Here is a 72,089-nt window from a genome sequence, read left to right on the forward strand (position 1 = left end):
ACAGAAGTTCAACCAGACCTTTCAAAGGTTGTAGTAATGAGAGATTGGCCAATTCCAACTTTAGTTAAAGAGCTCAGCGGGTTTTTAGGACTCTCAGGTTACTATAGGAGGTTCGTACTGAATTATGGGAAGGTTGCTAAGCCACTCACCAAGTTGCTACAAAAAGGGGAGAAGTATGAATGGACATAAGAAACTGATGAAGCATTCAACAGATTGAAAGAAACATTGACAAATGCTCTGTACTAGCTCTACTTAACTTTGACAAAACATTCACTATTGAGACAGATGCCTCTAGTGTTGGGATTGGGCAATATTGCTTCAAAGGCATCATCTATTGGATTTTATTAGTAAGGAAATGGGTAAAAAATACCAGCTATTATCATCATATGAAAAAGAGTTCTATGCAATCTTATTTGCAGTAAAAAATGGTAGCATTATCTATTAGGCCATCATTTCATTATTAAGAAAGATCAAAAAGCATTGAAGCACCTGATTGAGCAACTACCAACCACATTAATGCAAAACTAGGGTCTAGAGAAGCTGATGGGATTGGACTTTGAAATCGACTATAAAAAGGGCAAGGTGAATGTTGTTGCTGATTCCCTATCCAGGAAGGAGCCTACTGAAACCTTGTGATCAGCATTTACTGTAACTTCATATTTACTTCAAGAGGTGAAAAATAAGTGGGAAGCGGATGAGAAGCTAAAGCAGTTAATGGACAGAATGACACTCAGTCAGAAAACATATAAGAAATACAGTTTCATTGAAGGGATACTAAAAAGGAGTAAGAAGATAATGGTAGGACAAAGTAAGCTAGTAAAAGATAGGTTGTTACATTACTTCCATGACTCACCTGTTGGAGGACACTCAAGGATCACTCAAACTTATCACTGAATCTAGACAATATTCTATTAGGAGGACTTTATAAGGATGTGTAGAGATAGGTGAACAGATGCCATACATGCCGAAGATTTAAGTCTTAGCTAAGAGCATCAATTGGGTTGTTACAACTACTGCCTGTACCAGATCAGGAATGGACTTCAATTACTATGGACTTCATTGTGAGTTTGCTGAAGTCGAATGGTAAGACAGTAGTCTTAGTAGTCATAGATAAACTAACTAAGTATGCACATTTTATAGCTATAGCTTAGCCTATTTCAGCAGCAAGGGTGACAGTTTTATTCATGGACAACATTGTCAAGTTGCATGGCTGGCTAGCTTCGATAATTTTAGATAGAGATTTAGTGTTCATAAGCACCTTTTGGAGTGAGCTATTCAGAAGCCAGGGAAGTGGAATTGTTGAAATCAACTACCTTTCACCTTGAGATAGATGAGCAGTCGGAAGCACTAAACAAGGTATTAAAAGGATATTTAAGATGTTTTGTACGCGATTATCCAACTAAATGGTCTTCTCACTTAGCCATGGTTGAATTCTAGTACAACACAAAGTTCCAATCCGCTATTCAAATGACTCCTTTCGAGGCCTTATATAGGTATCCACCAATTTCCAATCCTCTTAGTAGGTGACCCCATCCAATGTAGAGCAGACATTGCAGCAATTTTACAAGCAAATTTAACAAAAGCGCAACGAAAAATGAAAGACCACCAATCAAAGAAGAAAAGACAAAAGCTATGCATGTGATGATTGGGTCTACTTGAAACTACAACCCTACAAGCAACACTCAATTCCTAATGCTACATTTCACAAATTAGCAGCAAGGTACTATGGATCTTACAAAATTTTGAAGGAAGTTGGAAAAGTGGCATACAAACTGGAGCTACCACCAAAAGCAAGAATACACGATGTATTCCACATTTCATTGTTGGAAAGGTATTATGGTAATAAACTTGTATTTCAGATACTACCTTCCTATAATAATAATGGCTAGATTCAGTTAACGTCTATGGATGTACTAGAAAGAAGGATGAAGCAGAAAGGAAACAGGGCACTTACAGAGCTATTGGTGCAATGGGATCATACAATCCAGAAAATGCAACTTGGCATGAGTTGCATACTCTGAAGCAGCAACATCCAAACGTCGATTGAAGTTCTATTGGAGTATAACAAGAATCGAATGATGGCCTCGGGGGCAAGGCCATTTAGATGAGGGAAAACTATTGTATATAAAATAGGATAAATGCCACGTGGCATAAACCTGAGGGAATGACAATTAAAAATAGTTAACTTGCCTATCATTCATTATCATTCATTATGAAGTAATAAACATTGAGGTTCCTTTGGAATTGACCTCCTTCCTTAAGGGAAGTTGTGTGTGTCAGTGAGTGGTGAGTGAAGGTGATTATGCTTTCGAGGAGTGTACATTTCATAGATTGTGATTTAATTCACAACATTTCCTCACATCCCCATCTCGCACCTTGCACCTCCACCTTTCTCCCTCTCATTCTCCTTCTCCACACCCGCACCTCCATCCCTTCCTCTCACCTCCTCCAAGCAGAGACAACAAATTGGTCAATAGATAGTAGGTTCAAGGATGAGTTAAGGACATTGTTGAAGGGGAAGTAAGAGAGAAGTGATGTTGCCTCTAAGAGTATTCATGATGGGTTTCTACATTGGTGGGGCTGAAGAGACGTTGAAGGTTGCAGAAGAGGATCTTTTGAGACACTTGCTTGAAGGGTTGTCGAGAAAGAAATTTGGTTCTTGATTCTATTTGTGAAGGTTGTAGAGATGTTGTGTTTTTGCCTTGTTTTAATTGTAATAGGAGTTGTAATATGATGGATGTTGTTAAGGAAGATGTTTGTGCTTCTTACAAGAGAAGATGGTGAGACAGAAAAGAGAAAGAGAAAGGAGAAAGAACTTTGATGCAAATATTAAAATATGTTCATAAACTTATTGGTAAATATTAATTTTAAATAATAAAATATTATAAATTAAAAAACATGGCATGTCACCTAAAAGTGCTAAGTTAGTTCTCTGTTAGTCAATTTGACATTTAATGATAACAGAAACTAAATCTTAACTTTTTAACTTTTTAAGAATTAAATTCTAAATAAAAATTATAAAAAAATGTCTAATATTTATAAGAATTAAAAACATAATTAAACTTTAATTTAATAAGAAACAAAATACAAAACATGCTTATGAGAGTTTTTAAGTCAATTATATAGTTAAAAAATTTTGCTTTACGTAACTAGAACTTTGATTTGATAGAATTTGTTAGAGAATTTAGTTTTATTAATTTTAAAAATTAAATCAATTGAATGAATTATTTTGAGTTGTTATAAATAGGTGATTCTTAAATGTTCATCTAATAAGATTTAACACGATCATGCTAAATAAAAAATAATTCCTAATAATATGAAAAAAAAAAAGTATTTTTAGAGAAAACAACAAATTTTAATAATTTATCTATTTGCTAAAAAACCCTATCAGTACAATCCTAACCATATGTACGAAGAAACTTATCTTAGAATAAACAAATACATTTTGATGATCTTTATGTCTTAAAAAAAATATTATGATAATTTCTCCAAATTAAACAAAGTTTAAACTACAGTCATGAGTACAATCAGTCATGAGTACAATCACAAGTTAACTCTTTTTTTTTTCCAGTTTTTAAACAAGAAAATAATAATAATTTTAGACTTAAAATCTCATTTTGTTGTGCCGGTTAAATGCATAAAAAAATAAAGCTTCCTATGCTTAAATTAAGAAAATATATTCTTTTACCTTCATTTCCTGTATATTCTCTCTTCATTATTCATTCTCACTAAACCAGTTTATGATGCTTGTTTTAGGTATTGATTAACAATTCTGAGATATTTTCAAACATTCCCTCTAGACAGGTTCATTTCATTTCTTGTAGTGTGAGCACATGCGATTGACACAAACTGTGCTTTACTCACCAAAAATGGATTCTCAATGTGAGTTTGAGAGATGAGACCCTAAACAAAGGCGTGAAAATTTTGACAGCATGTTGTACACGGACACAGCCCTGTGGACAATATCACTGTTGCTGGGTGCTAGTTGTACAAAGTCCTATTTCTTTAAAATCACAACAAATGGACCTGCCGCTTATATTCTTCAATCAGATTCATTTCTTCGCAAAGACTTGAAATATCAGGCATTATCCCTCCATCATCATACCTATGTATTCCGTCCCCTACTAGATCATTTAACAAAGCAGCTGGATCTCTGGCTCCTCCATGCTGTAAGAATTTTGTTCTTAAAGCAAATCCTGTAGCCGGGGACAGCGGATCCTCCTGGCACAGCCTCTTCCATATGGTTGCGGCAAAACACTTGGCATACAAATAGCTATAATAACCTGAACGGGAAAAAAAGTTAAGTATACCAACCGAAAAAAATTCAACAAATGAAAAATGTCTAGCACCACGTGAACAGGATTTGTTGGCATAGGTAGGATAAATAAAATTACAACAATTAAGTTATGTACAAAACCTCTGACTATTTTTATGGCATTGGAATATTTAAAATGAAGTAGTCTTTGATCCTTGTCATAACATTAAAAATCAAATTCAAAATGTGCAGTCTTGTTGAAGTGTAGCACAGAGGAATGCAGTTTATCCGAAGGAAATCAATTATGACTTGATCTAACTCGCTAATTTGAGAATAATGACTTCTGCCATTCTCACAAGGCTAGCACATGATCATATATGAACAAACATAAATTTACTGACGTATCACTACGCTCAATATCATTGATACAAGGGAATAAAAGAATGTTCAGACTTCAGACACACCTGCACCATAATTAATTAGGTGACTAAATCGGCTCTCCCAATGCGTGCCTTCCACATGTTCCCAATTAGTATGCTCTCTTTTCAGTTCTGCAACAACGGAACTAGGATCACCATATGGTAATGGTTTCTCTCCATAAAGTGTCTGGTCAACAAGGGCATAGAAGATCTGACAGAAAAAGACAATTAAACTATGTTAATTGTTTTTTTCTTTTTCACACACAAAGACATTAGTTATGTACTGACGTAAGACACCATCATGTCCCCCACATAGGCTAATAAACAAGAAAATAAAAAAGCACCTGACGTTGTAGTTCAGTTGCAGCAAATATATCTTTAGTACCCTGAATCGACTCAGCCAACTTTTGAGGGATTTCTTCACCAGTTGAATAGTGCCTTGCAAATTTTTTCAAAACTCGGTAATCCCGTGCATAGTACCTGTCATAAAAAATAATACCTGGTCAATTACAATTTAGCAGATCAATTACAACATTACGAATGAGGTCATCAAATTCATTCAGCACCAATTCCTTCTTTAAGTCATTAAATGATAAAATTTCGCTATATCCTTATCATATTAAATAACTACCCCTATTGCCCCATAGCTGGTCCCAAACCCAAGTAAAGGAGGAGTGTTGTGTTAGGCCTTCAACAACCAGCGTAAAACTTGTCAAAACCTTTTACATGAATGACTCATGAGGATATTATGCTAGAATTAAGTCATTACCCAGAAGTAACACGCAATATGTCTCGAGTACAATGTTAAATGAGCTAAAGCTATTGCATTGGCACTCAAATGTAATGTTAAATGAGCAAAAGTCCTCACATTTGGCTAGATGAATGTCGGTAAAGAAATCAGTTTAGGAACGAATGTTTTGGTTTGGTTCATGGAATATTGATACTTTGATAATAAGTTGTTAGAAGAGTGGACACCATGATTCGTAAAAGAATTCACACCGTGTGCCTTCAAGAAACGAAATGGATTGGAAATAAAAGTAAGGAGCTCAATCCTATAAGTTTTAAACTTTGGTACATAGGAAAAATTAAAAGAAAGAACAAAGTAGGCAATTGTAGATAACACTTCGAAAAAGAATGTGGTAGATATTATAAGGATTGTATACAAGATCATGTTTTTAAAGTTATAGATCGCCAAAGATACATTTAATATCATTAGTGTCTATACTCCACTAGTTGGCTTAGAAGCTCTTTTGAAAACAAAATTTTAAAAGGATTTCGAGGGGTTGATCCAAGACATTCCACAAGCTAAAAAGATTTTCATAGGCAATGACTTAAATGTCATGTTAGTTGTGAGACAAGATAGTATAAAAGAGTTCATTGTGGTTTTCTTTGAGTTAACAAGAAAGGACAATTTATTTTTGTTTCTCAATGGCTTACAACTTTAAGATTATGAACACTTGTTTTAAAAAGGACGAACATCTTAACACATTTAAGAGTGAGGTTTCAAGGTCACAAATTGATTTCTTTTTAGTAAGACAACAATTTGCATAGATTATAAAGTGATTCTAGGAGCTTTATCACACAACATAAGATCTTAGTTCTTGATATTTGTTTCAAGATTGGTAAAGCAAAAAATTTGACAAGTTATTGTTTCAAGAACCAAGTAGTGGCTACTTAAAGATGATAAACAATTGAACTTTCAAAAGCAGTTAAAAGAAGGTAAGTGGGATGTGAAAGGTAACATCATTTGAGACAAAATGGTCATGAAGGTAAAGAAAGTTGTCAAGACAATTTTGGGTGAATCTAGAGGTTTTGGACCAAAATAAAAGAAATCATAATAGTAGAATGAAAGTATACAAGTGAAGAATAGAGACAGAGAATGTGTTTTAAAACTTTGCATTTATGCAATAATGTTGAAAATTGGCTAAAGTATCAGAATACAAGAAATGAGACAAGAAAAATAATGAGTGAAACAGGTTTTCAGACTTTTGAAGGATTTTATCAAGATCTTGAGACAAAGTATGATAAAAGAAAGATTTATAAGCTTGCCAAAAGTAGTGAAACAAAATCCAAATATTTGGATTAAGAAAAAAAAGTTTTGGTTCTAAATCAAGACATCAAAGACAGATAAGAGAACTATTTCTAGAAACTTTTTAACAATGGAGAAGGAGCAAATGAAAATATAGCAAGATTAGAAGTACCAGTGAATGATTTAAATTTGACATATTAGTATATTACCGTAGAATTCAAGTTAGAGAAGTAAATGAAACTCTTAAGAAGATAAACAATGAAAGACAATTGACTCTAATAATATCCCTATTAAAGTTTAGAAAAGTTTGGGAGAACAAGGAATTAAGTGACTTAGTAAGTTCTTTAATGAAATTTTGAGATCAAAGAATAGCCAAATAAATAGAGGAAAAGTACTTTAGTCCTTATATACAAAAACAAGGGTAATATTCAAAATTGTTATAACGACGGAAATTGATGAGAATCAAGAAGTAACCATAGTCAAGAAGGAAGGAAATAAAGAGAATGATGTTTTTTGCAAGGATTTATTAAGCCACATTCATGGGCTAGAACAAAGAGGATCAAGCAAGTCTTCAAACAATTAGTCACAAGTTTGATTAAACCAAGCCTTATATGCAAGGAATGAAGCCTCAATTGATCTACTTAATTTAGACCGGATAAAGTGATGTTTAGGATCTTTTAAGTTTTAATTAATCTTCAGGCCTATTTGATTAGTTTTTCTGATATTTGGGCCTTGTTGGCCACATAGTTCATTAATTATGTCTAGGGTTAACTTAATTGCTGTAATTAGGTTTGAATTGGTCTATAAGTTAAATGAGCACATTAGGTCTTTTATTTTAAATGTCTTAATTCAAAATGTGTTGGACTGAACTAAACATAAATCCATTAGATCTTTTAGTAAGTATTTTTCTTTATAATTTGCGACTACTCATGAAAAAACAAGTTTTAAAGTTTATGAAAAATTGAAAAATTATTCTCTTCAAAGAGTGTTCTCGCAACTTCTTATTTGGAACCATTATTGATTTTACTAAGAGTCCTTCTATAGCTCTTGTGAGGATTATCATGGCATAAAATCATCCTTCATTGTGGCACCCTAATTCATCTTCTGTTTTATCTGTTTTTATATTTTCTTTTTCTATTGAAAACAAATTGAATTTTATGCAATCTGAATTGTCATAGTTAATTTTGTAAATTCCAGCCTTGAACAATTAATATTGATGATTCATGAACTTTGGATGATAGCACGTGGTCATCTAGTTTTGGTAAACCCTAAATATCTTAATTTTGTGTTTTTTCTTGCTCAGTTCTTGTGATTTTGTTGAATCTTTGTTAATCCTTGTTTGTTTTTGCATATTATTAGTGTTCTTAGGAATTGATCAGCTTTGGTTAATTTGATTTAGTTTGCGGTTTATGTGTTGCCCTTATTGTTGTGTTATCTATATTTGTTAGTTTAAATTTGTTATCATTTCAATTGTTGTCTTATGACTCTTATCTCTTTATCCTTATTTGTTGGTCTAAATGTTACTTCGTCATGTTCTATTGTTAATTTGTTATCAAACTTTGCTTATCTTCTTCATTTTAAATTTTGTATTTTTATTTGAGCATTCAAGAAAAGGGGGCAGCAGCCAAAAAATATCAAGGAAATAGAAAAACAAAAAATAAAAAATCAATTAATTACTGATTTTGGTGTTATAATTTCTCATTCTTAGCATGTCCATTTTCTTACTTTTTTCTTATTCTTGAGTCTTGTATTGTTTAATTTCATCGTGCTTCTCTCTTTTTTAGCCTTTCTTGCTTGTCTTCTTTGATTCTATTGGTTTTTGTCTTAGAGTATTCCACTTGTTTGGCCTCTTGATTGATATGTGTGGATTATTACATTAGATCATAGTCGTCAATAGTGGCCACTATCACAGAGGAGCAGAGTGGCAAGTTGCTGCTATGAAGCATTGTTGCGTTGCATTTCAAAGTAGCTGCCATCATGCCACGAATTGCGGCGAAAATAGGGCAAATTGCTGCCACCACTATTTCATTTCCTAGGTCAAATCCCTATTTTACCCCTTCGTTGTTTGAATGTTGGGCGACTTTAAGGGGGGCAATCCTGGGATTTCTTCCCCCTTTTACTTTCATATCTTCATCTACCCTATCAAGCCCTAAAATTTCCTCCTTTCTATTTCTCTTGCTTGTTTGGTGCAACATTGAGAGTCACTATTTCCAACGAACTTCTTGTCATCTTCTTCATCTCCGATCATCTTCTTCATCTCTAGCGATGTGTTTTGACGTGACCCAAACATTTCTAGTCATCTTCATCTCCGACAAAGCTTTCGACGTGACCAGATGTTTTCTGGTCTTCATCTTTGGCGAAGTTTATGATGTGACCCAAATATTTTTCGATGACTAAACATTGTTTTCTATTTCCGTTTGCTGTTTATTATTTATTTCCTTCTTTGGTTTGAGTTTTCCTTCTCTATTTTCTTCCAAATTTGTGTATTAATTTTATATTTTTAAGCACATACATGTGTAACTTAATTTATATGAAGTTTTAAACAACTTCAGAATAGCAGTCATCCTACTAGCACTATTCCCACTATAGCGTTTTTGAGGTAGGCCGCTCTATGCTACTATCCTAGATTGACTATTATGCATTAGCTATTGGAAAACTTCAAAAAGATTGACTTATGAGTCCATTTAAGACCTTGAGAAAGAGAACTTGAATGGTAAAAGATAAGATTGTACATTACACAAAAGCTCTTGTTGAGTGACATACAAGTGAGTTCAAACACTTGAGTGTAACATGCAAAAAGAGTGATGAGACCTTAATTTCATGTTTTTTTTCTTCACTAACTCCTTGTTTGTAGCTATGTCAAAGGAAGTTGGTTCAAGTGGAGGAGGTGCTCCTTCCCCAAGAACCCCAAGTATGATGGTTTAAACGCAAAACTTCACTCAACATTTGGAGAGGTTCTTTCAAAGACACAATGATGAGATTCATGAGAGAATTGACCAACTAGAAAGGAGAAGGCTTATGAAGGATAGAAAGAAGGAAAGAAATTATAGAAAAGAATGAGGGAAAGGAATAAGAGAGGAGAAAGAGACTATGAAATATTACATAGAGAATATGAGAAAAGAGAAAGAGAAATTGTGAGAAAAGTTAAAGAGCTTGAGCAAAAAGAGAAATAGAAAGCTTGATGAAAAGTAAAATAGAAAGCATAATCTATACACAAATCTTTTATAACTTATTTAAAGAAGTATCATCCATTTATACAATTAAACTGAATCTTTTATAATTTATTTGCCATCTTGGTTTAAGGTTTAAGACATAAAGAGCATAGCACTCTACTCACTCGAAGAGGTTGGATGGTATTTCTGCAAAATCAAGAACCGCTCTAGTGCCTGAAAAATGTTGGTAGTCCTACAAGGAGAACATGACAGCATCACATTACAAAAATGACAACAGCATCCTTTGTTCCAAACCTTCCTATCATTAACAAATGCTTGCAATGGTATTTTGGTTCATTGAATAATATGGTAAGACAGTTCATATAATTACAAGTTCAAAACTCATTTGAAAAATGTCATTAGAGTTTAACTCAATTTGGTCAAATCTCATGCTCATACTAACAAATGTTTGCAAAGATATTTTGGTTCATTAAACAGAATGGTAAGACAATTCATATCATTACAATTTCAAAATGCACTTAAAAATGTCATTTAACTCAATTTGCTCACATCGTTCTCATATTAACAACTTAGAATATTTGATGAGAAAGATATTAGACTTCTAATAAATTACACGTTACAAATATTGAACATGTTTAATGTGTTATTCATATATCCCAAAGATACAATGTAGCTAACAGCGATGCTACTATAGTATCTTAGGGAAGTATTTGCTTTGGGACTCTGACTAATTGTTATTTCGTGGGTGATGCTTCAATTAGTTTAATATGACCTATATTGAACTATGTACATAACTAGCATTATCATTACATTAATATGGTATCTCAAGGGACCTGAGCTCCTTCCAATTGAACTATAACAAACTTATTGTAGAGATATTTGTAAAGTAGTTAACTTTGAAAATACTTAATTGCCTAATTTGCACACAAACCAGACACCACATGATATAGCTTTGTCCTCATTTTGTGAAGCAACGATTTCCTCAAGAAAAGTTCAAGATAATACCGTTCTTGAAAGCAGCGAATGAAGAGCATGTCCAAACTCATGAAATAAAGTTTCTACTTCCGATGGATTAAGCCTTACAGCTGATGGATTCTGTGAACCGGAAAAGTTACAAACAAGAGCTACAATCTGCAATTATCAGAATCAATCAACAATCAGAAGAATAAACACCCTGCCTCCTCTATAGTGAATCCAGTGTTTTAGTCTGAAAAATGTGCTGTGCATTGATGTTTCTTAAACAGGAAAATTTCTTTTAGAAAAGAAAAAAAAAAAAAAAAAACTCATATATTGAACAGTAATACATAGGCCTAAGAAATCTAGGGTTCATTACTGTATATTATCAACAGTTATCAAATCATAATTTACTATCTAACCCCTAACACTTCAAAAAGTGGTTAAGTCATGATAAAATAACATTTAGCTCGTTTCTTGACATTATAAAAAATGCTAGTCCAACTCCAACAATATGCAATTAAAAAATGTTACAAACACAAAACATAATTAGTAAATGAAATATATGGGGGATCATGAGACAAGAATTGCAGAAAGTGCATTGAGATGCAATCATTTACCCTACAAAGGTGAAAAATGCCATAGGACTCCTACAAAGAATGATATTTATGCTTGCATAACCTTGAGTGGAGTGGTAAGAAAAACTCATGATTTAGTGTTTGATTTCACCCTCATTTCTAAAAATATGCACTTGAGAAGGAACCTAAATAAACATAAGGAGAGATTCTATAAACTGCTTGAGTGTTTTCACCTAGCACACTGATATTTTCACACTGGGAAATACAAATATTCACAATAATTATAAATAATTAAACTGTTTCCTAACACCCTAATTTTTCCAATGCTTCACAAATTCCTATTGGTAAACTCATATGGGCTACGTAATTAGTTAACTTATAGCACACCCCAAGGGTCTGTCTCTGTCTTTGTGTAGTTACTGTATTAGTGTAAATATAGGGCTAAGTAGGTGTTATGTGTTGAACTATTCCAATCAATTGGTGAAATAGTGATCACTTAGTCACACATCTCCACCATCTTTAATTTCTTTCTTAAACCATCTTGTTTTTACACTGGAGGATGTATCTCTTCTCTTTTCTCAATAATATTACACTTCAAAAAAATAAAAAGAAAAGTTTAACACAAAACTGCACATTTGAAAAACAGAGAAAAACACAATTTTGTAGCTAGATGCCTGGATCTGATTAAGAGAATGACAAATGTTCACATACTGGAAGTTGGTATTCTGATTGAGAAATCCTGCGACCCCCTTTTATTGCAAAATGAGCACAACCAGGATACTTTCCCTTTCTTGAGTATAAATCAAGGTAGAGATATCCTAGGTCACCCTGAAATGAGTTTGAGTCTCAATGTCTTCAAACTGATTAATGAGCAAAAAAAGCAAAACAGTATTGATATTAATTATCACAACAATCTAAATACATGTGAGTGATCAAATCTTTGGCAGCACACACAAATGAAATAAGGTCCAAAGATATAAACACTAGGTACAATCAACAGATTACAAGGAGAATAGAAATACTTAATTGGGAAAGCAAGACAATTATTAAAGGAACTCAGCAGAGAAAAGTCAATGTACATCAGAAAATGGGAACATTGCATGCTTGACAGGTGATTTGATAAATTACCACTCCTCCCTACCATAATTTGATGCAGCACCAGATAATCCCGCCATTGTAAGGCCAATCATCAATTCACATTATAGTATGACAAAGTTGTGTTTTTTAAGTGAGAAACTGAGAGGAAATAGAAGAAAATGATTGAAAATGTAAAGAGAGATGTAATTCATTTCACTAAAAGAACTCAAATATTTTTCTCATATTTACATTTTCAGTGAGAAACAGAACCTAGGACAGATGTTATGCCTGTTGTAAATAGACTTAGCATACTCTGATGTAGTAACAGTTCTGATAACAAAATTAACCATTTGTCAGTTGTCTGATTCTGTACGCAACACGTTCTCTAACACAGTAAGAGAAAAAGAGGGTAATGGCATTGAGTCGAGGGAGGGATAACGTTCTTTTCTCAAACCACAACTAGAGAATGTGACAGTGGACCAACCATGAAGGACAGACGTTTATTTGAGATTTTATTAAAGTCATTATACATACAATTTACTGAATTTTGAACCAAAAATCAATATTGAATTTATAGTCAAAGATATAATCATATAAGTTGTATAAAAAAGTTAAAACTAAGGAAATATCATTCTGATTTTCTGCACAATTTAGAGTTTTATTGGACTCAAATGCATTTCAAGTAACAGAAGTTTCCACACCAAATACCTCTTCAGGATGATGAAGAGACAGTTTAAGCACTTGTGGGTCCCAAGATTCACCAGGTGCTAGAGGGATGCTATGAAAGGTTGCACCAAACAGAGACTGCACTAGCACTTTCAAACCCTCAATACAATTTGACAGAGAAAAGTATGCATCGACTACCTGCTTACACAAATTTTGCATTGATGTGAAAATACAAACACAGGCAGGTATGCATTAATGACAATTGACAAACAAAACATGCAGGTATATCATAATTACCGAAGAATCTAATTTATGTACAGAGGACTTCATCACTGTCATGTAATAGGCCTCATCCCATGGCCTTAAATCACCACTTTGACCCCATTTTTCTCTCTTGAATTTTGTTAGTAACTTGCGCTCCTAAGATTGTTAGGCAAACAGAAAATCCTTGTTTCAGATACAAGCACAAGCCACTTTAGCCATAACATCCCCCCTGCCCTAGATAGTATGTCTTACAGGAATTTGTACCTCTTTAGCCTTGTCCTGGACCATCTTGCTCATTTCAAGTAAAAATGACATTACAACTTTTGGTGATGAAGCCATGTTAAGCTTAACAGCAAATTCAGCATAAGATCTATACTCCAATAACTGTATCAAATAATCATAAAGTAAAATCATTGGTTTATAAAGTCAAAATAGAAGGAATGATTATCCACTTTCTTTGTACTTTTCTCTTCATCCTTAATAAAGTTTTTTTTTGTCCAAGCCTAAAGAAAAAAAAAACACAAGTATAATTTAATTGTGTTCCTGTAGCTATAGTTGTATTACACAAATGGATGATAGGGATCTAGAAATCATGTGCACCAAACAGTAACATTGAATAAGAAAGACAACAAAAACACTTATGCTGTCGCACCAAACAAAGGGATTAAAGAGAATCAGAGCACACCATGATGATACAAACCTGAGCTAGCTCATGTCGGGCAGATATAAGCCTCTTGAGGACATCAACATTTGCATGCGGCACAGAATTGCCTCGTATATATACAATTTTCCTAACCTTAAAACACCAAGAAGGAAGTTGATAGATGCCCATTAGTTAATTACATCAGTCAATTAGTAAGTTAGGTTAGTCAATTGAAGAAATAAGGCATGTTACCTATAAATAAGAGGTTTAGATAGGAAATTGGCACCTTCGGGCATTGGAAGGTGATCCTTCAAAGTTCTACAGTTTTTTGTCATAGTAATGTCTATCCCAATTTTTTTCTAACAAAATACCAGGTTTCTATGGGAAGCACATAGAATTAATTTTAGTTCAGAATGGGGGGAAAAGTGTAGTTCATTACTTAGGATTATTTGACTTGTGAGTACCAGCAAAAGCAATTGGTACTCTAGAGTCTGAATAGCAAGTTACTTAGAAGATTAGACTTGATTACAACTGCTTTTTCAGTTAACTAGAAGTTACTGGCATCCTTAATAAGACTTACAGGTAATCCTTACTACTAGTATTAACATATCAGGGTAGACTTCTGAATATCGAACCAAAACTACCTCATCATCTGATGAAAGTTGGAGAATAGAAGCAAGAGTTTGTGAGTCTGTTGTAATTTGAAATCCTTTCTCTTTATGGGTTTCCCTGGACGTTGATAAATCCTTGGTTGTTAAAGATTCTGACCGATAGATAGGCTTAACAAGATAATGCAAATGTTTGGGGATGCGAGAAGAAGGATATATATCAACAGTTCCTGGATCCTTGACAATATTTTCACTGTACCTAACCAAACCAACAAATTGCAAACAGATCAAGAGCACTGCAAAAGTAGGCCTAATTCAAACATGTAAGTCTACTTTTGGGGAGCATAAGTAATGAAGCAATGACTGAATTGAAATCACAAATACATTTCATCAGCATGATCAACTTGAGTCATACAATTTATAACAAAAATGCCACTGAGTAAAGTTCAATTTTTTCCTCCCTTCAAACAGCAGCCAACCCTAAATGTCGCACAAAAATTCAATTCTCCTCTAAGTATATAGAATATTCGCAGAGTACATACAAGTGAAAATGACCATTAACACCAAAAGAAGGATAGGAAGGGCAAACAATTAAAGAAAATAAATATGATATAGTTCTTTAAATATTTCTAGCATTTGAACTGACTATTCACTACAGCCACTATCTGGTTCTAAAATTGCTCAATCTAATCTATCTTGTGATCAAGGTTGGACTGATCCTTTAAAAAAAGAAAAAAAAAAGGAAAAAAAAAAAAAACAGAAATGGAGTTCATGTTGTCTTAAAAAAAATGTACAATTATAATTTTTAAGGGTTCAATTAAGAAGTAACATTAAACCTGTGACAAAAGATACAAAAGACTTCAATATACCTATCTTTTCATAAATAAAAAATTTGAAATCTTCCACAAATTATTTAAGGTTACTATGAATTCACTAACAGACCTGCAACCAAAATCTCAGTCTCTCATAAGAATTTTGTAAACAAAACCTAACAAAGATGGAAAAGGAAGAGAGAGGAAGCAAGATATTTAGAACAAACAAAATGAATAATAATGAAAGAAGATGGAAATTTTTTGGCATCTATGCAAGATACGAATGAAAGATGGAGGGGTTATTTCTTAAGCTATTTGGTGAAGGGCATATAATAAGAATAAACTTGGAGTTTGACCATTAGAGAAGATTGTCAAAATTATAAACATAATTTAAGAATAAGAAGTAAAGGAAATATCAAAAGAAAATGGACAATAATACAGCAACTGGACCAGCAAATAATATGCATATTAAAGCATGGAAGTTTTTACGGCAACAAAAGATTTTCCTATAATTAAAGGTTTCAACAATGTTCAACTTTAAGTACATGCCTGATTGAATTTACTTACTGGAAACATTCAAGAGCCAATGCCTCACATGTGCCTTTTGTTTATGATATAGTCTTAAATTCCTAATTGATGAGTCAAAGAGAATTTAAACTCCACGTTGTGAGAAAGATTTTGCAATCAAAGGGCTTTTGGTTGTTTAAAAAATTGGACTACCCATTGAACCAATGAAAGTTATTGGTTCATGATTCATTGGGTCGATCATGGTTGACCTATGTTTGAATCAATAATTATTTAATATGTTTTAATATTGAATAATATATTAAGTAATAAATTAACACAAATTAATAAAAGATCAAGTTGCCTAAAATTTTTAATTAGCATAAAATAACCATATTACATATATCCTATAAAGTATAAAATCAATAATAAAAGGCTAAAAATTAAGAACTCATTAGTGAACCTCGTATATGTACCTTTCTAACTTGCCAATGTACCTTAGTTAAAAAAAAAAAGTTGAATTTAAAAAAAAGACAACTCAAACCATTCTCTATTACCAGTTATGCACCCCTTTTCACTGATTTTAGACTGGTTTGTGCAATTCTTCGTTAGTCTCTACCAGTTTAGAAATCAACTAGCGGTTTGGGCTTAAACAAACTGGACACTAGACCAGTTCACTGATTTTCTGGTCAAATTGGCTGGTCTGGTCCAGTATTTTTAACCATGGTTTTTGATTTAGTGGGACAGAGAAGAGTATATAGAATGCACATCCATGCTATCAAATGGTGGCCATGGCAGAAAACAGTGGTGGTATATTAACAATCCACCATACATATGTGGGGTCATGGTGGATTTGCAATGGCAGGTCATGGCGGCTGTTATTTGCATGACGGTTATGGTGGCCATAATTGAAATTTTGGGAATGTGCCAAAAAAAAAAAGAGAATGAGATTTGCTGATTTTACCTAGTTCCGCACTGACCCAACATAAAAAAACCCCAAAATGTAGACTTTCAACCTTCTTGGCTTTTGTTATCAGTCTCAGCTACGTCTTTCTCTCTCACAGCAGCCTCCCATCTCCTTCTCTCACCTTCCCTGCTTCCAATGACAATGAGCTCCAAGAACCCTCATTTTCCAGTGAGCAGGTTTTATTGTTGCTGGTTTTGTTTTATCCTCCAATCTATTTTTCTTTTTCCTTCTCCACATATCTCCTCCATCCTCTCCATTTTTTTTTTTTGTTTCAACTTTCTTTCTCTTCTCATTTCCTTTTCTGAGTTTTCCTTCTCTGTTTTTCATCCATTTTTTACTCCAATACTGCTGCCTTGGTTTGAGCAGCAGTTTTCCTTAACTAACCTAACAACAAGCTTCCTCAAATTCTTCAAGGGCAGTTAATCTGATTAATCCAACATGCTTCCTCAATGAGTCTTTCTATTTTCCTTGTTTTTTATCACTTTGTTTCACTTGAGGCTTGATGGCTTTTAGTTTATATTGAACTTGTGCTTTAAGACTTAGGCTATTATGTTATTATGAGATCTTGGTATGAGGCATATGATATTATTTGATGATTTTCCATCAATTAGATTCTTGATTTTGACATGCGTAGTTGGTTTGTTGGTTTTATATCACATTCTGCAGCATTTTTTTTTATATATTTTTGTAGATATAATGTATATTACATTATTTTATTATGGCCGCCATATGGCAGCTTTTTGGCTTTCCACCATAACCCGCCATCCACCATAACATTGATGCACATTCAGTAAGACTCATAGTAAGCAATGTTATAAAGGTAAAAATTGGGAAACACATCATAAGTTGCACACTATAGGTATCTTGGATCCATTTTATAAAGTGATAGGGAGATTGATAGCGATGTCTCACAGATTTTTTTACACAAAAATTATGATAACAAAGTAAATATTAATGGAAACTCTACTAGAAAGCAAGAAGGCTAGCGATGCTCTGTGAGTGAATGTTTGAGAATGAAGTTCCAACTATAGCAAATGGTAAGTGTCCTGAAGATGAGAGAGTAGAGAACTAGAGATGACGAAGTAGACATACATGTACAAAAATAAAAAGATATATTAAATATGAAAGTTACAAAGAGAAAGTTAGAGTGGCATCTAATCCATTAAGAAGAAGATGGAAATATATTTACGCTGGTTTGGTCAAATGAAAGGAAGAATAACAATCCACCTACTAAATCGAAAATTTTCCAATTAAAAGTAGGGTAAGACCTAAGACATTAGGAGAAATCATTGAAAAGACCTGGCTCTTAACTTTTAGACTAAAGAGTAGGTTTTAGATTTTGCTCAATAGCATCAATTAATCTGTGAAGCCAAACTCACATAGTACAAATTATGAAAAGGCTTAAACATATTTTCAACATCTAGCAAATTTCTTGATGTGATTTCACAGAATTAAAGTTTTTGAGAACAAAATTTTCATTGTTGTGATGGTAATTTACCCCTTGCCAACAAATATGAAAAAGAAGGGGCAACCATAGTAGAGATATAAATTTATGTTTGAGGACCAGACTACTTCCACTAAAAACAAATTATTCACTTTTCATAACAAGCAAATGAAGTATTACTGACAACCCATGAATAAATATCAGTTATAAACATACTTACTCTATGCTTAGCTCAGAAATTTCACTATTTAGCATGTTTACGCGATTTAATTTCTCTGCAAACAAAGAGCATCATATGAGAAACATTTTATAGGGAAAAAGTTCCCTACACTTTTTTTGAGAACATAACATGGCATTAGGGGTAACACAATTACCAGGGCAAAGATGAATTCCACCATTTTCAAAGTCAACACGTAAGCTTCTTACTCCCCTTCGACCTTCCTCAGAAAGCATATGACACTCTTGCTCCGCTTTCTTCAACACATCATATAGGTCATGGTTTGTGTTCATATACTGTATAGCAAAGAGAGGAAATGCAATGTATTGGGATTAGACCCCCATGTAATTTTAGTCTTATCAGGTGTTAATATAATCCTGTCAACATCTTACTATAGAACTACATTGAAGAGTCCAAATTTTCAAAGATTAAATTTTACCACATGCTTTTTTCAAATCAAGGTTGATTTGCATTTAATCAAACACTAATGAACCCTAAATATGAAGTCTACACTCTACATCATATATCTGACTCTGTCTTGATTAAAAATTTAAATGTATAGGTTCAATTTAAAGTGCTCCAGCAGTTTTTATGGCCAGACACAACTAATTTCTCTTACCCCAGCATCCAACCAGTAATAAACTTGTTCTTAATGCCACGCTACTGCTTACATGGAAATCTTACATTAAATAAGCATTTGCTCCAACTTGATTGCCACAATTCATCCATCCAACACCCTAACCCTATGTCCAAGATAGAAATCATATTTCCATCCCATGTTGAATCGAACTTGCTTTTCCAGATCAATACAGACAATGCTTCCACTAAAGAAAGATGATTTCTTGCAAGAAAATATGACTTTCACATTATCAAGTCACACCTAGACCCTTTCACAGGATAAAATTTACACTTGAGAGTAGGATAAATATGCCTATAAGACAAAGTTTATCTTGTCAGTTAAACAAACACCAAAAAATAGTATAGGATAGAAAAAGTTATCCTATTGTGTTCCCCTACCATGTCCCCCAAAATAGACTCTTAATACTAAATACAACAACAGCATATGATCTTTCTTTTTCTAAGACTATGTTTTTTTATCACAAATCAATGATAAACAAAAAGAAAAACAAGCAGCAGCGAGCATCACTTGTATATATTCATTAATTCTTATCGCTGCCTCGCTGGCCTCCTCAACAAACTCCCTGATAGACCAAAACAAACATAACCAACCTCAACTTGCGTCAGAACAATTATCAATCAGATAGCCAAAGATTATATCAGTCACTTACTAATAATAACAATAAAGAAAAAGAAGAAGAGAACCTGATCGGATGAGTATTCCTACATAACTCAGCAGAGTCAACGACACTACACAGCTGACACATAGGAGAGAGAGAGAGTTAAGAGTGAACGCGTTGAAGATTTCGTAAAAGCAAAGCAATAATCATTATCATCCAAACATAACACTTACAGCGTCAGAAATCTCATCCATCGCTCGCATTATTTCAGGTGCCAGCGGTTTTGTGAAAATGTAACTCACAAGTTCCCCAGCTCTGGTAACAATGACAAAATTCAATTCAAAATAATCATAATCATGTTTCGTGAAAATGATACGTTACCTTTCAATGGCTTCGTCGACGAATGGTCGAAAGCCTTTAGCGGTCTTCAAATGGGGGAAACCATAGAGACCGGAGGGATTCGAGAAGCTTCGGACAGCTATAGGAACACGATTCCGTTTGTTCTGACGGTAAACCCGCGCAGCTTTGCACGCAACGCTCCACATTTTTTCTTTCTTTCTCTTACTGTTCAAAACACTGCAGCGCCTGCAGCTCGTTATATACACAAACCCGCAATGCAATAGACCCGACCCGGAACAGGAAATGCTAAGGTGTAGCGTGGTTCATGGTGTCACTATAGTGTGTGCCTCTTTTTAAAAAAAAAAAAAGATCTTGGGCTGTTTTTTATTTTTTTGTTTGGTGTTTTCCTAATTGAAATGTTATACTTGCATTAGTGAATTAATTATCTTGTGCAAGTCATTGGGCTAAGGATGAAGAGCTTTTATGGATGCAAAAGTCGGTGAAGTGGTTGAAGTGTGATGATAGAAATACTAAGTATTTTCATGAGACTACTATTGTGCAACGACATCATAACCATATTGAATTTTTGCAAGATGGTAATAGGGATTGGATCTCTGATCCCCAACTCTTTGAGGGTATGACTATTGCTTTTTATAAAAATCTTTACTTGAATGATTCTTATTTTGCGAATAGATGTCTTTTTAATTGTTTTCCTACTATTGATGTAGAGGATCTTAGTCATTTACTTTACTTGTTTTCTGATGATGAGATTAAAAGCACCCTCTTTGGTATGGATAGTCTTAAAGCCCCAGGTAAAGATGGTTTTCAGGCAATCTTCTATCAATCTCAATGGGAGATAGTGGGCCAGTCTCTCTGCTCCTTGTTTAAGCATATCTTCCACTCTCCTAGGGACATGAGAAAAATAAATGAAACTCTTTTAGTCCTTATTCCCAAAGTTGAGGCAGCTACTTCTCTGAAACAATTTCACCTCATAAGCTTGTGTAATGTACCCTATAAGGTTCTCACGAAGCTAATTGCGAACAGAATCAAGCCATTTATGCAACGCCTTGTTAGTCCTTGCCAATCAAGCTTTGTGTCTGGGAGAAATACCACGGATAATATTATTGTTGTGCAAGAGGTTATTTATAGTATGAAACAGAAAAGGGTTAAAAGAGGTTATATGGCGGTAAAAATTGACCTTGAAAATGCCTATGATAGACTTAAATGACATTTTTTTCAGGATACTCTTCTTGATATTGGTATCCCCCAATCCTTATGTGAAGTAATATAGTACTGTATTTCATCCTTAAATATACGGGTTCTTTGGAATGGGGAGGAATCTAAACCTTTTTATCCATCTAGGGGCATCAGACAAGGAGATCATATTTCTCCCTAGCTTTTTATTCTTTGCATGGAACGACTCTCTCATCTTATTTTCGCTGCTACTAATGAAGAGAGGTGGAAGCCTTCCCGTTCTCAAAGGACGGGCCTTATATCTCTCATTTATGTTTTGCAGATGATCTTGTTCTTTTTGCAAAAGTTAGCCTTGACCAAGCTCATGTTCTGATGGAGTGTATGAAGATTTTTTGTTCTAGCTCGGGTCAGAAAGTTAATCGGGACAAAACTACTGTCTATTTCTCTAACAATGTCTCTTGTTCTCTAAAGGATAATAACATCTGCAATATTCTGACTGTTGGGAGAACCACAGATTTTGGTAAATATCTCGCAACACAAATTGTTGATAAGAGGGTCTCCAATAACACGTATCGTCTTATTTTGGATAGAGCTACCTCCAGGCTTAGTTCTTGGAAGATTAATTCCATCTCCTTGGCAGGACGAGTCACTCTCACTCAGTCGATGCTACCTGGTATCCCTCAATATGCAATGCAGTCTTCTCTTCTCCCTATTATGGTTTGTGAGGACTTGGATAAGAACTGCACGTCTTTTATCTAGGGTACTACTCTCCAACATCTTAGAGTTCACCTTGTAGCTTGGGACAAGGTGTGCTCTCCTAAGACAAATGGTGGTTTGGGTTGAACACATGCCCGCCTCACAAATCATGCATATATGATGAAATTGGATTGGAAGTTGATCAAAGATAGGGAGAGTCTTTGGGTTCAAGTTATGCGGGCTAAATACAAGTGTGGTGATGACTTACTTCCACAAATTTGACACTTTAGAAATGAAATGTCTGCTTGGAAGGGTATAAATGCAGTTTGGAACCTTGTCCAGGAAAATACAGAGTGGTGGTGTCCAGAAAGTCCCTCTTGGAAGCCATCTTCAAATGGGTCCTTCTCCATCTCATCGGCATACTCTCTCTTATCAGGGTCTTCGCCTTCGGACCATTATAATAATCTCTTCAAGACGATTTGAAGCCTCTCATGTCCCCAACGCCTTCAGTCTTTCTTATGGCTCTTAGCTCATAATGCCTTATTAACAAATAGTCATCGAGTTCGAAGGAAAATGGCTGGTGATGACGTTTGTAGCTTCTATCTCTGCGCTTCTGAAACAGTACTCCATGTGGTCCGGGATTGCGATGTCGCAAAGAAAATTTGGTGTAAATTCTTTTCTGGTTCATTACGACCTTGTTTCTTCTCTAGCACTCTTCATGATTAGCTTAAGATGAATTTGTGTGGATCTCCGCCAGGAAAGTTTTGCAAGGATTGAACCCAGATTTTTACGGTGATAACTCAGTCTCTTTGGAAACACCGAAACAAAAGGTTATTCGACGACATGGCTTCTTCTACCAACACCCTATTTTATATGATTTTGTGACGGGTTGATGAAACTAAGCACAATTTCACTTTCCAACATAAGATTGTTTCCCTAGAGCTGAATAGAGGTAGTACTTCCCTTTGGATTGCTCCTCCTATTGGGTGGGTTAAGCTTAATGTGGATGTTGGCTTTGTGTCTTTAGAAAAGGCTTCTATTGCAAGAATTTTCCGTGACCCTTATAGCAGTTTTATGAGAGCTTTTGCTGATAAGATTGTTGCTCCGTCACCCATGGCCGCTGAACTTCTTGCTATCCTTATAGGCATAAACATGGTAAGGGATATTGGTTATAGGAACTTGATCATTGAATTTGATTGTAGGCGCTGTGTGGATTTAATTTTGTCAAATATTCCGGATTTGATGTTAGAACCAAAACTTCAACTGCTGGTGGATGACATCAAAGCTAAAATTAAATTAAACTGAAAAGTGATTATTAGTCATGTCGATCGCTTCTGCAACTCTTGTGCTGATACTTTACCTCGTTGTGCCTTAGAATTTCATAGTGGCATCCGAATCTTTTGTATTGTTCCGCATTATATTCTGTTGACGTTTGCAACGGATTTTCCTCATTTTAATGTGAGTTAGTTTTCTTTGGGGCCTTGTCCCGTTCATTCACCCAAAAAAAAAAAGGATGGAGAATTCGAATGCATTGTTATAAAATTTGGATTAATTATCAAATTCAGTTGAAAGATTGTGACCACTAATTAAACTCTTGAAGTATAAATTGATTGACCTGAAGTAAATATATAAAATAAATAAGTAATCTAAATGTATATATTTATTAATGTAAATTTAAAAGTTATTGATTTGCATAAAATGGGGGCAAAATAAAAAAATACTCTTTTACCGTCAAACATATGTTTAAACATTTATTATACCTACACACTTCTTGTTATGGGGATAGATCACGTTAATGGTAAATATTATAGGTTCTTATGCACTCATGTTTTGCTTTCTATCTTTTACTCTCTTCTCTAATTAATAAAGTAATGCTATGCTTTTTTTTTCAATTCCTATTTTGATTTTAGCTGCAACTTTAAGAAAACAAAAACAATCCAAACAAATATAATAAAACAAAACTTAAGAAAAATAACTTTCTAAAGTCTTAACTTACAATAAAACTAAAAAATTTAACATAACTTTGAATAGATAACAACTTCTACTCTTTTACATCAAACAGTGAGTAAGTCGTCAATGATGAATAATATTTATAAGTATTGGTTAGGACAGCTTCGACAGATCGCTTAGCCTCGTTCATCTTTGGCGCAAGAGCGCTCGATCAGTGAGCTACTACGCACTCTTTCAAAGGTGGCTGCTTCTACGCAAACCTCCTGACTGTCTCTGCACCCTTACCTCCTTTATCACTAAGCGATCATTTAGGGGCCATAGGTGGTGATTCGAGTTGTTTCCCTCTCGACGATGAAGCTTATCCCTCATCGTCTCACTGGTCAACCTTGACCCTTGTTATTTTGAGGTCATATTTAGTATTCAGAATTTGCCTCGATTTGGTACCGCTCTCGCAGCCCGCACTGAAACAGTGCTTTACTCCTAGATGTCCAGTCAACTGCTGCGCCTCAACGCATTTCAGGGAGAACCAGCTAGCTCTGGGTTCGAGTGGCATTTCACCCCTAACCACAACTCATCCGTTGATTCTTTAACATCAGTCGATTCGGACCTCCACTTAGTTTCACCCAAGCTTCATCCTGGTCATGGATAGATAACCCAGGTTCAGGTCCATAAGCAGTGACAATTGCCCTATGAAGACTCGCTTTTGTTACGGCTCTGGTGGTTTCCCTTAACCAAGCCACTGTCTATGAGTCGCCGACTCATTCTTCAATAGGCACGCGGCTAGAGTCTCGGACTGGGCTCCTCCCACTACTTGGGAGCTTACGGTTTCATGTTCTATTTCACTTTTCGATGGGGGTTCTTTTTACCCTTCCCTCACGGTACTCCTTCACTATCGATCACCCAAGAGTACTTTAAAGTGTCTCATTGATTCAACAATAACAAAGTCTAGTTTTTTTACTAAATTCAAACTAATTACATTTAGTTGTACTAATTTCATTTCATGTATAAAAGGATTTTAGTTCAGCTGCTCAATATTTAGTTCTTCCTTAAGTAGGGTCTTAAGTTCAAACTTTGTACGTAAAAAAATTGCTTCTGGGAGAGTTAATATTACATTTATATATAAGTTTTTAACTCAAATAAAATTATTTTTTGTAAAAAATATTTATGGTTTGACAAAAAAATATGTTTCATTGTAAATTTAAAGTGTTATTTTCAATTGTTTATTTGGTTGGTTCAATTGTCTAATAAATTGATTCAATTTTAGTTTTGTTTCTTAATTGATTGGATAATTTTAATATTATTGGTTTAATTCTTATCATCACCATTATATCAAAGAAAATGTGTTGTTCTTATATGATTTGATATCAGCTCTTTTTCTTTTTTTTTTACACTCATTAACTACATAAATAAAGGTCTAAATGAGTCAAAGTGAGTCAAGGTAAATGGTACACTTAAAGTTCAAAATTCACCTGTAAATTTTTATATTAATATTTAATAGTGTTTTATATTTTAAAAGGAAGGCTAGAAACACTCTAAAATATTCTTATTTATTAGTTAAAAATTATTAAAAAAATCCAAAATAAGTAAAAATAATTAAATTAAAAGTAAAAACTTATGTAATTTTTATTATTGTTAATACATGTTAGAAAGTATATTATTAGTATTTGTCATATTTCAATAGTGCAAAAGAAGAAAGATATCCCTCAATTATATCTTCAAGGAACAACTAAAACTAACTTTGAGGTGAGCTCTAAGACTGAGGAGAGAGCTTAATTGAACTTGCACTAGCTTTCATAAAATCCTTTGTATCCTGAAACTTTTGTAACTTCAAAAGTTCCTTTTAAACGTTTCAAGAACATTATCATCTCATCAATATTGTAAGCTTTTAAATTCCATTATTATTTTCTTTTCATTACAGTTTTCTTTTGACTATTATATCTTTACATCATGCTCTTAAATGTTGCACATCTCCTGTTATGATCAGATCTGCTCTGCTTTATAAACCATTCTTAGCCATCAGGATTCAAGGTTAATAGAAAATGCAATTAAAATACTCTCCACATCCTTTGGAATTGAATTGATTTTTAATCATAGCTTTTAGAATCTCCAAGAGAAACTACAGAGTATAGTTTTCTAGAAACTCACTCCAAAAGAAAATATAGTTCTGTCTTCCAAGGCAGCTCCAAAGCACGACCAAAGATCCTGAATTTGCCGATTGAATGGCATCCAGAAAGAGAAGACATTTCATGAGTTAGAGCTTGTTTAGAGAGATTTTAACAACCCCCCCCCCCTCCCAAAAAAAAAAAAAAAAAGGAAAAAACGTTCCTCCTGAAGGGGTGGGGGGTAGTCAGCAGTGAGTAAAAGAACAATCATATAGCAAAAATCTGAGTTACATTTGCCATTGAAAGAGCAAAACAAACAAATGTAATTCAATTTATTTTTCAAGCTGTAGTACAACATCAAAGCTGAATTTTTCTCCTCCCTCAAAAGTAGTCTCAAGATCTTCAAAGCTTTGCTCAACTCTCAGGTCCTTGCCAACTATCAAGCCCTCCTGCAAAACGAATTTTTCCCCAAAATCATTGGTATTAACAGAAAAAGCAAAGCAAGGATTTACAATTCCTACCTAATAAAAAAATATATATTAGAAAAAGAAAATCGTATATAATTTACAAATTTCAAGTTTAAAAATGATGGCAGTGTAGATTAGCATTGCATACTGCAAACAAAATTAAGAAATACTATATATAGCATATGGAAAAATACCTTCTCCACATATTCAGCTACAGTTGAGTTGATTATTTTCTTGATAACTTCCTTGAAAACTTTGGAAGGTCCAAGCACTTCTAGTAAAATATCTTTCGGTATCTGTTAAACAAAACATATAATACAACCATAATACTGAATAAATCTCCTTTATATCAAAGATTTCTGCAATTGAATTTGTACGCATTGATTTATATTTCATATTACACAAATAAGTACACATGAGTTGTTTGATATTAGCATGCCCTATTTGTCTTCTATCCCAAGCACCATCCTAAATGAATTCAGCTGGCTTGGACATACATTTTCTTAATCCCATTATAAATTATTATGGCATGCAACAGATTGTTTACATATCTGCTAAAACTTTAAAAGCAACAATGTGATTCCAAATGGGATAGAAAAATGGAAAGCACCACTTTATGGAAAATGGATAAAAGTATCAACTTACGCATCCAATACAAGAAAACAATTATGGATAAATAATCCAAAGAAATATAGGGAAAAAAGCCTCAGATTACTACTCAATTCTCATGAAAAATATGCAGAATCCAGGAGAGTGGATATTACAACCAATTTTATAGCCTCCCTAGCATTGATCAAGTTTCCGAAAGGAGAATATTTTCTTAATGAAACGAATCTTAAAATAGGAGTTTAATGCAACAAATGAGAAGGGATAAAAATGGAAAAACATGACCTCCCAAGAACATAATAATCATGACCAATTTTATATCTCACCGAAGAGAAGATAGAAGTCTCATTCCTTTAAGGACTGAAGGATAAACTCCACAATTTAGGTACCCAAAGATTAATTGTTTCACGCACCAGATTACATTAAGAAAAATATACTTTTTCTCAGGCAAAGAAAAGGTCCTATTAACCAAACACACAATCTCCAACATATCACAAAATGTCTTATAATTTTCTCATTTGTTTGACCCATCACATCCAGGCCTTTAGTGGCAACAGGAAAAACATTATCTATCTGCATTCCAATTCTACATCAGAAAACGTTGACAATAATAGCTAACAGAAACTTACATCTGGCGTTTTTCCTGATAGTCCTCAAATTGTTAGAGCAGCAATCGGCCATCAAAACAAACACAGGAAAAATGTCAATATTTATAGATATGATAAGAAAAATAAAGTTACAAAGAAAAAAGTTAAAGATGAGGAAGTTTGAAGAAAACCTTGTAGAGGAATCAGTGGATATTAATGGCAATCTCCATCTGTTTATCATGCTTATCATTATAGATTTTTCTTTACCGATTATTAATACAATTATTGTTGATCTGGTTGCATTACCTTTTTGTTCTACTCTTATTATATTTTTTATTACAAAATTAACAAGAAGCCTTATCCCATTAAGTGAGGTGGCTGCATGGATCACATGATGCCATTGAATTTGGTCAAAAACCAAACTTTCATAAGTCTAATTAATCAAAAAATTACTTTTAATAACTTTATCTAAGGTTCTTTTGAATCTCTCTCGACACTTTTTTACCCGACTAAAAGTTATGCAACCCACTCTCTTTACTGATACCTCCAAAAGTCTTCTCTACTCGTGACTAAACTACGTTAGACAGTTTTCAATCATCTACTCCATTATAAGTACTACTCCAATGTTCTCACATATATTATCAATTCATTTCTATCATTTTTCATGTGACCACTCATTCACGATAACATTCTCATTTTTGTCACTCTCACTTTTTTCTCATATTGTTCATTTAAGGCCAAGCTTGATAGGTACTTTTCTTATTATATTTTTTATTGCACTTAAAAAAAATACTCCAGCATATAATATTGACCAGTAGTTTTATGGTTTGTTGTTGAGCACTAAGAAGAGAGAAGACAAGTTTAAGAAACAAAGATGTAGTACGGTAACCCTAAAGGTATTCCCTTTAGCAAGTTACTTTCCTGGATAAACCTAGAGTAGTCTACTAAGTTGGGTACTGCCCAACTCACATAGAAAATAGAAATAGAATTCAAATATTATTCAGCAGCTGTCGATCAACTTTCCACAAATAGAAACTATTTTTACAAGTTAGACTAGATAAAACCCTTACAAAAATATAACAAATCTAAAATAACCCTAATTTACTTTAATAACAAAATCTAAAATAATATCATATTACTAAAAATAACAGAATCTAATATAATAAAAAATTACTAAAAATAAAAAAATCTAGATAATTCCAAATTACTAAAAGTGGCAAATCCAAGATAATCCAAAATCAAATTCCAAAATAAAAAACCATAATTAGAACATGAAATCCTAAGGGTCCTGTTGGGATGGTGGCAAGTTTTCAATTTTCCATTTTCAAAATCAAATGCCTTTTGACTAAAATGGAATTGAGTTAGTTTTTAAGGTAAAATCTACGGTACCTCTATAATTGAGAAGGTTTGATACTCTCTCTTACATGTGGAACAACATCATTATTAATTTTATATTAATGAATAGTAGAGTTAGTGGTTTAGTTGAAAAATATGTTAATATCCTCTAATTTTTAAGATATTAGAAGAATCACAACCATTAATCTAAAGAGAGTATAGAATATCTTTTCAAGTTTATGGGTACAGTAGCAAGCACCTAGTTTTTAACTCAATTTTGAAGCCAATTTAAGTCAATTTATAAAAAAAAAAAAAAAAAACATCATCATTATTGCCACCATCATCATTGCATTATTGCTACTACTCACCATTGTCACCACCCAAAATCACCACGACCACCATTATAAAGAATTGAAACAAAAATCATAAAAAACTGAAAAATGGTTTTAGTTTTTAAATAAATCTCAAATTAAAATTAAAAATCACCACAAACAGACCCTAAAATAAGATAACCCAATCTACATCAAGAACTATCTAGCTTGCCTTTCCATCATAGGATGATCAACCAACCCATTAATTATTAATTTATTTACTTGCTATCATCTTAGGAATAGATTGAAACTCATTGCACTTCAAATTCAAAGTTATTCCAATCTAAGTACCATGTTTTTCATGACAAGAAAGCGCATGCTTTCAGAACATAAATATAATGCCTGACAAAAAAAGTTATGATATACAGATTTTGTAAAGTAGAACTTCAAACTCTAAGAAAGACAAAAAGATGAAGTCTTGCACCCTCAAAATCCTTCAAACTCTAAAATATGAAATTATTATAATTATAATTTACAATGCAATTATAATTATCATTGTTACTGTAATTAATTTTATTAACATTATGGCTGTAATTAGATTGATTACAGCTTGATTGAACACACAATTAGCATAATTATTGATTGTATTCAGGAAATTTGGTTGATTGTAATTTATTGTATTTCCCTTTTTATATTTCATTTTAAGTTATATATAGATATACCATTTTATTGATTGACACAATAAAACATACACAATTTATTTTCTCTTCCTTTCTTCCCTCTTCTTATCATACAAGATCTACATGAAAAAGTATATGGCTTCTTATCTTCTCTTTCCCTATGGGAAAGGGATGTAATCATCGTAGTCTAACATAATTGTGCATAGAATATCATTAACTTAACTGGTTTTGAAACAAATTGAACATGACAATGACATAAGTTTTATTTGTTTAATCACCACCAAATCATGGTGATTAAATAATGAACCATTATATGAAAAATCTTATAATTATGCACCCCATGCATTCTTAACTTGAAGTAGCAGCAAAAAGTTCATTTTCTTTTTATAGCCTTCTTATACACAAATAAAACTACACCAGGTGCTCTTCAATTTTAAATCCACATAAATACTTCACCTCCTTTTACTCTTCGGAATCCTGGGATTGGTTGTGCTGCTGCAACCATTTTCTGAAAGACATCATCAAAGATCCTCTGAGTTTTGTTTCCGGATACCTCTATGCTTATCTTGAACAGAAAAGTTAAAAATTAGAGCATTCCAAATTCAAAATTGATGAGAAAATGGAAACCGTGAGTACTACACTACTACTAACATTGTTTTTTAAAACAATTCCACAGAAACATTATGTATGTTCCTCTGAACTCCGTCTTTTTGTCAAAAGACTTATCTCGATCCAAAGGGACATGTACATTTTTGTGAAAAACCAAGATCTTGTGTATGCTGATGCTCAGTATTGAATAGTGTAAATATCATGTATATATCATTAAAAGTTGGTTCTATTGCAGGTGTAGTTGTGCAAATAAAGCTGTTCAAACAGGACTACATAAGTGCAACTCACTTATGTATTCCAATTCCAGAAATTTCCTCTCTTATTATTTGCATGCTTTCTCCTCATACTTTTTGGTTGTATATGCACTCTTTGTCCTCTTACTACATGACAAGATAAACTCTGCCTAGTTAATCAAATGCATCTGCTGAGCTATCATCATCTTAACCCTTCAATAAAAAAAAAAAAAAAACCTACCATTCTTATTCACCAGACACCAACTTGAAAGTGCCTATTTCACTTACGTAAATGTTACTTTCTTCGAAACCACCCCATTCAATCTCCTACATCTGGCTGTATTGATGTTCCTGTGAGCCCCTACAACTCTATAAGTGTCCCTACTGACTCACCCTTCTGCTTTGGTGCCCTTCCTTACCTACTGTGAATCAAGTCTTTTCTTATAGTCTACTCATCGATGTCAGGATTCAGGAAAGGCATTCATTTGAACCCCCACCCCACCTTATTAATAATTTTCTGAGCTATCGTTGTTTATCTCCTCCATATTATGCATTTGTTTTTACCTTTGCCACTCTTCTACAGATTTTTTCTCTTCCTCTTTTATTACTTTATTATTTACATGTATTTCAATTAAATATTATATGATACCTTTAGTTCTCTAGCATTATTTGTGTCAGCAACAGCGACGGAGAACTCGTCAAAATGATTAGAAGAAATTTGGGCATCTACAACAAGCAAATCAAAGCCCAATATAAATTATTAAAATATAAATCATGATTTATGATTCCAGTAAGCATACAGCCAGAAAAGAAAAAGTAGCACCTGATAATACACCAGCAGTAGGAAGACATTTAATGCGTTCCCTGTAATAATCACATGGACGGCACTGTAAGAAAATTAGTTGCACTGACACAATCAAGGAATGACTGGACCATAATAGTTTGGACAAATTCTACAAAAAAATTCTCTCAAGATGGGTGATGTTTATTTCAGTAAACACTAAACAGAGAACATTGATATACTATAACTAAGTGTAAATATTGCAGAGCTCAAGCTTTGTAGTTGAATTATGTGAGAAAGTTAAATGGCTCTGTTCTGTAATGTTATACAGTATATGCCCAAACAACTATCACCATGCAACTTGAAATGAAATTCAGAAAGCAGCAGTTCCTTTTTAAAATCTTTCCTGCGCCATGTCTAAGCTTCCATGAAAGACAGAAATGTCTACTATTCGGGCTAGACACAACAAACTCGTCTACTCTCCGCTTGAATCTGGTTATCTGAAAACAAAATTTTATGTTACTAAGAGCAAGTAACAAAGTACCATTACTGGCTTCTTTCAATATAGAAATAATATGAAGTTTAAAAAAGAAAAAGAAAATGAGAAAAGGATGAACCTGTGGACTTAAATTTAAGATGAAGGTTTGGGATGCGGTCTGCATTCTTTCTTCTAATTTTCACCACAGTTTTCTCTGACTAGAATCCAGTCTTTTTCTTTGGCCAAGAGGAAAGCCTCTTTCTGTTTCTTCCTGTGACATCCACCCCCAAATAGAGGGTGATTCAGAAGAATATTAAAGAAGCACCACAGTTCTAGGAACCTGCAAAATCTTTTACCATTTTTTGGATAAAGATGCACCTCATAAGATAACATGTCATGTAGTCATACTGCTTATATAAAATCAACCATCAAACAACTTGGTACAACTGCACACTCACATAACGATCCCAATTTGTGAAAATTCTAAAGAAGTATTTATAGGAGAAGAAAATAAAGCAGAAAATCGAATAAAACTTCCCTCATAATTAAAAATCAACTTATGCATCATAAGTTTTGGAGAAGCTAAAGGAAAGAACTTCAATAAGCATAAATTGATTTTAATTTATAAAAAAAAATTAATTTATTTTACTTCCTTATTTTTGTCTCCTACAAGTATTTATTGAAATTTAATTCAAACTGAGTCTAAAGGAATATACTATCAAATGAGAGAATCATTCCCACTAACCATTGCAATGCAATGATATTAAATCGAATATAACTAAACATAAGCAAAGCAATTTCAAATCTTCAACTTACAACCATTAATGCCTTTAATAAGATCCATATTTATAAGCCTAAATAAAGAAGCATTAGCCATTGTTAAAAGAAGAATGCTAGCCATACATTCTTTAAAATATACTATTTAATGCATGTCTTATGATTGTTCATTTTTGAAAAGTCAAAACAATTTTTAAATATTAATGGATGCAAGTGTTTTGACTTGTTAAAAATGGATCAATCATATAACAAGCGTATTGATAACCGGGTTCAAAAGAATATATTGCATTTCTTACTATTAGAATGCACAATCCAATATAAGAGAAATGTTAGGAATACACTTTCGAATACTCTCTTTGCAACACTTTTTTCTATTATCATGCAAAATCTATATAAAGAGTGGGCACAAATTATTTAGTTGAGCCCATATAAAATTTTGCCAAATAGTAAATGAAGTGTTGAAAAGAGAGTATGAAATATTATGTTGCTGCCATTCTTCACCAACATAATCTAATTACACATATTCGTGTTAACACTACTCACACAATTAAATAAACAAATAAGCTGAATCCATCATAATTTTAGATAAATAATTACGTACTTAAAAAAAAAAGTTCTCGTGAAACTGGCGAAATTAACAATTATTTCTTCAAAAAACGTTGCACCAAATACGCATTTACACTGTACAATAACAGAAAAACTGAGCATACCCGTCTTTCTTTCTTTCTTATTGAAGTTCTAAGCCACCAAAATGAGACTTCACGTCACACCGAACCCAATAGCATAATTTCAATTCGAAGATTCCACTTTCTTACACACACACACATCTGTCTCAGTTTCATTGAATTTAAGAGTGTGTTTGCTGCTTGAGGGCAGTTGAATGAAGAAATAGAAAAGGAAAGAAGAAAGGTATTCACCTGTTGCTTTGGAGGGATCTACTCACTTCACTCAGCGAGACTATGCTGCTGGCACTGGCTTATCTCAGTTTCCTAATTCGTATTCCGAAGTTTATATTTAAACTGCGTTTGTTTTTTTGTTGTTTATTACACAACATTTGTACGGAGAAAGAAAACGTGTTATGTGGAGAGGTTCTATTCCCTCTTGTATCCTTTTGGCATTTATATTTTTACGAAATATTAAAGATTCAAATATGTTTTTAGATTTTATTATTTTGTAAAATTTTTATTTTCTAATTTATAAAATTAGCACTTTTAATCTTGACTGATAATGTGTGATAATAATAAAAATATATAACATAAAATCTGAAATATAGTAACCTCTTAATTATTTACTATTTTTGGGAATTAAAATGTAAAATTTCAAAAAAAAAATTAAAAAAAAAATGAAAATTTTACAAAAAGTTAAAATTAAAAATATATTAATTTTAATTTTTTCTTAATTATAATGTAATTTTTTAAAATTTAACGTTTTTTATTTTTAGTGATAATGTGAGTAACTATGGGATTCTATATTTCCATATTTTGTTAGGACACATTATTTTTAAGGTTGAAAGCATATTTTTCTTAAAGTAAAAACTAAAATAAAAAATTATTTAAACTTTTGAAAATAATATCTATTATCATTTACTAATGACATGATATGTATTTAAACGTATTACATTATTTACAATTTCAAAGGTCAATTATATGTATATCATACCATTACAAAGTGATAATGAAAACTATTTTCAAAAATTACAAAATAAATGATTAAATATGTTCATAGCGTTGATGAGGTAATTGATTTGACATGTGGTTTCTTCTCTAATTTTATATCAAGATTTTATATTGAAATTGATCCACATTAGTAGGCTTAGGTGGTTTGTTTAGAAACTACATTCACTTTAGCTTCATTTCTCATTCTCTTGAAGTCAAACTCGAACGCATGTTATTCTAGGTAACGATGCGTACTGCACAACCATTATCTTGCACCAACACTTGAATCCTGTAAGCCTCACACATCGCTTGTATGTTATGCACCAGTTTTGCTATGGCAACCCCACCTCCTTTGATCAATGAGATTTCAAATTCCTAATGTTTGAAAAGATAATGATAAAAAGAAAGAAAGAAAAATTATTATTAAGGAGAATGATTGTGAAATCTAAAAGGCATGGATGAATTTACTGAGAGGATAATTGTGATTTGTAACGATAGTAATTTTGACAATGGTATTTAAAAGGACTAAATTGATGAACGGAGACAAATATCAAGATTTATGAAAGACATTTAAAATCTTAGAGATAAAAATGTTTAACACTAACAATTTAGAAATTAAATAAAGAGTTTACTCATGAAATAAGATTATTTTGGCCACATCAACTATATTAAGTATCACTTAACACAACTTAACAAATGTTAACATTATTATGACAAAATGTTAGATTGAACTAAAGCGTCCAACATTTAACGAAACTGAACAAAATTGAGATCAACAAACTCATTTTAAAATATGCAAATCACTTTACCCAACATATTCAATACCAAAAGCCATTTTGAGTATTTACTCCACAGAGCACCTTGAATTTGTAATACAATTTTCCTACACTCCATCTATTTGCAATAACGTACTATTTTGTTAAGATTGGTTTTGATATCTCACTTAATCCTTTCTCACGCACTCACAAAAGAGAACACACTTTCACAATCCCTTAGTAAAACTCAATTCATTGAAAACATCATGTTATTTCATTACAGTATTATATACAACATATTCACATGAAAGACCTGTTTGTTTTAGCTTTTGAAAAGAATAAATTTTAAGATATATAAAAAATAATTTATTTCTAAGTATATTTAAAAATTAGATAATGCTTTTTTCTCATTACAATTCTAATAAGTATTTTTTATTTGAGTGAAAAAGTATAATTTCAACGTTTTCATAGAAGCTAAAACAACTCTAAAAAAGCTAAAATCAAATTATTTTCAGCTTCAAATTTCTTCATAATCTTAACTAAAAAGTGATTATATTTTAAAAAAAAACCCTTTTTTTTCATGAAAAAGGCTCCTAAATCCTGATCATTATGAGAATCATTATTCGGAATGTGTAGGCTGTGTAGCTGGACCTGTGATAAGTCCCGCGCTTGCATTATGCGTAGAAATTAGCGAAAGCAAACCTAAGGACAAGCACATTCAATTTGAAAATATCACTGCTTGATCCATAATTATTGAGTAAAGTCGTTGATGAATCAACATGCATTAGCATTCTATGAATAGAAAAAAGTATGTTATCTTTTCCACTCCAGCAAGAGTTACAAAACAATCTCTTGCACCAATTTTGATTTGCAAGTGAAGTTAAAAGTATGGAAAAATGAAATAAGCTACAAGGAACCGTTGTCGCTAATTCCAAAGGAAGCTTTCAACTTGTTGGTAAGATGTGGCAGCATCTTGACGGTTTCCTGAATTGACTGGTCAACACAGGAAAGCATATCATTCACGGCCCCAGTTTTCTTCTGGAGCTTAGCTGCCTCATACTTATCTTGACACACCATCAGAGATCTGTTCATCCTCTCCTGCACCATGTTGAAATTACTGTTAAACTAAAGGGAAAGAAGGTATTACAAGTCAAATTGCTTCTATGTCAGATACCAAATTAATACAAAAAATGAGTCTCGACATCTTTTCTGCTCCCAAACACATTAAACCTCATTGTCAAAAAGGCTTCCAAAGAGTGACAAACCCAATTTCTCCATATATAACACACAATCTAGTCCACAATAAACTAGCATACGGACAATGTAAAAACAATGAGTGACCAATTTTATGGTGTTAATTTCAATCCCAGTCCCTGATAATTCATAAGTCCTCCAACCATATTTCTATAAGCATTTATAGTTAGTTGTTTCATAGGCTTAGTATTAGCCATTAAGGAGTCACTTTCCCTTTTCTCCAAAAGCATCTTGGTCCCCTTTTTTGTAAATCGTGTTCTTTATCATTAAAGAAGTGAAAGAACTCAAAAATTCATCAACCGGGCAACAAACCTCAACTCCCAAGACGGATAAACAATTTCCAAAGATGACAACTATTAAGATTTCCCACATTAGGTAGGAATATCACTAAAATGCTTCTTATAAAGCTTGCCTGAGCCAGCGGGCAACAAACCTCAACTCCCAAGACGGATAAACAATCTCCAAATATGACAACTATTAAGATTTCCCAAATTAGTTAGGAATATCACTAAAACACTTCTTATAAAGCTTGGCCCAGCTTTTAGGAGTCAACTAGACAACTGCTAGAAAATTGCAAAGAAAGAACCAAATTTGGAATGGACAGAAACTCGGAAATGTAAGTTGCAACAACCAATACCTTAAGAAAAGGCAATAGAAAAGGCTGGTGGCCAAAGTATACAGGAACAAAAAGGGAAGAGTATAAAATTGTATATGGTCAATCAGTCACTTCGAATCAATCCCCAATGAATTATCCTTAATTCTAGGATCAAGGACTCTTTCAATCATAAAAAATTTTCCACAATAATTTTATACACACTTAACAATTTTAAATGAGTACTAATTGATACTAAAATTAAGGGAGAAACAATATCACAGTATTACAGGGTAGCTTACCTGAAACTTTGCCATCTCATTTTCAAACGTCTGTTGCACATTAGCAAGAGGAATACTGCAATTTTCAACACAATTGCTTATCTCATTCTGCCCTTTGCTTCTATCGAAGCACTCATATGCACATTTAAAATAGGCTTTCTGCAGTTATTCAATCAAATAATCAACTATATGGAATTGAAAGTCTGCTTCTTCACGAAAAGAAATTACCACATATTCCCATTGCATACAAAAGTAACATTGATCTACAGTAAATCCAATTGGTATGGAAAGCCGAAAAGTTAAATACCAAGAAAAATAAAATCCATGTCATGTAATAGTTTGCATTTATGACTTATAGGAACAAAAGAACATCATTAGTACAATAAGTTGAACTAAAATCAGAAACGAAGAAATAATGTGAGACAAAATATCACAGCCAAATGAGATAAAATCACACAAACTTTCTGAGTCCTAATTCTCATATAGTTTTTTGCCACTGAAGTGCTTGTTATAGAAAAGGACTGGAAAGAACCTGAAGAGTAAAATTGACATGGTCTTGGATGGGGGCAAGATTAGTTTGAGCAGCTAAATTCACTTCATCAAGCTTCTGCCTCAGTCTCTGCGAAGCAAATTGCTCTTCAGCTGTGGCATTGTGATCCATCTGACACTAACTGTAAATAATGAGAACTGCACCCTTAGTTGAGAATAAAAAGAAGAACTACTGATATGGTTTACTATCTTCTTAATAAGGTTGCAGACTATAAGTTTTTGTCCAGTTGATTTTATCATGAATATACACTAATACCCAAAACTAGGCTCTTACACGTCATAAGAAATATCATAAATTTATCTTTATTAATTGGATTGTGATATGTAAATTTACTAAAATTTGTTTTTCTTCCGCGATATAAACCAAGAGAAAGGTCTAGTTTTATCTGAAAAATATGTCAATATGTGATTGAAAAGTGAAAAATCATCAGGAACTATAACACATTAGAAAACCAAAAAGCAGCCACTGCAACAAGAAATCTAGGGGTTCACAAGCTCAATTGCTTCCCAGATTAAACAAAGTCGAACTAGATACTGTTCTTTTTCCCATTCTCTTATGTTTCCACAATGAGGATTTCACATAACAAAGATTCAATTAGACAAAAGAAAAGGGGATTTGAAACAAAAAAAGGAAAGAAGCGAGGATTTCGCAACTGAAAAATCATCTTACCCATTCACGATTAATAAAGAAAAAAAAAAACAGAAAATATAGAAAGGGAAAAAGGAAAAAAAAGCACAAACATTGGGATTTTTTTTTTTTTAATCAAATTTTGGGGCAAACAAGAAATCAACGAAACTAGCATCAGACAGTGTTGATCCCCATTTTTAGGGGCACACAACATTTCTCTAAATAAAAAAGATGAAACATGCAATCAAAATAAATAAATATAACCCAATTTTAAGTAAAAGTAGTAACAATAATAATTAAAAAATGAAGCGCAACATGAATGTGGACCTGCAAATGGTGTGTGCAATTGTTGCAAATATGTGATATGAAATTCTCTTTGAAAACTCTCAGTTTATAGTTGCGGTTGAAACGCTGCTGCGCCCTCTTCCTGCTCCTCTACGATACCGGCTGAAAGGGTTTAAACCTTTAAACCCTTCAAGTTTTTCTTTCCTCTACTTTCAACAAAGAAGGGTACTCAATCAACAGCGTCATTCCAAAAATAATAAAGTATTCAATAAAATAATAATAACATTCTTTTTACTTCAATACAAAAATATTACCAAATTAAAATAAAATTTTAAGTATAACTAAATATTAAATATTTTAGCACTATATTAATATAATATTAAATATAGCATTTGTAAATATATATTAACATATAAATTTTTTTATACAATATAAAGTTCATACAGTTTAAAAACTAAATAGATAAAATTTATATAAAAATAAAATTAACAAGCATTTTACTGTCTTACTTTACTTTAACGTATATATTATTAAAATATTAACAATTATAAATTATGAAATAATATACATAAGTATTTAAATTTTATAAAAGCTAATAATATTTTTTTACACTATATGAATATTATTAAATTATTTTTAATAATTTTTTAAAAATATATTAGATGAATATTTTAAAATTTTATAAATCTTGAAAAAATATAAATGCTATAATTATAAATATTATTATTTTATTATTTTTAAATAAAATTAAAAAATTATAAGATATTCAAAATTTAACTCAATATAAAATAAAAAATGAATATATAATTTTAAAAAAAATTACTTAGCATTAGGAAGAAAAAATTAATATAAAAATATTTCATTTTATAATTTTCTTAAAAAGTGCACCGGTTGAAGATTATTCATAAAAATACTCTAATTCAAAAGTAGTAATCGCAATTCTTATTTAGAAATTGAATATTATTACATTAAAATAATAAAAATATAAAAATTCACTTTTTTAACTTAGTTCAATATTTTTATACAATAAATAATAAATTATAAAAAATCATAATATTTAGAACTATATTTATTATATTTTTAAATAAAGCATTACTATAGTGTTTAATGTTAATTTAAATACTATATATTAAATATTTTAACATTACTTTTATATAGTATTGAACATAGCATTATTACATATTGATGAAACATTTAATGGTTGAATAATATGTAGTATTTAATATTCAAAAAGGAAGATATTATCTTTTAAGAGTAATGTTATTTTAATATTTAATATATAAATTAAAAAGTAATTATGTTATAATTATATAAAATGTCTGGTATAAACATTCTAATTAGATATTAAAATAAAATTAACTTTTAATATATTTTATTAATTAAAATTTTAATTGAGAAAATAATAATTACTAATTAAAATTACTTTTCCTTAAATAACTTTATTAATCGAAGTTATTATTATTTTTCTTTAATTAGCACGTATGCATGCGTTATAATTCTAATATATTTTAATTTTAAAATTTTATAATAAGTTGTTTTATAAAATTTTTATATATTATATTAATCACTTAATACAGTGATAAAGAATAAATTTAAAAAAATATTATATTTTTAAATACTCTTTAAAATACTTTCATTTAAAAATATGTATTAAAAAATAGTTAAAATTTATTAACATCGTGTATTAAAGTTAAAAATTTACATCACTTATATAGAATTCTCTGAAAAGGTTAACATATATTATGTTTTGTTAATATCATATCAATTTTATCACCACCTCTAAGATTACGTTTCTTTGTTTTTTTGTTTCGTGGTGAAAGAAAGTCTTCTTGTCCTTTTTTCTTATAGCGGCAAAGTGATGTAGAAACAAAAAAAGGATGATCTTCTTTGTCTCTTTTCTGTTGTGTATCTAATTGCAACATGGATTCCTTGTCCCTGGAGAAACACTAAGGAGATTAATCTAATAGTCTGAAGCACCAAGAAGGTGAAGATGGACCCAGAACTAACCATAAAGGACCAGAGTTCCTACATGTAAGAAGATAAAACCTTTGAGGCTCCCACAAACTAGGTGTTTTTAACCTTAACTCTCCTTAATGCATGTCTTATAAAGATAAGGTTCTTTCTGTGAATAACTTGGATCTAGTATTAGATGATGACGAAATTGTTCAAATAGTGTTGGGGGAACTTAATATTCCCCGAGAATCGGAGGAATCTAAACCTAAGAAAATGGCTGACATTAACAATATTCAAAACTTATGTCGCTTAGGATTCTCCTAGAAGACTATGAATCTTGGTGTAATCCATGGAAACTAACTCAAATCGTTAAACTTTTGAGTAATTCGATAAGCTTCAGCTTTATTAATTAAAAGTTAAATAATATTTGGGGGAAAGTAGTCTTAAAATTCTTGATTTGAGTAAAGATTTCTTTCTTGTTAAATTTGATAACTTAGACGACTATAAAGCTGCTTTATTTGAAGGTTCCTGCCTTATTTTGGACCACTATCTCCTTGTTTAGCATTAGAGACCTTTGTTTAGACCTAAGAAATATAGTCTTAGGAAAATAACTGTTAGGTTAGAATCCCTGATCTCCTCCTTGAGTTGTACAATAGGAAATTTCTCTGGCAAGTAGATTCCTGCCTGGGGACAATGCACAAAATTGATCCCATACTTCATTGTTATCTAGAGGAAAATTTGCTAGAATTTGTATTGAACTAGATTTAAATAAGAAACTAATTCCCTCCTTCAAAGTTTTGGGCCAAGAATTTAAGGTAGAATATGAAGGTCTTTATCTAATTTGGTTTCAATATGGTAAATATGGCCATAGGATGGAATATTGTCTAGATAAGATTACAGCCCCTAAGGATAAGCTTAGCCAGAATTCTAATTCTTGCTTCCCTATGATGGATAAGGAGGAGGTAACTAGTAAACTAGCGAATCCCTCCTTCAAATCTAGAGCTAGAATTCTAATTTCTGCTTCCCTACTGATCTATCTATTAATTTAACTCTTTCCCGAGGCTCTGTCATTCTGGTTTCCTGAAAATATTAGTAAGGATGAGCTTCTATTTTATCCTTTTTCCAAACATTATATCACAAAATCATAAATTATAGTATAAATGCAATATATTCATTTTTCACACTAAATTCACTTTTCAAACATATTCACACATACATATCATTCACAATTTATTATTCATTCTCTCAGTCCAATACGCACTCCCAATATACTATGATCACATATATCGATGTCTCTAGTATTTCTTGAGGTCTTAATCAATTAGGTAAATAGTTGTCAGTTAGCCCATGCAGGTGGATACAACAGGTACAATAATCGCGCCCCTTAACAAAGACACAGTCAGGAAACGAATGTGAGGCCATATGACGCATTCGTTCTCCAAAAAGTGTGTAACATATGCGAATGTCATTCACCATCCTACGTTTCTCCTAGATTTTCATCGTTTTCGGACTTTATACCCCTAGTGTATCTCTGTAACTATTCACACTATATTCAATTCATATTCGACTTTCAAAGTCATTCTCAGAGTTATCCATTTTTCCACTCATAAAATTATGCTTAGTAAAACACTTCCAGACTAAGTTTGTAACACCTTAATTTAATTTTAAATAATTAAACTTCATAAAATGAAAGAAATAAAAATCTTCATTCAAGTGGCTTCCAAAGACATAGTTCCCCTTAGCCTATCTATACTAAAGTCAGGGGCCTTTTCTTGCTCGTTAGCGCTGTTTTTTGATTGCAGGGCGCTAGCTTACTAATAAAGAATATATATAGGGCTTTTTTCTTTCATCTTTCAGCTTGATCGGAATCGATTCTATGATTGAATAGCAGAAGTGCTACTTATTAGTAGTAGAAACTCGGAGAGACAGACAGAGAGGCAATCATACCTGCTAACTCCTAGGATGAGAAGTATTTAAAATATTTCAAATAAAGATGATATACAATTTGCATCAAGTCATTGCTACAGAACTAATTTAATTACATCAAAGTTCTCAAAATAAATTTCTAGTCCTATAGCAGTCTTATCCATCCCTTTACTAAACCTGGTGTTGATAGTCTTGATCACCTGAAAAATAAATGTAAAGATGAGTATTCTACACTATCACACACAAGTACAGAGACTCACCTTCGTATATTATACGCTACCAAATTCAAATCATGTATCAATTAACACATTCATCACTTTTAAGCATTTCATACCAATCTACATACATGTGCGCTCATTGCATCATCAAATAATCCACACACACGTGCACTCACTGCACGTAGCCACACTCATTATGGCATTGTGATCACAGTTTCTCACCATAGATGGTCACCGGTTAGCCCCGCCTCACGAATACAATATGTGTGGTCACGAGCCCCTCGGTAAAGGTGTTAGTCAGAGGCCGAGTTAGGAGGAGAGTGTAACCTGTGGTGCACCCACACTCACTATTGATGTCACCACCACCCTCTCTTTCCAAAGTATTTCTACTGCCCCCATCTTCCACACTCTAGTATATCGCTGAACCATTCATAGCTTCTAATATATTCACAATCGCATTTAACATGCCATTTACACACATTTTAGCCACATTTTCAATCACAAATAGAATTCATGTTCACATACACAGCACATATGCCCTCATTCATTCACGTTTCATTCGAACGTAAGCACTTCCATCACAATTTCAAGTACGAGCAAACCACTCTCAACACACACATTATTCAATATCAACTACATTATAGCCAACCACATAATTTCCATCATGCACACTATTCAATATCCATTACACTATATTGTACACAATCTTTCTACCACAATCTCACATTCTAACTATCCACACTACAATACATAACAAAATAACAAATTTAAAGACACAAGAGATAGGATAGAGTCTCCTTTTACCTTAGAATGAAGACCCACACACAAAATCAACAAGGAACGTGCTCCACACATGAGTTTCATCCTAAATACATGGAAAAATCCCATGAGAACCAAGGAAATATGACAAAACAGAGAATGAGGACGAGAAACAAAAACCCTAACTATTAAAACTTACCTCCAAACGCCCTAAACTCGATTCCAACTTCCAATCTAGCTTCAAAACGACTTTGAAGGTAATTTAATTGGTAAAATAGGATTTTAAGTTGAGAGAATCGAAAAGATTTTGAATGGAAAAATGAATTTTTCAAACCCTAAACCCTTCAAATACCCTTCTGGTCGCGACACTCTCGCTACAGCGATATATTTTTTCCTTGTTGTAGCGACACACCCTCTCGCTACAAGTGTCGCTACAACAAAAATCTCAAAGAAAATTGCACTCTGATTTTTGCAGAATTTCGCTACATCGAGAACACAATAGAATCACCCCCTTCTCCTAGGACATTCTAACTACAGCGAGAACGCCACAGATCCATGCTCTACGCCCAAGGCCTTCTCGCTACGACACAACACACACTTAGCCTATTTTCAATCCAGTTCAGTCATATTCAACAATTTCAATTTAACCACAAACCAATACATATGCTTATACTCGTATTCATATATTCATATAAGTCCACATCGTCACACACACACACACACATATATATATATATATATATATATATATCACACACACAAACACATAAAAATCCACATATATACTTATATTAATATATCAAAATATTATTACAAAAATCTGGAGCGTTACAAAGTTCATTCCACTCATACCCTCATGAATATAGGTACAATTATTAAATCCTTCAGATTAATTTCACACCTCATTATATCATTTCATATCCAGACATATTCCATAAAATCACAACATAATCACTCAGCAAGTTTAATAATATTTCACATTAAGTATTCATCATATAATACATATAAGCGCATACCAGCCATTTGGCCCAAACAATTAATGAATCCAAACAATTAAACAAACATCTCTTTCCTTCATTATTCACACATTAGCTATCTCAATCACATATTCTTATAAAATATTCATATAATAGTGCTCTAAGAGCGCAAAATAAATACTATATTATAACGATAAAATATAGCCCTCCTTACCTTAAAGATGAGCTTACAAAGAGATGTTGAAAAAAATCAAAGGTCAATTATGGAATTTTTTTTAAAATACCAAGAGATATCTATAAAATATAAAAACAGAAAAAATAATCTGAGAAAATCAAATTTAATCTGAACAAACTTACTTGGAGTCACTTAGGTTCAACTTCTAAGCTCAACTTTGAAGAGAATTAGAGTTTTTGAGACTTTTATCTACGTAAAAGGAAGAGAGAGTTTAGAGAAAACTGAGAGAGAAACGTGAGTTCAGAAACAAATGAAATTTCCATGTTAAAAATCTTTTAAATACCACTCAGCCATGCGTATTCTCGCTTAAGCGAGGAATAACTCACTTGAGCGACGACATCTCGCTTAAGCAAAGGGTCTGTCACCTGAGCGAGATATGCAAACAATGACCTCGCCCACTATTTTCTGATATGCTCGCTTGAGCGAGCTCCATATCGCCTTAGCGAGATGACATCCAGAGAGCATGATCTTTCTCCTGTAGGTCCTCGCTTGAGCAACCCATCTCACTCGAACGAGATTCCAGCTCACCTAAGCGAGATCACTCTCGCCTGGGTGAGGTTACGGTTGGGCTGGATTTATCTTATCTCGCTTGAGTGAGATATCCTTGCAAGTATGTATTTTTGCACGCTCAATCTCGCCTGGGCAAGATTTACCTCGCTTATGCGAAATCTCCTGCACCAGAATCCCTCCAAAAAACTTTTATACTCTCTTCTAAATGTATTCTAATACTACTTAATATTAAATAAAACATAAATTACTCAAAAGTGAAAAGAGGATGTTACATTTAATTAGTATCTAACTTGTTTTTATATTTTATAATACTACTAAATATATTGAATCTTACAAATCTCATATTTGTAACTCTTGATATTATAAGAAATAATTACTTATCATAGATATTAGATATTGAAATTTTTTTAAATGCAAGAGGTCTAAAAGATACAAACAATAAAAAAACAAAACATCTAATTAAGGGTTGGAAAATGAATATCTTACACTAAAATATTGACTTATTCTTTAAAATAATTTTAAAAAAATGTGATTGTCACAAAACTCATATTTATCAAAAACTTGTTATAATTAAGTGTATTTATGTTTATAAGATTTTAAAATTATCATTGAGTATAATTTTACTCTATTTAAAATCACATATCAATAAAATGTATGAAGAGAAAAGGTTACTAATCCTATGTTACAAAATATATATATATATATATATATATATATATATATATTTTATTTTTTTATTTTCACTTTTCCTACATATAATGTACTCCTACGTACTATAGCATACACATATACATACATATTTTTTTAGTTATTAAAAAAAATAATTATTTCATTAAAGTATCTAAAAATACTATTTTTATATTTCTCATTATACATGAAAGTGTTAAAAAATAATATTTTTATATTTTAATTTTATTAAATTATTATGTATTTATTACATATATATATATATATATATATTAGTTATTGAAAAAATTGACTATTTCATTAGACATGAAAGTGTCCAAAAATAATATTTTTATATTTTAATTTTATTAAATTATTATGTATATATATATATATATATATATATATATATATATTCATTTATGTTCAATGCATTTTTTTAACCAAAACAAATAACAGTAATGGTCAAAAATTGTCATGCGTTAGAATTATTCCTTAACTTGTATAGTTATTATTTAATAAAAAATAAATTATTAATATAACTATCGTAAACATACACTAATAATATAATATGATACATTATAATGCAGATGCGTGTGTTAATATGTTTATATTGATCAAATTATTTATTAATATAAATTTACAAAAGTTGAATCAAGCAAAAATTATTTATAAAGATTGTTTTTTTATACGAAAGTAAAAATAAAAATTATATAAAAATTGATATATAGTTTTTTTTATTTATAGAGATTAAATTATAAAAAAAGAATCTTATATAGAAACTAAAAACTAAAATAAACTTGTCATAATTATTTGTGACTGTAACAATAGGGATGATATTGAAAATAATTTTTTTTATAAAAATTAATATATAATTTATTTATTTTTATCTATAAAGATTAAATATATATAATTTAACTTTTATTTAAATAAGTTAAATTTAGAGATTAATTAATAATTTTAAAGTTTAAATGTCACTCTAAAATTATTTCTAATATATTTTAATTTTAAAATTTTAAATTATGTTATTTTATAAAATTTTTATGTTATATTAATTATTTAACATGACAAAGAATAAACTTCGAATATTATATTTTTAAAAGTCTTTGAAAATATTTTCATTTAAAAATATGTTTTAAAGAATAGTTAAAATTTAATTAACATAATGTATTAAAAGTTAAGAATTTATATTATTTAATAATTTTTTATAAAATGTGAGATTGATCAATTTAATTTAATTTTTAGCAAAAAAATTTTATTAAGTAGATTAATTTTTTAAATTTTATATAAAAATAAAACTAATGGGTATTTTATTACATTATTTTATTTTAACAAATATTATATTTTGAAATTATAAATAAATATCCACTTTGAATAATATATGTGAATGTTCATATAATATAAAATATTTAAATTAAATTTTAACACTTATATTATTTAATAATTTTTTATACAATATAAAATTGATAAAAAAATTGTTAATTTAAATATTTTTATAAAGTTGATAAAGTTTAGAAATAATCATATAAAAATTCATTTTATTTTAAAATATAACTAAATATTAATTATTTGATAATATATCATTAAATGTTTAAATTAAGTAAAAATTAAAATTTTTCTATATATTTTATATGTATTATTAAATAAAATTATTTTAAATAATTAATTAAAAAAATACATTATATGATTATTTTTAAATTTAAAAATTACCAATATAAAAAATTTAGAAAATTCTATATTCTTCAATAAAAGTACTTGAGGTATGATATTTTTTAATTTTTTAATTTTTTTTATAGAAGGTATAATTACTCATTTGATTTTAACTTAAATTAGTGTATGCATCAATTTGTGTTCATAAAAAAATATCTATTAGTAATTTAGAATTTACAATATTAAATTATCATCTAACATATAAATAATATAATATTTTTCTTTCTTCGCCATTGATAATTATTTTTTTTATCAATTACATATATATATATATATATATATATATTTTTTTTTCTTCATCACAATATTTGACTGATATTTAAGTTGTTTTTATATTTTATAATATTACTATATATTGAATCTTACGAATCTCATATTTGTTACTTTTGACATTATAGAAAATAATTACTTATTATAAATATTAGATAATGAAATTTATTTCGATACAAAAGTATAAAAGATACAAATTAAAAAGAAAATAAAAACATCCAATTAAGGATTGAGAAATGAATATCTTATAATAAAATATTTGTTTATTCTTTGGAATAATAAAAAAAATGTGATTATCATAAAACTCACATTTTATTCAAAGTTTATTATAATTGAATGCATTTATATTTATAAAATTTTTAAATTATTATTAAGTATAATTCTACCCTATTTAGAATCACACATTACTAAAATGTATGTGGAAAAAAAGGTTACTAATCATATGCTAGAAAAAAAAAATATTTTTACTCTTCATACGTCTAATGTATTCCTAGACGTATTCCTACAGCAGTAAGATTGTGAAAAAATGTTTAAAAAATATTCGGAGTTAATTTTTTATCTCTTCATAGTTAATCATACCTCTAAATATTATTTTGATTTTTACTAATAATCACTTTAAAATAAAGAAAATAAGATAAAGACAATTTTTATTTATGAAAATAATAGTTTTAATTAAGTTATATGGATATTACTCACATAGATATGCATATATTTTTAGTTATTAAAAAAATTGACTATCTCATTAGATATAAAAGTGTCCAAAAATATTTTTTTTATTTTTTATTAAAATATTACATATTTATATATTTATTTTATGTTCAATGCATTTTTTCAACCAAAACAAATAATAGTAATGGTCAAAAAATTGTCAAGCGTTAGAGTTATTCTTTAACTTGTATGGTCATTATTTAATAAAAAAAAATTATTAATATAACTATCGTAAATATACACTAATATAATATGATACATTATAATGCATATGCATGTGTTAATATATTTATATAGATCAAATTATCTGTTAATATGAATTTATAAAAATTGTATCAAGCAAAAGTTATTTATAAAGATTTTTTATATCAAAACAAAAATAAAAAATTTCATAATATATAATTTTTTTTACTTATAGAAATTAAATTATAAAAAAAGAGTCTTGTATAGAAACTGATATATAATTTATTTATTTTTACCATATTAAATAATCGTTTGTCAAAACATAAGAAAGAGTTAATGTTGTTATGAATTATTGTACTAATAGGGATGACATTGAAAACAATTTTTTATATAGAAACTGTATATAATTTATTTATTTTTACTTCTATGGACTAAATATATAATTTGAATTTTATTTAAATGAGTTATATTTAGATATTGATTAATAATTTTGAAATTTAAAATTTACTCTAAAGTTTTATAATTTCTTTTATAAGTTTTGAATAATTTTTTTATTAATTTATTATTTAATTTTTATGTTAAAAAGTAAAGTAAAATATAATAAAATATAATTTTATCACATAAAAATGACTTAAAAGTAATTTTTTATTATGAAAATAACATATGTTTTTAAAAATATTATTATTATTTTATTTAAAATATAACTTTAAAAATTAAAATTAAATGAATCATATAAAAAAACTCAATAATAATATAAATTTTAAGTTTTATATATATATATATATATATGTATATATAACTAGCTATAAATAGATAGACACATAGGAATTAACAAAGAGCTATTAATGTCCAGTATATTAAGTTTGAACTTAATTTATTTAAATAATCAAGCCTAACTTTAAGTTTGATATTGTTTATAAAATTAAATAAATGAGTTTCATTATATATTTAATGAGTCAAACTTAAATAACTCACAAATAATTTAATTAATTTATTAATAAATAAATAAAAAATAATAATAATACAATAAATAAATAAATATAATTTTAATTCTTATAAATATGATTAAATTGGATTGCTTAATTTTTTGTTCTAATTTTTACAAGGTTTAAAAATTTAATTTTTTTAGCAGTTACTAATCAATAACATGTCATATATTTAGATATGTCACCTTCAAGCCACATTACTATAAATTGATAATGAATTATTTTAAATATTAAAATTTTAAAAAATAATTAGTAAAAGAATAAAAAATAAAATAAAACTTAATCATATTTATAAAAATTAAAAGATATTTAAATGAAAAAGTAATAGTTTTTTTTCTAATAAAAAAGTGACAGTTTTCGACATAATCCAAATAAATTCATTGATTTTGTTAATATTAATTAAATGAAACTAATTAATATTTTTCTAAAGTTAAACATGCAGAATAATGAGTGAGTTGCTATGAAGATTAAGTGATATCACTATGATGAACATGCAGTCTATATCCCTTTTTGGTGTAGCCAAAGTGGTGGACGTATTTTCATGCTTCCCCATATCCATTATGAGCTTAAACAGGCAAGTGTTTTGAGCTGGGAATGGATCAATGATAAATGGACATGTATCTTTGCTTTAATCAATGGTTTGATAGTACATATTAAATGCCTTTATGTCAAGCCTACTATAATATAAGATGACAAACCTCCCAAATTAAGCTATATCCAATCCATTTGAGACACAAAAAAGCTTGTGGAAAAGAAGCTCTATGCGTGGCATTTCCATGAAAATAACTTTTGACACACAAAATTCAACCTGCAATGGTAGAAATGGCACCATATTTATGCATTTTTTTCATATATTTGCTTGTTTGACCGACGGTGAGCAGAAGTTAATGTCTGCAACGGCAGTTTTATTGTTAAGGAGAGTGAAATTAGTCACAAAACAAAAGAAAACATGAATGATACGGATAAGTTAATCTCTTACGGTTACTTTTATAATTTTAGTAATTTTTATTTTTATTTTTTAAATATTAAAATTTGAAAAAAATATAATTATACAAAAGTAAATATGGTTATTTTAGGAGAAAGAGTGTACAATCTACGAGTGCTGGTCTTTTTTCTCAAAAAACAAGTGCCAAGAAAGAACACATAATTTGTTACTTATTATTAGTTATACCTTTTCAAAACTTTTTTTCACTTATTCAAATAAAAAAATTATCCATATTTATTTATCTAAATAATTTGTTTACTTTATTTATACTTTCTTTTGTATCCAAATACAAATGAATTTCAAGGATAAGAGCTCAAGATATTTAAGTTGTGTGTCAGATATTGAATGCGATGAGGCAAAATTAAATTACGTGCCAAACCAAGTCTCTTTACCAAAATACTTGTAAACTTGTGCATGCGGGATGAAAGGTTTGGGCGCAAAGTGGAATTAGAACCGTTTATTTTTCTTTGGGTCAACGAATTAGAACCATCTCGCACATGCTCAAAGCGGTGGGCAAGTTGACAGATCCAACAATTGCACCAGGTTGAGTCAATTATGGAGGCTGCTTACAGATAAATGTCACGAACCAAAACCTCTATCAACAAATCACTTCACACTCTTTTTCTCCTTTAATTTTTTTTATTATTAAATAAGTTTCATTACTCAAACCCCCATTCTTTAAAAGTTAATTTGTAAGAAATTATATGAATAAATTGTAAACTCGAGTTTATTAACTATACAATTAAAAGGTGCACTAAAATGAAAGTATCCGAATCGAGTACTGAAAAGGGGTCCAGATGCCATTTATGTCTAAGCAAACTTGGTCACTTGTTTTGCATTAAAGACACCAAACATTCGCAAAACCTTATCATCATAGCATTCACAAAACCTTATCATCATAGCATTCACTCTCCCACACTTCCCAAATTCTCTTGCAACATAAAATGAAGCGCTCTGACTCTCGCTCACCCTACACTTCCACTGTCACCACCACCACTACCCTTTTCATCCTCTTCATCTTCACAACACTACACCACAACGCCAACGGTGCCACATGTCATGCGGACGATGAAGCGGGCCTATTGGGCTTCAAATCCGGCATCAAATCCGACCCATCAGGCCTGCTCAAGTCATGGATACCAGGTACATACTGTTGCAATTGGACAGGCGTAGAATGCCACTTCAACAGCACCCGGGTCATGAACCTTTATCTACAGGGTCAAACCAACAGCAAACCCGCATCCATATTATCGGGTACCATCTCACCCACCCTCTCAAAAATCCAACTCCTTACTGGACTCTACCTTTTCGACCTCAAAAACATTTCGGGTCCTTTCCCAATTTTCCTCTCCAAACTACCGAGCCTTAAATACATTTACATCGAGAACAACCAACTCTCGGGTCGAATACCCGAGTCCATCGGCAACATGACCCAATTAGACGTACTCAGTTTAGCGGGTAACCGGTTCACCGGCCCAATACCGAGTTCAATTTCCGAGTTGACTCAGTTAACTCAGCTCAAACTCGGTGACAACTTACTCAGCGGAACAATTCCTCAGTCCATAAGCAAGCTTGTTAACTTAACGTACCTGAGTCTCCAGGGGAACAATCTAGAAGGTGCCGTACCTGATTTTTTCTCGCCGTTCACGGACCTTAGAATTCTCGAACTTTCTCGGAACAAATTTTCCGGGAAAATCCCAAACTCAATTTCTACCTTGGCGCCAAAGCTGACCTACCTTGAGCTCGGGCACAACTCACTTTCCGGGAAAATTCCTGATTTTCTCGGAAAGTTCAGAGCGCTGGACACGCTGGACCTCTCGTGGAACAAGTTTTCGGGGACGGTGCCGGCTAGTTTCAAGAACTTGACGAAGATCTTCAACCTGGATCTCTCCAACAACCTCCTCGTTGATCCGTTTCCCGAGATGAACGTGAAAGGCATCGAATCGTTGGATTTGTCGAACAACATGTTCCATTTGGGGGAAATTCCGAAGTGGGTGGCTTCGTCTCCGATAATATTCTCTCTGAAGCTTGCGAATTGTGGGATCAAGATGAGGCTCGATGATTTCAAGCCTTCGGAGACGTATTTCTACGACTTCATTGATCTTTCGGGGAACGAGATTTCGGGAAGCGCGTTAGCATTGCTTAATAGTACGGAGTATTTGGTGGGGTTTTGGGGTTCGGGGAACAAGTTGAAGTTCGATTTGGGGGGTTTAAGGTTGGGGCAGAGGTTCAAGTATTTGGATTTGTCGCGTAATGAGGTGTTTGGAAAGGTTCCGAATAGTGTTGTCGGGCTTGAGAAGTTGAACGTAAGTTATAACCATCTTTGTGGTCAGCTTCCAAAGACTAAGTTCCCCGCCAGTGCCTTTGTTGGAAATGATTGTCTCTGTGGTTCTCCTTTGCAACCTTGCAAAAAAAGCCTAGTTATATAAGCTTCAAGCTTTCTTCTTTGTTTTTGCCGTTTGCTTGCAGCGTCTCCTCCAAGTTTGGGCGAAGAATAATAACAATAATGGAGTAAATCCTTGAGTTTATTATTGAGATCGTATGGATAACGCACTTTGGTTTATGGATTTTATAAATTTTTTATTAATTTTTATTTTTCAATACTGTTTTGTATTAAAAATAAAAATAAATACCTTTTTTTAAAGTTCAAAACTAGTAAAAGATTTTTCAAAATTTAAGAATTATAATATACTCCATTAATTTGAACGTTTATTCCATTCAATGATATAATTTAAAGACATAGTTGATATTTTAATTCTTTATTTTAAAGTGAGTTAATTCAAATACAGATGGGATTAGATTATGCTTACTTGCAGTGAATGACAGAAAAAAAAAAGATGATTAACTCTATTTGTTAAAGTGAGTTAATTGTTAATTTGTGACGCGCGAAATAGCTTTTAGGGAGTAGCTAGCAAAGACGACTTTCTTACGACTTCTTCCGACGCTATTGTTCTGAAAGAAATAATTTCTTTCATGCTGATTTTCTAATACGTTGTTAATACGCTGATTTCCTTTTTGCATTTGGCTATAATTTTTAATTCACAATGTAATTTCTAAAATAGCCTTTTGTAACTTCTTTATAATTTCTAACTTGGCGTTTGAAAAGCATAACTTTAAATTATTTTTAGTTTAATGACTTATTGATTCTAAAGGAGCATGCTATTGAAAAAAATAGTATATATTAAAAGAATTTTTGCAATAATGTTCAACTTATTTAAACTATTGAGGATCTTCTTAACTTTATTAGATTATTTTTAGTTTGATTACCAGTTGATTTTAGAGGAGTATTTCATTGGGAAAAAAGTGTATGCAAAAAGAATTTTTATAATAATGTTTAATTTATTTAAATTGTTTAAGCATCTTCTTAACTTTATTCATTATAGGAAAGTGTGTCCAAAGCATTTTCTTTATTATGGAGCATAATTAAACTTAATTAGTTCTTATAATATATGGCTAAGATAAATCAATCTTTAGATATATAATTAAAAATGTTAAATAATAATGTATGTCTAAAGCATCAAACCTCTTATACTATTGTTTTGGAGATTGTTTGAAGTCATACAATAACTTCTTTAACAAGCATACATAATCATTCTTTTCAAGAATAATGAACCCCTCCGGTTGATTGACTCACGTATATTTACTCTTCTAACTCTTCATGCAATAATATTGTTTTTACATTAAGTTGCTTTACCTCTAAGTCAAATATGCTTACAATAGCTAAAAGGATCTTTATAGAGCTATGCTTCACCACAAAAGAGAATATTTCATAGAAATTAATACCTTCCTTCTACATATAGCCCTTTGCTATCAATCATATCTTAAACCTTAGAAGTTCAACATCAAGAATTTCTTCTTTCCTTTTAAAGATCCATTTAGAAGTTTTACCATCTCCCATGCCTTATTTTTTTGAAAAAATTCAATCTTTATTCATTACTATTAGTCATTTTGTTGACTCATTATCGTCTATTGCATCATGATAGGTAGATGGTTCAACTCCTATCGCACCATCTGCCATAGCAAAAACAAATGTCATAGGATCTGCATCTAATGAGTCCAATGCATTAGTACCAGAATTCAAATATCTTTGAGATCTTCGAATTTGTCGTTGTAACGTCCTTAATTTTTTTTTCTTAAAATATAATACTTTCTACTAAGATAAGAAGAATTAGGGTGAGTTTCTTGTAATTATGGTGTGAAATTTTACAAATTTTCTTTTTCTCAATTAATTTAAGAATGTATGAAAGCATTTGAGACAAAAAAAAAGTTAATTATAATTGCATTACACTTTACTAAGTAAGACTACACATTAGCAGTGGAAATACATATACATACATTAGATTTCTTTCATATGCAAAGGTTTAAGATGTACAAGTCATTATCCAAAATATATTAGGACTCAAATTACATAATTACATTATCAAAATACACTAAATCCTAATAAGGAGTGCACTTCCATACCAAGAGTCCTGAAGGCAGGGTCCTAGTTATCACTGTCGAACCAATCCTCTATTTCTTCTAATTCTCCCAATGTCAAATCCTCGTCGTAGTGATCTCCCTCATCTGCAACAATCTTTACACCAGTAATCTGTTCTCAGGTAAAGGTGATTAGTCTTCTCATATGATCATGACCGTGAAAGGTATACACATAGTTCATGACATCGAGCGTTTGAATTGTCTTTCTATAAACACACAGACATAAAGTGTGATGTATTCTACCATCAAGAAGAAAATTAAAAGGAATATTATATCCTACGGTAGATTCTACTGTACAAACATCAACAGATTCATTTTCATTAGGTACAATAAACTTACACTGGCAGAGGATCTACCATTCTCTAAATATATAATTTGATCTACTTTCTATACTAAACTTTGATTGCCTAATGAGTCTCAGTGGAGTTGTCATCCTTGTTCTCTAAAATTTTATTTGTAAGGATGAGTTCTCTCTTCACCATTAAAACATAACAAACATGCAAGTATGAAATATCATAACATCAAATATAGTATAACACATATATGGAGAATATCATAACTCATGCATTGTAACTATAACAAAATTTCTCTCTTTATCATATATGCACTCTCTTGTGCACTGTGATTACAGTTAACTACTGCCTCTAACATTTCATGAGGTCTTATACACATGTAGGTAATATAGGCACTGCTTAGCCCATACACACGGATATAACACACAATAATGACTCCTTAGCAAAAGCATAATCATGAGTTTAGTTGAGAAATAAGTGTATCTATATAACCATTTACACTAGTCTCTTTCATCACCACCACTTATAATATATTTTTCTCTTTCCATTCTCATCACTCAGCTAAATATATCATGCCTAACGTCAAGCACATTCAAACTTAATCCAAAATAGATATTCCAAAGAAAGATACATTTCAATCATGCAACATTAGCAGCCAACCATATATCACCAACTATAATGACAACAAAACTTTTATTTAAATATATATTCATGAGACAAATACACACAACATTATGCTTTCATAATTATAGTTATATTCAACATTTTGATTAGTGGGATAGAGCTCTCCTTACTTCAAAGACAAGATTTTTTAGAAAATTTAAGGAAGATGGTATCCAAAGGATCTAGCTCTTCCAACATGTATTACAAAATAGAGCACCTTTGAGAAGGAAGAAAAATAGAGAAATGGAGACAAGTTTGGAGAACTGAGCTTGAAGGAACTTACTTGTGATTGAGTAGAAAGGAAGTCTGAGCTTACGTTCGAAAGCAGTTTAGAGTTTAAGAGAGGTTTCTCTAAGGAAAGAAATGAGAAACAGAGAGAAAAGTGAGTGGGGTCGCTTTGCTCACAATATAAGTTTTAAAATAGGGAATTCCTTAAATACCCTTTTTGGCTCGTAAATTTTAGCTTGGGTGAGACCCTTCTCCCCTGGGTGAGAACACCAGATAGAAGGATTATACTAATTTTTTGATAATCTTGCTTGAGTGAGATCCCATCCCGCTTGGGCGATATTGAGTCTAAAGAGCTCTCACTTTTCTCTATGCCTTCTTGCCTGAGCGAGGAACTTCTTGACTGAGCGAGAGGACAATTGAGACAGTGTTATCCCTTCTCGCCTATGTGAGACTCATCTTACTTGAGCAAGAATGCTCTGGCACACCTGATCCAAAAAACTCTGTCTTGCTTGAGCGAGACCCTCTGCTATTTCCACAATTTTAAAATTATTTCTCAATTAAAAAGAAATACAACAATAAATAAAATAATTATACAATATTAAAAAGAGGATGCTATAGTCATCTTGTCCTGCCAATAACAATATTGTATGGTTCTTTTTTGTTTTTTTTTTCCACTAGATCCCTATTATCAGTTTCATCATGTTGTTCTACTTCAAGTTGAGTAACACCTGAAGTACATGACTAATTTGTATCTTTTTCTTGTTCTATCTTCCTAATGTCAATATCTAGTTCCACCTATTTCTTAGCACTACAATCCTGATCTTCTTAAGATTCTCTTTTCTGATTTACCATTGACAATGATCTTAGGTGAACATGACTTCTCCATATACCATAGTTTATAACCCTTCACCCCTTGTGTATATCGTAGAAATATACACCTTCTTGCCCTAGGCTCAAGTCTACCATCACTCATATAAACATATGCAGGCCTACAAAATACCTTCAAATCAGAATAGTTTACAGGTTGACCGGACCATACCTCTTGAGGAATCTTCAGGTCAATCACAATTGATGGAGATCTAGTTACCAGATACACAACAGTATTGACCGTCTCAACCTAAAAATGATTTGGGAAGTACAAAATTGATCTCCATGCAACGTGCACATTTTAGAACCGTTCTATTCATGTGTTTTGGAATGTCGTTCTGTTGTGGTGTTCCAAAGAACAATACGATGCCTCACTATACCTGCATTTTTGCAAAACTTCTAAAACTCTTTGTTACAAAATTCTCTACCATTGTCGGTTCTCAGTCTCTTGACTAATCACCAGGTTTGCTTCTTGAACATGACTTTCTATTGCTTAAATTTAATGAACACTTCCTTTTTATGTTTCAGGAAATAAACCTAAACCTTCCTAGAAGAATCATCTATTAGAGTAAGAAAGTAACTAGCTCCACCCGATGAGTTAACGGGAGCTAGACCCCAAACATCTAAGTGGACATACTCAAGTATCTCCTTACTACTATATTTTGCATGATCGAACTTCACTCATTTATGCTTTTCAAACATAGTTTTTCACTGAAATCAAGTTTATAACTCTTCAAACCTTTTAACAATTCTCTATCAGTAAATATCTTCATTCTCTTTTCACTCATATGATCAAGCCTCATGTGCCACAACTATGTGACATCATTTGATCTTTCAAGGGATAAAACAACAACAATTCCTAAAGTTATGCTTCCAAGTAATATATAGATCCCACCTTTTAACTTTCCTTTCATCAAGACCATTGCACCTTTAGTCACCTTCAAGAAACCACCTTTTCCAACAAATTTGTATTTGCGGTTGTTTAGGACACTCAACAAGATTAAGTTCCTCTCAAGATTTGGTACATGTCATGCCTGAAATTTCCTTGCAATATAATCATCCAATCTGATTTGCACCACTCATTCACCTATAACTTTAATAATTCTATTGTCTCTTAATCTGACCTTTCGTTCTCACTTTTTATACAAGGAGAAAAAATGTTTATTAAGTGTCATATGAAAAAATGCATAAGAATCTAGGATCCATTTGTTTCTTGAGTCACTAGTGGTAACTGTCAAAGTAGAGTTAACATCAATATCTTCATAACTTTCAACTGTTATATTGACATAATTTCTTGATTTTCTTCTATTAGAACAATTCCTTCAAATATGCTTTGTTTGGTGAAGATGAAAACACTTCATTTGGAGATTAGTGAGACATGCAGTTACTAGATTTGTAACTTCCTTTTTATCATTAGAAATGCTTCATTAAGAAAAAATAAATCTTAGAAAGATGTTTACTTCTAAGAAGTGGCGTAAAAACAAGCTGTCAAAGGAACCTAAAAAGAAGCAAGCAACAAAAATTGTATTAAATCTTGCATTTGGAATAATGTGGTATATACTTTGAAAATCCTAACTTTTCTTGTATGAGTGTTACATTTGGTTGATGGAGAAAGAAGACAAACCATGGGATATATTTATGAAACAATGGTAAGAATATAGAGCCAAAGAATGATAAGAATATGATCCTAAGGACAATGATTGATTGAGATATAAAGCCAAAGAATGATAAGAATATGATCATAGTAGATGAAAATATTTTATGTACATGAAAGATATGGTTGATATGCTTATTTTTTAGTTAGTTTGTATGTAATCTTAAATATGTGTGTGTTAAAATTATTAAGTTAATTTTTATTGTGATTTAGTGGTGAGGAGAAAAGCTCATCCTTACTAAATGTTTCAAGGAAGCAGGATGACCACTTGACTGATAACTTTTAGAGTAGAGGGAATGATGTATGGTAGGTTACACTTTTTGTTTAGGAAGTGGTAGCGACTTTGTGACTGTAATTTTATTATAGATGTTAATAATGAACCTGGTAATGTATAGACTTTATAGATGAACATAGAATATAGTATCCCTTTTGAGTACCCTATTCGTGGTAAAATTTGCCATTTACTCAGCCTGTACATATATCAAGGAATGGCCGAGACGCCATATGCGGTAAACTACTTGTACACTTTCCTTGATCATGACCATATGGGAAGACCTACTTGGTTCACATTCAAGCGAGTAACTAGTACTGAAGTAGTGGCTGACAACGGTGACCTCAACGAGAATAAGGACCTGACATTGGAAGAATTGACAGATATAAAGGAATGATTTGGGGACGACGACTAGGATTGTTCTCAGTCTTTTGGTGTAGAACCTTATGCTCATTAGGAATTACATAATTTTGAATCTTTTGTAAATTTAGTATATGGTCCTAATGTATTTTGGTATACGCTTTGTAAATTGTTAAACTCTTGTACATTAATGAAAGTTATTATATATGTATTTTATTTTGGACTTATGTAAATGCATTCATTTTTTTACACTAATAATTATACATTCTGTAGACTCACTTACCACATCCAACTGCAGGACTCAGGTCGAGATGAGAAACCAAAATAATAAAAAGAAAGTTAACCAACTAATTTTAATAGAAGGATTCAAATAAACTACAAACTACTCATTTATAGATAAATTTTAATATTTTCTTCTTTTAGAAATCAAATTGAAGAATTCTTTATTTTTTAAGGACAAATTTGAAGTTTTAGTCAACCACAAACTTTAAAAGCAAAGGGGCATTTCATCTTTTGTGTTATTTTTCTTTTAAAATTTTGATTTCTAAAGTAAATTTCAAAAAATATTTTACTCTCTTTACTGTGTTTTTCTTCTTCAGTCTAGTAGTTATATTGTTATAATTGTGCTAACTTTTCAGTACATTTTTTCTTATTTCAATGACCACTAGCATCACTACGCTAGAAATGAATTTTTGGAGCGCTAACTTAGACAGCGGTCAATAGAAATCACTTTATAACTATATATTTAGAGAATAGTTCTCTATTAACGGCTCTCAGATATATACTTTTGAGAGCAGTTAATAGAGAACCGTCTCAAATCTATACTTCTGAGAGCGGTCCTCTATTAACTGCTCTTTAAAGTCACACATTAGAGAGCCGTTAATAAAGAACAGCTCTCTAAAGACATTTTTGGAGAGAGGTTAATAAAGAATCGCTCTCTAAAGTCATTAAAGTCATTTATAAATGAAACACGCTCGGAGCATTTTTTTCTTCTTAACTAACAAAGTTGGTCTCTTTTACTGTAAGTTCTGCTCGTTTTCTCTACTCTCTTATGTTCTCTTCATATTTTCTGTTAGTCTGCTCTCTTTATCTTCTCTCGCTAACAAATTGATTTTTTTTCCACATCTGTAAGTACCTCTTCATTCTTTATTATTCTGTTCTTTTCATCTTCTATGCGCTAACAAATTGGTTTTTTTTTTTCACATTTGTAGGTACTTCTTCATTTTCCCTTTCTTTCTTCTTTTGTTTGTTAATAGTGAATTATTTATTTTCTCTTTCTTTCTTTTTCTCTATATTAACATTAAAAATCATCCTACTAATTTGTTCTCATTTTTTTCTGCTTACTTATGTTTGGTTTATGCAGATGTGGACTATTTGATTAACAACAAATGTATAAACTCAAGATTCAATTTTGATTTGTGATAAAAATGAAGAAAACTCACAAATAAATTGATTCTAAATTTTGATTTAAATGTAATAATAAATTAATTTTACTTTGAAACAGAAAAAAAAAGAAATTAATTTTAAATTTCAGATTCGCTGTCTATATTTATACTTTGGAGAGCAGTTCTATGTGAAATAGCTCTCTAATTTTATATTTATACTTTAGTGCGGAACCGCTCTCCAATCTTAACATTTGAGAGCGGTTGTTTAACTACTCTCTTAAATATAACATTTCAGATAGTGTAAGATTTTATAGTAGTTTTAAACACTTTCTAATTTAAAATGTAATTGCTCTCAGATCATTTCTGTTTCAGCGTAGTGCATCTTATTTACTAACAGCAATGCTAATTGCTAGTGAAAAATTTGTTCAAGGGCTATCGCGAATGTGTAATAAGCAATCGATGTTAGAAAGAGAAAAGACAAGATTTCCAGGGTTTTGTTTTGATGACAGAACATATTCATGACAAAACACAATTGCTGGCTTAGTAGCAAATTAATTGATAAATAAAACCACATAGAAGGTAAGATGATAAATATAGAGGGTCCACCACTATGGTAAATTCTTCGAAAAGGCCACAACCAAAACATAACAAGAAATGAAACATACGCATTACAAGAGTTTGATGAATGAGTAGTCACGTTGCTATTCATATTCCTAGAGTTTTATGTAGCCATTTTGGATCATCCACTTGAGACTCCAATAGGTTCCATCACATTTGTAGGCCCAATAGGCCCATCCAAAAGTTGCACGGGAATACACATCCAATTGTGCTTGAGTGTATCTTTGGTAGTCTTCTTTAGCTGCGTTTTTTACTCTCCACACAGCAGTCCATTCCCCTGCCAATAAATGTCATTATGTGATTCTCAATGTGTATAATATAATCTCCAAAAATGTGGTCAATATATTGATACAATAAAGTCCTTTCGTGTTAACTTAATTGATTATGAGTATGTAGACATCATAATAAGATTTTTTGAATACTTACAGTGAAATGAAATTAGTGATTTTTCGAAAAAAAATATATAGGCCAATATATATTGGTGAGGATTTGGTATGTACCCACAAAACTAAGAGCATCCGTTGAAGAGACGTCGCTAAGATTTTTGGATCGTTGATTTCTTATGTAGTCAATGTTTTGTTGAACATTCATGTTGTCGAATTTTTTCGAAAAGAGGTTGTAGTAATGCACATCAATGACAACTCTTCTGAACCCTTTCACAAATGAGAGAAGCACTTTAGAATCCGCACCCAATGGGTTTGACATGATCACATAAGCACTTTGGCTGTGCTTCCTCACAGCATCATAAGCTTTTCTGTAATAGTTCTTAAGGCTGTCTATATTGACACCTTGTGGCTCATTCATCAACTCCATTCCTCCCAGGTTTGATTTGTTACCATATCTGTCAACAAATTCAAGTATATAGATAGCATGTCACATGTTTGAAATAGAATAGAAATGAGTACATGGTCAAATTTGTCAATTAAAATTATAATTCAAATATTTGAAAAACTAAAAATTAACATCATATTTAATATTGTAACATAATCATTTTTATTTTATTTTTATCTTTTCTGTATACACACATCCAGAAAATACACTAAAAAATAACAGGAACAACTAAATCATTACTTGAATAATTTGTCCCCCAAAGTTATACATAAAAGGATTTGTGTTAAAATATAATGTTGGTTATTGTAGATCTTATATTGACCTTGACTGAAAAAAAAGAAGTCAATCCCACAAATATTTTCAATGCAATTAAAGTTTAAAAATTTTCTTTACAAACACTAAAACAATTATCAATTAGCATCTGTAGTGATGTCCAAGCCCAAATTCAAGAATTTCTAGTCACGAATTTCAAAAACTAATTTAATTGATGAAGTTCACATTCAAGAACTCCGTTGACAATTAAATGTATATTTAAGAACAATTGATATAATTTCTATCGTTAAAGGACTACCAAGACCAACAAAAAGTTTCATTTACCCATTTGATTATTTACTCAAAAAAAAAAAAAAAAAAAAAACTTAAAAGGACCATTCTTTAGAAATACACAACCTTTCTGCTAAGAACTCTATGACTTCGACGGTGTTAGGTATATATGAATCTCCCCATTCTAAATATCCATCTCTTGTGCCACTGTGCGCATTGCCATTCTGAGAACCTTCAACTTTATGCAAGTCCACGATCACTTTCATGCCATGGTTTCTACAAGTTATAAAAAGTACATAATTGGTTAATGAAGAAACTTAGATGGATTGGAGTTGAATAAAATGTTGCACAATGGTTACATGTTACAACAATATTTTAATTCAAAGACTTACTGTGCCCATTGGAAAGCTTTGTCCAATGCTGCCAAAGATCCTCCAACAAAAGGCTTAGGTGGGTTTGGATCTTTAGCTATCCACCATCCCACTGGTATTCTCACTGCATTTAAACCACTTGCTGACATGAATTTGAAATCATCTTCTGTTATGTATGTGTTCCAGTGATCGTGCAAGGCAAACATAGCTCAGTATGAAGATGATCGTAGAATATAAATTGAGGCAACTTCATGGTTTGTCACCAAAAAGTGTGCTTGATTTCTCACCCGCATGACTTGAGGAGCTCTAGTTGGGCCATAACCATTTGTAAGTTGGTACTCTCCTCGTAAAGAGTTATTTAAAATATTCATACGGAATACTGAAGGATCACTGTCTTCCCAACTCATGCCTAAATAGTCTGCAGTCACTGATGTCTCTGATTGAACCTTAACATACACAAACAAATATCATGGAAAATTGTGTCTCTCTAGGCACTAGCAAGGAATTATTAATAAAAAGTTTTTATTGGAGATTATGGTCTCAGTGTATTGATAACACATTTTATTATTAACTTTCCACATTTTGATTCATTAGGACGATAGTTATTATTTGTCTGAATAACTTTGGTGGCCTAAAGCAAATCTATCTCATTCACGAATGAAAAATTGCTGATGTGACAAGTATTGTTAGCATGGGAGTATTTATTAATATACACGAGTATTTAGGGTTTCAATTAAACAAGGGTTACATTTTAAGTCTTCAGAGATGTGTTTATGATTCAAAGTACAATTTTAATGTAAGGTTTTCCAATATGAATATCACGAAGATAGAGCAGGTACCTGTAAAAACAAACCATTTGATGCTTTGATTCGAATTTTGAGAGAGTCATTTTTATTCCTTATAATCTCAAACGTTTCCTGTTTGCTTGGTGAGTTTGAAACTGCTACAATTTTGTTTCCATTGCCTTGATTTTCAAGCCCCACAAATTTCTTCTTGGCCACTCTCAAATTGAAGGATGATTCACTAACCCTCCACAACTGCATATGAATCAAATAATTAAGCCAAGTGAATGTGATTCATAAAGCATATAAAAATGATCATCATTGAAGTTCTTTCATATGCAGTTAAAGCTACATACATACCCTGAATGTTTCCCAACCAGAAGCTGAATCACGGTTAGCTAAAACAGCAGCTCCACCCCCCTTTTCAGAGCTGAGATACCTCTGGAACTTTGTGGACATGAATTGCACTTTAGTTCCATCCTGAAAAGACCAAATATCAAAAACATGTCTATTAGCTAAAAAATATACATATATACTATGCCATCATTTCTCTCTTTGGTGCAACTTTTGAACTTCTTAATCTGCAGACCTTTTACAATTATATTTGTAAATGCAAAGTGCTAACCATTATTTTACTCAAATTAAAAAAGAAATGATGATGATATTCGGAATGATAATTAGTTAAAATTCCATCTAACTAATTGAAATGAACTCTTTGGGAGTAACAGTACCAAGAGATCTTTGTTGACAATTCCTCCAAAGAGAGAAGGTTTCATCCACCCTTCAGCAACAAGCCAGTTACCCAAATTCACAGCTTTATATGGCAAATTTTGCCCATTGTGAGGACTTAAAAGGCATAAAGACAGCAGGAAACTCAAGTAGTATGAATATCCCATTTTAAAATGAAGGTGAATTGCTTTCCTATCCTGTATATAATATATATAGAATAGGGCTCATGTAAGATAATTTTATTTATGTTAGAAACATATATAATATGATGTTAGCTTTTTCAAATAATTGCTTTTTTTATATAAGCTTCAATCCTCAAACTTTACTTGGAAATAATATGATATATATCATCTGAACTAATCATTTTTTTTTCTAACGAACTAATCATTTATTGATCGACTATAAAGTTAGATATATGTAATTTAAACACTAAAGTATAAAAGTATAATGATGAATTATGAAATTAATTATTAACATGTATTTTAGAAGAATAAGTGGAAATCAAGTAAGTTCAAGAAAATTTTTGATAAGTTTTACGTGCCTTAATAACTATTATAAATATTGAATTTTATTAATTCAATAATTAAATTAAAAGTTATTTTTAAATTAATTAAGTATGCCAAAAATTATACACATTTATAATTGATTAATAATTTATGCAATAACTCTATTTTAATGTCTAATACATTTTTAAAATAAAAAATATTAATTATAAAATTATATGTCTATAAACACTCAATTTATTTAAATTTAATATTATTGATCAACATAAAGAATCATTCTTATAAAATTATTAATAGTTTTTATTATCATATAAAGTTTAAATAACATGTAACATTATATTAAATAATATTACTTTTATTAGTGAAATCGGTATCAACTTTTATTTGACAATGAAATTATTAAGAGTTAAATGTGTTTTTAATTTATGCATTTTGATTTTAGTTTCTACAATTTTTTATTTATTTTAAATTTTACAATTTATTAATTGTTGATTTTAATATCTCTTACTAATGTGATTATATTAAAAAAAAAGTGAGACGTAATATAAAAATTGATATATAATAATATTTAAATTAATTATATTATTATTAAATAGTGATCAGTATCAAAATTAATAGTTTTTTAAATATAAAAAGTAATATTAAAAATTAATTTTGCAGTAAATAAATTAAAAAATATAATATATTTTAAGAGAGTAAATACGTGTTTAAATCAAATATTAAAATAAAAGTTTCAACGTCAAATTTTCAATAAGTAATTATAGATAAAGGACAATGAATTAAGAGATATAGAAGTAATGATTGATTTGATCATAAATCTCAGGAAAATTAAATATGGGGACACCATATCATGCACAGTTTCAGGCATGGAATCCCCATTCCCCAACCAAAACCGGGCTTTTAACATAAAAAAAATAAAAAAAATAGGATATTACATATATAAGTCAAAATCTATTTATAAAAATTTGTCCTAATTTTATATATAATATAAGTTAATTTAAATTTACTTTAATTTAATTTATTTTAACTTTTACACAAAAATCAAATATAATTAATTTTTTAATTTCTTATTTTGTTATAATAATTTTGTAGAAGTTGATTATAACAAATTTTTACTGTTATATCAAAGTTGATTAAAATAAATTTTTGTGACATACAGAAGTCAATTTTAATATATTTCATTAAAATATAAGTTGATTTTAATATCTTGTATTATTATTATTTAAATATTTAAAAATTATTTTTATCATAAAATAATATATTTGTTTTTCTTTTTTTGTTTTAAATATAATTGAATATTTTAAAAAAATATTTTTGTTTGAGTTTAAATTTTGTCAGTAATATTTTTTTATAAATTAAGAGCACACTAAAATGATAACTAATATAAAATGAAAAAAAGTAACTAATCGCATTACTTTATAGAAATAATCTAACCTGTCTCAAACTAAATTAGGCATATGAAATATTACTACTACAAGAATAATATGAAACACTGTATATTTCTATGCTGCATAAATTAACTGTGTGATATGTAACTTATAGCATTTAAAATTGGCCCAACAGATTAGTTTGACTTTTTTTAATCTGTGTTTAAATTAGAACTTCATAGGTTTATAATTTTTTTAATAAATTTCTAAACACATTTATTTTTTTGGTTATTTTTAGCATATATAATTTTAATTTTAATTTTATTTTATTTATTTATATAAGATTTTCAATCAATTTAATTTATTTAAATATAAAATATGAATGAAGAATCGTACTAAAATTTTTCACTTCAGTCTCTCCTTCTATTATGTTACAGTTTCACCATAATAATACACAAGAACATAAACATAATTTTACGTCATTTCACTATGATTTTTGTAATATGATAATATAGAAATGGAAATTATATTTTTATAATATAAGATATTTTTAAGATGCGCTAACCGATACTAAAATATACTACAATGAATTTATTAAATTGAAATCTATTAAAAATTACTTGTGTTTTAAATTAAAATTTATTAAAATCGATTTCTGTATTACAATAAATTTTTTATAAAAATCTATTTCAACTTATGTATAGCAGTAGAAATCTACTATAATCTACTTCTATATAATTATTATGTTAGAACATAAAATTAAGAAAATCAGTTATAATTGATTTTAGTGTAAAACTAAAATAATTAAATTAAATTAAAGTTGATTTAAATTGAATTCTATTATATACAAAATTATAATATTTTGTAAATAAAATTCATGAAAACTATTCTTTTATTCTTTTATGAATAATATTCTCTTATAAAAACACTTGGAGGCTTTTTATATTTTTACGCCACTCTATTATTTTCATCATTTTTTATTTTATAAATATAAATTAAAAAATGATAAGATGATTAATAAAATGTTTATAAGTTGTGAATAAATGTATATTCCTTTTCACTATTTGTACAAAAATTTACTGAATACATGATGAGGCCAATAGGTAATAATAACATGAAAAAAATATTGACTTAATTTTAATATATTAGTCAAAATATTAAAAAAACACTATAATATTTATATTTATAGTTCTTTTTTATTCTGAGAGGGAAATAATTGTTCACTCTACATATTCAATTAGAAAATAATGCCCATGTTTCCAAAAATATATATATGAACAATGTATAAAAACAACTAGTTTTTGTGTGTTACAATGGATCAGTGATTTATACAAAAGTCCATTTTTATCAATAGTTTTGTTCTTACTTTTAATGTTATATATTTAGGCCTTTAAAAAAATGTTATATCTAAAAAAAATAAAAATAAAATTCTCAGCCGTGACGGAAGGTGGTAACTGAAAGTGGATTAGACATGGCGCGCGTTCAAGAAGAAGACTTCCATGTTGAACGGAAAAAACAAAAAAGGACTTGTATTAGCATTTATTTATTTCTATTTTGTCTGATTTTATTTTACATGTAATTTTAGTCTCTTTAATTTTACTTACCAATTTTTAATTTTATAATTTTTAAATTAAGTCTTTTATTCTAATTTATTTAATTACTGGATATAATATATTATTAATTTATAAAAAATTTAAATATATATAAGCACTAAAAAAATGTCATTTTCAAATATTAAATAATCTTCGTTAGCATTCTCTTTATTCAGCCTATGTTGATTATCCTGCTAATCGTTTAACTTAGAGAAATAGGAAAAAGAGAAAAAAGTAACTAAACAATTAGATGGATACAATACATCATAAGATTTTAACTATTTTCTATTTTAATGCATAGAACTAGAATTTCAAATTGCAAAGTATTGAACGAACTTCCGTCAACGATACGAAAATTAACTGTACAATTGATGTATGCGCAAAGTGCCAAATTTCAGAATTATGAGGAAGAAAAAATAATTAAACAATGAAAGGAAATCGTTTCAAATAAAAACTTTGGAGAATAGAATTAAAAGAATTTTATTAATAATTTACGAGATTTGACTTTCAATTGTAGTTATTGACCGTCGTAATAAAGCATTGAACACTTTAGATCGTATCTCCCTGTTTATGATATCAAAATGACGGCCACCACTGAAGAAAGAAGACCGGCATAGATGAGTCCCATTCTAAATTAATTATTATAATAAATTAATTTAATAAAAAAAATTAGTATATTTAGCAGTAAAACATAATGGAGCAAGTTAACAAAACATCATGTAACATATAGATTTAAAAATTAAATAAAAACAAAACTTACATTCTTCTTACGAAAATTTTATAAGATTCAAAAGTATTTAAAATTTTCAAAGGAATAATTTCGAGACTTTAAAATGATAAATAAAATTTCAATTTACATTTCTAAGACATAATTAATAACACTTCCAAATTATTAATTACAACAAAATTTATCAAAGTAATTTAAAATTCTAAAATTGACATTTAAAGTAGTTACAGAACTTTATCAAATTAAAATGTAAATACAATAAAATATTACAATTCTTTAAATTATTATAAGTCCTACAAAGCAATCTTTTTTCACAAGGTCACTGGATTATGAACATAAAATGGACCAACTATTTTTATTTCTTCACTTTCATTACCTGAAAAATATTAGTAAGAGTGAGTATCTCCCGCATCACTAAATCTCTTATTTGATAGAAAAAAAGTGTATATATATATATATATATAATACTAAAGATATTATCTAATATATATGTATTGGATTAATAATAACACTCATAGTGTAAAAGGTACTATGCTCCATAGTATGAAAAAAGAAAGAACAACCAACTTTGCAGAAAGAGAGAATTTCTGTTTATTGATCTGAGAAGAAATATTGCTCGAGAAACTGAAATTTCAAAATTAATCAATTACCAAAGAATAGAAAAATTTATTTATACAAATATATTAACTAGAGTTAGCTAACGAGAGTTTGCTGTTGGGTTGGCTATCTAGCGTGTATGTTAACATCCCCCCGCAAGCTGACATGTGTATATCAAGCATGCCAAGCTTGAAATGATGGTTTTGAAACACTTTGGGAGATAAACCCTTGGTCAGAATGTCAGCTATTTGGGAGGTAGAAGGAATAGGTAGCAGATGTATGAGGCCAGATTGAACTCTTTCTTGAACAACATGACAATGAATTTCAATATGCTTAGTTCGCTCATGGAAGACAGGGTTATTGGCAATGTGCATGGCTGATTTGTTGTTACAGTATAGGAGAATACTACTGGAGTGATCAATAGAAAAATCTGTCAAAAGTAATTTGAGCTATTAAGCTTTAGAGCTAGCTTGAGCCATGGCTCTATATTCTGCCTCAGAAGAGGATCTAGACACAGTAACTACTTTTTACTCTTCCATAACACTAGTGATGATCCTAGAAAGAAGCAATAACCAGAAGTGGATCTGCGGGAGTTGATACAAACACCCCAATCGAAGTCACAAAAACCTGAGTTTAAAGTCACTGGAGACTAGGAAGAAAAGACCTTCTCTAGGAGCACTTTTAATATATTTTGAGATTCTAACAACAGCTTAATGATGTGAATCAATAGGACATGACAGGAATTGGCTTAAATGATTTACCGCAAAGCATATATTAGGCCTAGTGTGTGTCAAGTAAAGTAATCTACCAATAAGCTTTTTGTATGAAGAAGGATCAGTCATAGGTGTGCTTGACTCTTTGTGAACTTGTACATTATAATCAATTGGAGCAAAACAAGGTTTGACAGCAAGTAAACTAGTGTCTTGTAGCAAGTCAAGTGCATATTTTCTCTGAAATAATGCAATTCCTTTGTGTGATCTTGCAATCTCAAAGCCCAAGAAGTACTTCAATTGTCCTATATCCTTAATGCTAAATTCAACATCCAACGAGTGCTTCAAATTGTTGATTTTAGTGAGATTATTTCCTACTAGGACCAGATCGTCTACATAAATGAGAATTGTTGTAAAATTGTCATTAACTTTCTTGATGAATAATGAGCAATCAGCCTTTGATTGATTATATCCATGTTGCATAAGAAATGAGGTCAGTTTGGCATTCCATTGCCTACTTGCCTGCTTCAAGCCATAGATAGACTTTTGTAATTTGCAAACCAACTTAGACCCTGAGGTATGTAATCCAAGAGAGACTTGCATGTATACTTCTTCATTTAGGTCCCTATGAAGAAATGTTGTATTTACATCTAATTGATGTAAATGCCAATGATTAGCATATGCAAGAGCTAACAAAACTCTCACAATAGTCATCTTCACAACTGGGCTGAAGGTCTCCAAATAGTCAATTCCTTCAGTTTGAGTAAAGCCTTTGGCAACAAGCCTGGCTTTATGTCTCTCTACAGATCTATCTGCCTTATATTTCACTTTTAAAAAGCCACTTGCAACCAACAACTTTCTTTCTTGGTGGCAAAGAAGTAAGAATCCAGGTCTTATTCTGCTTCAAAGCAAACAGTTCAGCCATGATGGCCTTTTTCCAACAGTCTTGGATGATGGCATCCTCATAATGTTTAGGTTCAGTGACTGTAGATAAGGCTACAGAAAATTGTTGTTGTCCAGGTGATAAATTTTCATAAGAAATAGAATTAGAAATAGGATACCTAACTTTGGAAGTGGTTGCTGTTGTTGTTGAAATAAAAAGACTTCAATGGCAGTTCTGCAAATAAGATGGGACTTTCATTATTCTATTAGAATGTCTTATAGGGATTTGAGTTTCATTTTGGTAACTAGAAAGATTATTAATGTCAACAGAAGAACTTTCATTTTTAGTTTGTATAGTCTTAGAAATAGTACTTTCATTATTAAAATTGCCACAAGTTTTAGTGGTGTTACTAAGATTGTTATTGTCAAATTGAGTGAAATCAAACAAATAACTAGAATCATGAGGAGCATGAGAAGGTTCAATATTATTTTGAGTAGGAAAGTGTGTATTTTCAGTGAAAGGAAATTGATTTTCATAGAATTGAACATTTCTGGATATGTA

At 30.9% G+C, this 72,089-nt stretch overlaps 5 protein-coding genes across 12 annotated transcripts; 1 reads left to right on the plus strand and 4 right to left on the minus strand.

Annotated features, from left to right (window-relative positions):
* Nucleotides 1-3,745: 3,745 nt before the first annotated feature.
* Nucleotides 3,746-20,485, minus strand: LOC113846714 (mitochondrial intermediate peptidase, mitochondrial). Of its 4 annotated transcripts, XM_027475276.1 has the most exons (17): nt 20,230-20,485; nt 20,082-20,163; nt 19,934-19,986; nt 19,758-19,812; nt 18,768-18,906; nt 18,614-18,668; nt 14,703-14,925; nt 14,116-14,211; nt 13,680-13,799; nt 13,449-13,571; nt 13,194-13,349; nt 12,120-12,236; nt 10,882-11,007; nt 10,041-10,108; nt 5,019-5,154; nt 4,720-4,885; nt 3,746-4,283 (listed from the first exon to the last, which is right to left on the minus strand). In XM_027475276.1, exons 1-17 carry the CDS (start codon nt 20,391-20,393, stop codon nt 4,012-4,014), a joined length of 2,151 nt encoding a protein of 716 aa, XP_027331077.1. In that variant the 5' UTR covers nt 20,394-20,485; the 3' UTR covers nt 3,746-4,011. The 4 variants fall into 4 exon arrangements, 3 of the variants coding, with proteins under 3 accessions (XP_027331077.1, XP_027331079.1, XP_027331078.1); XM_027475278.1 differs by lacking the exon at nt 19,758-19,812 and having other exon boundaries at nt 3,786-4,283; nt 20,230-20,414; XM_027475277.1 differs by lacking the exon at nt 12,120-12,236 and having other exon boundaries at nt 3,958-4,283.
* Nucleotides 20,486-26,448: 5,963 nt separating this feature from the next.
* LOC113847366 (trigger factor-like) lies at nt 26,449-34,040 on the minus strand. Of its 5 annotated transcripts, XM_027476427.1 has the most exons (10): nt 33,911-33,949; nt 33,704-33,803; nt 32,356-32,487; nt 32,129-32,238; nt 31,781-31,821; nt 31,607-31,683; nt 30,572-30,680; nt 27,832-27,845; nt 26,791-26,892; nt 26,449-26,578 (listed from the first exon to the last, which is right to left on the minus strand). In XM_027476427.1, the coding sequence occupies exons 3-10, from the start codon at nt 32,398-32,400 to the stop codon at nt 26,462-26,464; spliced, it is 615 nt and encodes a 204-aa protein (XP_027332228.1). In that variant the 5' UTR covers nt 32,401-32,487; nt 33,704-33,803; nt 33,911-33,949; the 3' UTR covers nt 26,449-26,461. The 5 variants fall into 5 exon arrangements, with proteins under 5 accessions (XP_027332228.1, XP_027332225.1, XP_027332224.1 ...); XM_027476424.1 differs by lacking the exon at nt 33,704-33,803 and having other exon boundaries at nt 33,911-34,040; XM_027476423.1 differs by lacking the exon at nt 33,704-33,803 and having other exon boundaries at nt 32,356-32,565; nt 33,911-34,018.
* A 2,123-nt stretch (nt 34,041-36,163) lies between these two features.
* LOC113848000 (protein FAM136A-like) lies at nt 36,164-39,171 on the minus strand. Its single transcript, XM_027477345.1, has 4 exons — nt 39,035-39,171; nt 38,063-38,201; nt 37,552-37,689; nt 36,164-36,501 (listed from the first exon to the last, which is right to left on the minus strand). The coding sequence occupies exons 2-4, from the start codon at nt 38,189-38,191 to the stop codon at nt 36,310-36,312; spliced, it is 459 nt and encodes a 152-aa protein (XP_027333146.1). The 5' UTR covers nt 38,192-38,201; nt 39,035-39,171; the 3' UTR covers nt 36,164-36,309.
* Nucleotides 39,172-51,121: 11,950 nt separating this feature from the next.
* On the plus strand, nt 51,122-53,615 carry LOC113847026 (probable inactive leucine-rich repeat receptor kinase XIAO). Its single transcript, XM_027475855.1, has one exon. It carries the CDS (start codon nt 52,023-52,025, stop codon nt 53,505-53,507), a length of 1,485 nt encoding a protein of 494 aa, XP_027331656.1. The 5' UTR covers nt 51,122-52,022; the 3' UTR covers nt 53,508-53,615.
* An 8,373-nt stretch (nt 53,616-61,988) lies between these two features.
* Nucleotides 61,989-65,316, minus strand: LOC113848238 (probable glucan 1,3-beta-glucosidase A). The gene is made up of 8 exons (XM_027477657.1): nt 65,152-65,316; nt 64,781-64,900; nt 64,478-64,675; nt 63,927-64,084; nt 63,660-63,830; nt 63,394-63,543; nt 62,394-62,734; nt 61,989-62,170 (listed from the first exon to the last, which is right to left on the minus strand). The coding sequence occupies exons 1-8, from the start codon at nt 65,314-65,316 to the stop codon at nt 61,989-61,991; spliced, it is 1,485 nt and encodes a 494-aa protein (XP_027333458.1).
* Between the last annotated feature and the right edge of the window lie 6,773 nt (nt 65,317-72,089).

Source organism: Abrus precatorius, unplaced genomic scaffold (assembly GCF_003935025.1).
Source record: "Abrus precatorius isolate BTA unplaced genomic scaffold, Abrus_2018 Scaffold8, whole genome shotgun sequence".
Taxonomy (NCBI): Eukaryota; Viridiplantae; Streptophyta; class Magnoliopsida; order Fabales; family Fabaceae; genus Abrus; species Abrus precatorius.

What these genes read in the sequence shown, in the direction of transcription:
- LOC113848000 (XM_027477345.1), bottom strand. Translation starts at nt 38,191, where the DNA reads ATGGATCACAATGCCACAGCTGAAGAGCAATTTGCTTCGCAGAGACTG. An exon ending in ATGTCAATTTTACTCTTCAG is followed by an intron (nt 37,690 to 38,062) that starts GTTCTTTCCAGT and finishes GAATAACTGCAG; the next exon opens with AAAGCCTATTTTAAATGTGC. An exon ending in ATGAGATGGCAAAGTTTCAG is followed by an intron (nt 36,502 to 37,551) that starts GTAAGCTACCCT and finishes AACATGGTGCAG; the next exon opens with GAGAGGATGAACAGATCTCT.
- LOC113846714 (XM_027475276.1), bottom strand. Translation starts at nt 20,393, where the DNA reads ATGTGGAGCGTTGCGTGCAAAGCTGCGCGGGTTTACCGTCAGAACAAA. An exon ending in ATTTCTGAGCTAAGCATAGA is followed by an intron (nt 14,926 to 18,613) that starts GTAAGTATGTTT and finishes TGGTTTGGTTAG; the next exon opens with GTACAGTGAAAATATTGTCA. An exon ending in TACATAAATTAGATTCTTCG is followed by an intron (nt 13,350 to 13,448) that starts GTAATTATGATA and finishes TTGTGTAAGCAG; the next exon opens with GTAGTCGATGCATACTTTTC.
- LOC113848238 (XM_027477657.1), bottom strand. Translation starts at nt 65,316, where the DNA reads ATGGGATATTCATACTACTTGAGTTTCCTGCTGTCTTTATGCCTTTTA. An exon ending in AGAGCTCCTCAAGTCATGCG is followed by an intron (nt 63,831 to 63,926) that starts GGTGAGAAATCA and finishes GTTTGCCTTGCA; the next exon opens with CGATCACTGGAACACATACA. An exon ending in ATAGAGTTCTTAGCAGAAAG is followed by an intron (nt 62,735 to 63,393) that starts GTTGTGTATTTC and finishes ATTTGTTGACAG; the next exon opens with ATATGGTAACAAATCAAACC.
- LOC113847026 (XM_027475855.1), top strand. Translation starts at nt 52,023, where the DNA reads ATGAAGCGCTCTGACTCTCGCTCACCCTACACTTCCACTGTCACCACC.
- LOC113847366 (XM_027476424.1), bottom strand. Translation starts at nt 32,400, where the DNA reads ATGCAGACCGCATCCCAAACCTTCATCTTAAATTTAAGTCCACAG. An exon ending in TACTGCTGGTGTATTATCAG is followed by an intron (nt 31,684 to 31,780) that starts GTGCTACTTTTT and finishes TGCTTGTTGTAG; the next exon opens with ATGCCCAAATTTCTTCTAAT. An exon ending in ATAATGCTAGAGAACTAAAG is followed by an intron (nt 30,681 to 31,606) that starts GTATCATATAAT and finishes TTTCTGTTCAAG; the next exon opens with ATAAGCATAGAGGTATCCGG.